This window comes from Callospermophilus lateralis, unplaced genomic scaffold, assembly GCF_048772815.1.
Source record: "Callospermophilus lateralis isolate mCalLat2 unplaced genomic scaffold, mCalLat2.hap1 Scaffold_63, whole genome shotgun sequence".
NCBI classification, from domain to species: Eukaryota; Metazoa; Chordata; class Mammalia; order Rodentia; family Sciuridae; genus Callospermophilus; species Callospermophilus lateralis.
In genome coordinates, this window is record NW_027514713.1 from 4,542,627 (window position 1) to 4,614,715 (window position 72,089).

A 72,089-nucleotide genomic window follows, 5' to 3' on the forward strand; every position below is an offset into this window, starting at 1 on the left:
TTTAGGGGTCTTTTGTGAGAAAGTCAGTGCCTGAACCTATGTGATGGAGTGTTGAGCCTATATATTCTTCTAACAGTTGCAAGTTTTCTGGTCTAATTCTGGTCTTTGATCCATTTTGGTTTGCTTTTGAGCAGGGTAAGAGAGAACCTAATTTCATTCTTTCACATATGAATATTCAGTTTTCTCATCATCATTTGTTAATAAAAATCTCTCTTTCTCCAACATATATTTTTGACACCTTTGTTGAGATAGAGAATTTAATATTATACACCAACAATAATACCTAAGTATATAACATAAATTCCATACCAAATTGTCAGAATATCAATATCTGCCACATTTTCATTTTGCTTTCTTTGATTAACATCTGTCAAAATTTTTCCCTTACTACACACACAATATATATATATATATATATATATATATATATATATATATATATAACTTTAACTATTAAATTACTTTAATATATTTGATTCAGAAAATATATATAGAAGCAAAATACTATGTCATTAGTAGAGTAGTTTCTGTTGGTACAGATCCTACATGTATTCAGTCTCTACTGATATTTTTCCCAATAAAATCACTTGAAATATTTGACAATTAGAACATTGTTGACACAAACCAAGAGACTTCAGTCTTTCTTCTATTTTTTAAAAATATATTGAAGGTAATCCTGATTCTTTAGTCAACAAGTATTTGTTGTATCCTTGTATTTCCTGATCCCTGAAAGATAGTGCATGTACTCAGAGTATTTAAACCAAGTTAGAATTTCTATTTCGTGCTCTTTTTACAGAATTTAAAGCAAAATAAGATGACTTCCTTGTAAAGAGTAATTCCTAATTTTTCATTGAAATTAAATTTTTACAAGTTCAATAATAAAGATAAGAGAAAAATCTCTTAATACATATTAATATTCAAATTTATGAAATTTCAGTGGCATGATCAATCAAATTCTCTCAAAATTACTAACAAATATAGAAGAATCAAAACTATGTAGAATGAGACCTCAAGGTTATCACAATATGAATCTAGTTCTGAATTGTTGAATTAAAATATCAATAGTATTTGTGAGCTGAGAATATAGTAGATGAATGTAATTGACATAAGTTCTTATGGACTCACAGCTCTTACATGTAGCTTAATATAGCATTCCAAATTCTTCTGTTTTGGGTCACTTACTTTATTTTCTTCTCCCTGTACTTTTCTATAATAGCATAGAATGGTGGCTTCCAGAATCTGAGAAAGGGAAAAAGATGAGTATAAACTTTCAGTTAGCCAAATGACTAAGTTCTGGAGATCTAATGTATATCAGAATGACTACAGTTAATAATATTATATATATATATATATATATATATATATATATATATATATATATATATATATTTGAAATGTATAGAATATCTAAATGTATAAATGCCCCTATAGAGAATGAGGGGCAGACAGGCAAAGGTAAGCAGATAGGACAATCTGCCACCAGAATCTTCATAATCTCTGCAATGAGGAATAGTTAAGGCATTAGAATCAATGTCTTAACAATGAAAGTCTAGGGAAGAGAACATGGATTCAGGGACTTGTAGTGGAAACTGAGAAACAAAAAGCAAAAACAAAACTTGAGTAAGAGCTGGGGTTGTGGTTCAGTGGTAGAGCGCTTGCCTGGTATGTGTGAGGCACTGGGTTCAATTCTCAGCACCACATAAAAATAAGTGAACAAAGTAAAGGCCTGTTTAAAAAAAATAAAGGAATCTCTTTAAATAAAAAAAAACACGGACAAAACTATTCTGAAAAATCTCTTAAGAGAATAATTTTTTGTAAAGTATATCTTAACTCATGGCTGTAATTATTATTTTGTACAGATGTCTTCACAGGCACATGTTTTTTTGTTTGTTTTTTTTTTTAAAAGACTAGTCAGAAACCCACTTATTAAGGTCTGAATACTCTTGAGTTTACGCAATTAATTAAATTGACTCCAACTCATTTCAACAAACATGATAGCCACTTGAGCAATATTTGTCATATCACAAAAATTACCTGGAAATTACTGCTCCTCCTCAAGTGTGAACAAAAATTTATATACATCTTACACTTTACATTATATTTAGGATTTATACATATTTTTGTTTTTAATATTTAAAATTTTAAATTTTGCTATCGTTCAAGAGGACTGCACTTCAAAATATGCTGTATTTGTTTTTAAAAATAAATATCTTTATTTTATTTATGTATTATTATTTTTTTTAATGTGGTGCCTGGAATCGAACCCAATGCCTCACTCTTGCTAGGCAAGCACTCCATCACTAAGCTACAACTCTAGTCCCTGTATTTGCCTTTTATTAACTGTATTCCATTTCCAATCAGTGCAATCACTGATTCATGTCCTCTGACATATCTTGCTATGATGGGTTACATGTCAAGATAACCTTAACATTCTTATATAAAAATGGAAAACTGATAGAAATCATAAATCAATAAATAGAAATTATAAATAGAAATCATGAATAAATAATTTTTGAGGTAAGTCCCTGCAATTTACATAGCCAAATGCAGCTAATTAGTGGACCCCATGAAAGTGGACTCATATATGTGGAAAGACCCGCTGCACTATGCTGAAGAGAAATGTTTTGCTAATTGCACTTTCTAAGTGACAATGTAAGGCAAAGACCAGAGAGCAAGAGTCATGCCACAACACGATTGTAATAAAACTCACTCAGGATTTAAAAAAAGAAATCTCGACATGTGTAAGTACGTTTTCTCAATTTGTTTCTCAGAAAGAGAAGGCTTGAATGCCTGCCTTTTCAACTTAATAAGAAGGACTGACACTTGGCAATCTCCTGTATTAATTGTCAGAATTTTAAAAAGTACAATAAACAGAAACATTATGTCTAATTGATGACTTCCCTTTGCTTCCAAACTCCATTGAGTTAGGTCTCTTATTCAAAGGGAAAAAAATGAAGTTTAATTAGGTGTGGCTTAACTGTAGCATAGAATGTCTTTATTTTTAATTCACTTTTGGAAGACTATTATAGACTTCAAAAAGAGAACTCTCTATTGAAATTAAAATCAATAAAAATCTATCTTCAGTTTAATGTTTACCCAGATAGCAAATAAATTAAACCAGTAATCTTGTTCATGTCTGTGACACATTTATCATAATTATAAATTAGTTCCTTAGTATAATAAAGTTAGATAGAAACTGTATAAGTACTTTTGGTTGCCAAAAGTGAACTAGTTGAACAGGTAAAAGCTTGCTTAATTTTATATCCTTAGAAAAAATATTATGTTACAAAGTAGTTTTTATTAGAAAGAAATAGACCAAAACACATTATAAAATCTACTAACAACATCAATATGCAATTAGTTTTAGATTGGAGAAAAGGTGGACATTATTTCTATTGAATGTAAAGCTACAATTACCTTGAAGTCTAATTAAATCTTTTAAAATATTTCTAAATGACTCTAATATTTCATTATTTTTCAGGATTTTTGGCAAATAGGATTGGTTAGCTATTATTTGCTTTTATATTCATAAGACAAAAATTTGATAGAATGCAATTCAGTAATGTAAGAGCAAAATTTGGTAAAAATAATATATACATCTAGAACTGTTGAAAGAAGCTAAATATTTTTACATTGATCTTATCTAATTTATGTAGTAAGTTGATAACACAAAAACAAATTATGCTTACTGAGTTGGTAATTTTGACTTCTTGAACTATTTGAATAAGTTAATCAATGTTATTTTTTTGAGGGGGGTAGAGTACCGGGGATTGAGCCACATCCCCAGCCCTATTTTACATTTTATTTGAAACAGGATCTCACTGAATTGCTTAGTGTCTTGCTTTTGCTGAGGCTGGCTTTCCACTCATGTTCCTCTTGCCTCAGCCTCCTGAGCCACTGGGATTAGAGACATGTGCCACCACACCTGGAAAAACAATGTTTTTTTTTATTTCTTACCACAGAGCTTGTTGGTAATATGATTTACTAATAGTTGTAACAATAGTAAAAGCCTATATTTTAATGATGTCCTTGATTTCAAGTCAGTTATATATTAAACATAGTATGTACATAGCCAAAGAAATATAAAATAGTTTTGAATTTAAAGAAATGACAGAAGACAAATATTTTACCATAAATTTTGACAATTTCATGTTTTTTCTCTAAATTCTATGTGAATGAATATATTCTGATTCATTTTATCAAAAGGAACTATTCTCAATAGTACATAACCTGGTATGAAGAACTTACTTTGCAGATAGTGACACATATTTATATTAATCATGGGTCATGTGACTAAAAATCTCATGACCAATGCATTTGCCTCGTTTTTAATATTAATGTGAATTGCTAATATGTGAACTATTTGAAGAAATTGCTGATCATAAAACATGTGATATAGAAATTCAATGCCTAGAAAATTTGTTTAACTTTTAAAGAAACAAAACATTTGTTTTCCAAAGTGGTTGCACTGTTTTATCCCATCAATATCAATTTCTGAGTGTTTTAATGGTCTCAGACCCTAACAAACACCATTAGTTTTAACCATTCTAATGGATAAGAAGTGACACCTCATGGCAACTTTAATTAGAAATTCCCTAGCAATGTATTAAACTGAATGCATGTCTAGTGTTTATTAACAGTAGTCTTTTCTGTTTGTTTGTTTGTTTGCCTAGTTTTTCAAATTGCTTTTTTTTTGGTATTTTTAGTAATGTATTTTAGGAGTCATTGTATATTATAAATATTTTCTCTCATTTAGAGGCTTACATATTCAGTTATTTCATTTGTATCTTTAATGAATGGAAATGTCTGAATTGATGAAGTATAAGTTACAAATTTTTCCTCTATAGTTCATGCTTTGAGGGTTTTACTTGAGAAATCTGTGGCTACTCTGAGATTTTGAAAACTTCTCATATATTTTATGGGTAAGACATATACTTTTAACTTCTACATTTAGATCTATGATCTTTCTAGAACTGAATGAGTGAGTGAGGTGGAGGATCAAATTTGGAGGCTTTGCTTTTGTTTTTACATATGAGTATCCAGGTTTTAAGAAACTTAATTTCCCTATGGAGTTGCATGCAACTTTTTTTTAAATTAATTTACTGTATATATCACTGAAGTCCTAGATTTTTCTGTTTCACTGATCAATTTGACTATTCTTATTTTAATATCATGCGATTCTGAATACTGTAGGTTTAATGTAAGTCTTAAATCAGAAAGTGAAAATTCACCAACATTACACTCTTCTTTAAAATTGTTTTGAGTGTTGTAGGAACTTTGCATTTCTCTATGTACTCTAAAGCCAGGATCTATATTTATATAAAAATAGTAATTGGCTGTTGATGGGAATTTAATAGAGCCTATAAACACATTTTGAAGAATTGATTCCTTAATAATTTTTGGAATACATGAATGTTATATCTCTCCATTTATTTGAGTTTTCTCCATTTTGTAGTTTATACTACACAGAATTTGCATAAAATTTGTTAAATGTATCTATAACTATTCATGTTCTTGAATGCTATTTTAAAATTTCATTTTCTAGTTGTTCTTTGCTAACATATAAAAAGACAATCAATTTTTATGCATTTACTTTTAGTGCTGTGACCTAGCTAAATTACATATTTTGTTCTAGTAGATTTTCTTTGAAGGTTCCTTGAGATTTTGTACATAAACTACAATGTCATCTGTGAAAAATTTTACTTCTTTTACAATATGAATATCTTCTATTTAATTTTATTACCTCACACTTGTGAATATTTCCAAACCAGTGTTGTGTACTAGTGGCAAAAGTTGACATATGTAACTTGTTTTCCAAACTAAGGTGGAAACATTCATTTGTCACCATTAGGTACAGATGCTGTAGGTATTTCATACATGTTCTTTATGAGATTGAAGCTGATCCTTCTCTTTCTTGTATTCCAAGAACATTTTTCATGAATGGCTGCTGAAATTTTTCTAATACTTTTACTGTATCCTTTGGGGTGCTGATGTATTTTTCTCTTTGTTGTTAATACAATTAATAATTTTGATTGATTTTCAAATGTTAACTTTGTCTTGATGGGATAAATATCAATCTCTTTTGTTCATGAAATATTTTTGAGAATTTGTACAGATATTGCTGATTTCAGCCTGCTGATATTTTATTAAATATTTTTGCATCTGTATTCATAAGGAATGTAAATCTCTTATGATATTTTATAGCATCCTTGTCAGAATTCATCATCAAGTTTATAGTGATGTTATAGACAAGTTGAGAAGTAGTCACTTCTATTATGTGTTCCTTAAATATTTGCTAGGATTTACCATGCTTGGCATAAGCCCCTGGAACTTTCTTTGGGGGTGTTCATATTTGTGAATCATTTTTCTTTAATAGATAGAGGGTTCTTAATACTTCCTGTTTCATCATGTGAAAGTAATCTTTTTATAAATTCAGAAATCATGTCTTTATGATAGTTGTTAAAGTAGAATTTTGAAAATGACATATTAACCTTGAACATGACCTCCCATTTTCCAGAAGGACACTGCACAGAGGTTGAATATTTGAGAGCTGTAGCTACTGAGCAAAAGGCAGGAGAAGTCCAGAGCCAACCAACTCCTTGGAGTCTCTGATGCTGAGGTAGTTTTCAGCAAGATTGCATTCCCTGTGGGCAGACTAATGCTAATTAAAGAAACAGTAGGAAGCTCAGTTACACTGAATGAGCAAATACCAGAGGGGTTAAGATAAACATTACCTTGATGCTGTGTGAATTGGAACACAGATGGAAGTGATATAATACCTCAACTGGCTTCAGTAACAGAGACAATTTTAAAGGTTATACCCTGTGTGATTCCATCTATAGAATATTCTCAAAATGACACAGGTATAGAAAATGGGAATGGACAAGTGTAGCAGGGAGAAAAGATATAATTATGTAAGAGTGGTCCTTCAGCTTAATAACAATGATGATTATATGAATCTATACATGTAAAATATTGCCATATAATTATACACAACAGAATAAACAAAGAATGCATCCAAAATATGGTAAAATCAGAATAAAGTTTGTAGTTAAGTATCCTGTACCAGTCAATTTCCTCATTTTGATCATGCATTATAGTTATGTGGATATCACCATTGGGTACAGTATTGTGTACAAGAAAATAGTCATGATTATTTTTGCAATATTATATGAGACTATGATTACTTCAGCATAAAAGTTAAAACAAATTAAAAGAATAAATAAATAAAGGAATGTGCTTACTCACACAAAATAAATAAATAGCCAGGAGAGTACTAGTGCCAGGGTTTCATATTATATCATTAGACCTACTTTTAGAATATATCTAATTTTGCTCTCTTTCACATTGGCTTCTGTCAAATGTTTAATGCAAAAATAGTCATTTCCAGAGTCAAGTACTGTGTGTGTCTGTGTGTGTCTGTGTGTCTGTCTGTCTGTCTTATTCCCCTAATATAAAATCTTATATCTAAGTATCATTGGGAAAAACTAAGACATATGGTCATATCTAAGCCAATAACACTGCCCATATCCAATGTATATTGTTGAGCCAACCCCATAAAGATCATGAAAATGTGGAATTGGAAAGGGTGAGGTGTTACTGCCAGAAGAGAGAATAGGTGCTTAGTGTCCTGCAAAACTACTAAAAGAGCATGACAGGCATTTCAGACACCAGGAGAAGGTCTTAGTCTCACTATTACAGAATACTCTGAACATTCAAACAGAAATTCTTAATATACTCTTTGACTTATGCAAAATAAGTTTCAGGAACTGGGTGGCATTAGAAAAGGCCGGAACTATGCACTAAGATGGAAAAAAGTTTCCCCAAACTGTGATTCCTTAAGCATGCATGAAGTATGCTCCCTAGAGCTATGTATAAGTGTTTTGAGTAATGCTACAAGTCTCTGGGTATTCAGAGGACATTCTACTTTCAGTCATCCTCTTTACCATTATGTTTTAGTTGCGTTGTCTCACTCAAGAATATTCATTCAGCTGTGAACTGTGTGACCCAAAGTTACTACAATCTCAGGCCAAGCCATAATCTTGTTTCTGTTACAACTCTAATGTCAATATTGGTTCAAGTATTTCAGGTTCATGGCTCTTTTTTCCTTCAGTACCATTTCTATTTCTAAAAAATCTGTCTCTGAACTCTGTTCTTGTACACCTTAGATAAAAACTTCTTACCTGCCAGAGCAGATACTTTTATTTTTTATTTTGTAAATCACAAATTTGTCACAGCAGGTGAAATTTCTCTCACCTTCTACCTCCATAAATAATAGTATTTTTAACTACAGCTATTATTCTTAGTGGTAGGTATCAATCCTATGCCTTCCAAGACCCATATAAAAATCATACCCTCAGAGTTTTCAAAATTTGCAAATTTGATCAAATCACTAACAATGAAATAGAATAAAGTCAAAAAGGAACTAGGATCAAGAAAACTATACAGTAACAAATCCAAAGGACTGTTTTAAACTGAAAATCTGCCCATTGTCATCTATTTTTGTTTGCATACTTTTCTATGCTTCTTTCAATTATTTTGATAGATCACCAGTCATATTAGGTAACATTTATAATATTTGTAAATTTATTGGATTAAAAGAATATGCATAACTTTATTGGACAAAAGTTCAGAAATTCAAATAAAATCCACTTTAAAAAAAGAAAAAGATAAATATACCTTTTAGAGTTATGGTTTAGGTAGGAGGAATTCCCACAAAGTTCATGTGTAAGAAAATGCAAAAGAGTTTAGAGGTGAAATGATCAGGTTATGAGATCCTTAACCTAATCAGTGCATTAATCTACTTGATTGGATTAACTGGGTGGTGATTATAGGTGAATGGATAGTGGCTGGAGAAGATGGGTCAAGGAGAACATGCCTTTGGATTTATGTTTTGTCCCTAGTGAGTCGAACTCTCTCTGCTTCCTGATTGTCATGTCCTGAGCTGCTTTCCTTTCCACGCCCTTCTGCCATGATGTCCTGCCTTACCTCCAGCCCAAAGCAATGGAATTGGTGGTCTATGGAATAAGACTGCTGAAACCTTGAGCTCCAAATAAACATTTCCTCCTCTAAAAATGTTCTTGTCAGTTCTTTTGATCATAGCAACAAAAACAAAACAAAACAAAATCTGATTCTAACACTTAGAAAACTCAGAATTACAAGAAAGGCAAAGTTAATGCTAAGCTATAACAATTAGAAAACTCCAGTGCCACCATACCTCAATCTCTGTCTTTCACTTTTCCTTTTCCTTCTTCTCTCTTATACTTTCTCACCTCCAATGATTACTTTTGTTATATCAAAGATAATATTGGAGGTTTGGAACTGGCAACTTTCAGAAATCTGCATTTTACAATCAGAGAGTAAATAAACCTTTCTCTTTTATTCCAATTCCAAAATCCTTGAGGCAAGTAGGGGTGGTGTTGTATACACACACACACATATTATATGTATGTATGTATGTACACACACACACACACACACACACATATGTATGTGTATACATACACATACATATATATGTGTGGGAATCACGAGCCCATTCCTGAGGATAATGGATTGTGTTCCATGGTTGACAGATATAATGGGGGAAGGAGTTATTCTCACCAAAAAGAAGATGGTGCCTGGCTACTTGGAGAGATGTCTCATAGGACAGTAATTATTGTCCAGCATATGCCCTCTTTTTTGTAACTGCTTTATTTTCTCCTCCTAGCCCACAACTATGCAAACATTACTCTCATACTGTACTTCCCATACTAGTGTAAACACAAACTGACTTTTTCAGCTCTGCAGGTTATCTGAAAAGCAGCCATCTTGCACTATAAAAATGCTGACATTCCATTCATGCCCCAAAGTGTCCTTTGCTCACACTGTTCACAGGCAAACCAAAATTCCTACCAACAAGGCTACCTTGGCTACTTGTGCCTACCCAGATAAGTTTAAGTATTCAACAGAGATTACAATTTAAGTTCTAGCTCTAGGACTTCTGTTATATACAATTAAAAGTATTATGTTGTATTTCCATACATTAAATTTTCATTTTGAATAAATTGAAAAGGATTCAGTGTAGACCACCTAATCAGTCAAAGATGTGAATCACTTGTGTTACTTGGCTAGCTCAAATGTAATTAAGATTGCAATGAGGTGTATCAGTATGGGGCCTTTCCTGTAGCTGCATGTTGTTGAAAACATCTCAGAGTAACTTTGTGGTTTTGTTTTCCTCAAAGGACTATTAAGTCTCTGGGAAAAAACTTCAAGACAGTTACTAAAAATATGAGGTACCTAATAGACATTTAAAAGAAGAAACTAAGATTGCAATTAAGATTTCAGGAATTTCAAAAGGTAATTACTGTTAAATTAAGCCATGATTACACCCCTAGTTCATGCAGCTGGTCAAAATGCCATGAATGAAAATTAGAGATAGTCAAAGTTATTTGACCCCACCAAAAAATAGATTAATAAATAAGATAAAATAAAAAACAAAACAATAAGGTGCATTTTCTTTCCTTTAAAACCCCAGGTTATCAATGTCTTTTTTTCTATATATCCATGGTGATGAGTTATGATGTACATCATGAAAGTTTTGTAGTAACAGAAACTATAGTACCAAACTTCATAAATAATTGTCTTTTCAGTAAATAATTTCACTTTTGTGAATCTAAGCTCAAATCATACCATAAGGCATTATTCTCATTCACATCTTTCCAATGTTCCTCCTTAAACCTGAAGAAACTACCTTGTAATGAGAACACTAGGATTTAAGCTACTGAAGCATGTTAAGCAGGATTGAAATTACCATATTAGTATTTGAGAAAAAGCATGCCAACTTCACTAAGAAATGTAACAAAATATGAAACACTTAGGTGAGTCCTAAACTGTTGATTGGAAAGCAATGACCAGAAGCAGCAACATTTGTAATTCATGTTGTAAAAAGGACATAATACAACTTAAGTTATATTTATGGACTACTTTAAAAAAGATCACTCCAAAATATTTACTGTAAATTAATGAGAATTAAACTAAATTGTATTGGGTAGTTACCCTATTAGGGGCATCTTCAGGATTCTAAAGATATAATTAAACACAAAACATTTTTAAAATCCCTGCTTTCATAAAGTTTACATACCAGATAGGAGCATGAAGAAAATAAACAGTAGTAATAAGAAAAATACACACAGTATTCCATAATGACAAATACTACAGAGAATAATAAAACAGAAAAGGATTAGATGTGTCTGAGGGCCAAAAATACATGTTAATAGGGACTAGTTGACTGAGAAAGTGGATTTGAGTAAAGTCTTGAAGAAAATGACAGCAAGCAGGTATAAAGAAAGAGGATTTCTAGGAAAGGCAGTATTCCTGAGCAGAAAAGTGGTGTTTCCTGAGAGGTCAGCACAACAAAAGCATACAGGAGGTGAGGTAGTAGAGGATAAGATCAAGCAAGGACTGTAGGATCCATATCACACAGAGCCTTGCAAATCATGGCAGAACTTAGGATTTTGTTAAGAAGATGAAAAGTCATTAGAATGATCTGAACACAGGAGTGGCTTGATTTGACATTAATAGGCTTACTCTGGCTGTTGTGTGACAGCTGACTCATAGGAGGGAAGAACAACAAAGATGGAAGAAAGCTCTCCAGTTAGGACACTTTTGGAATAATGCAGGTGAGGAAGATGATGGTTTGCATCAGGGAGATTGAAGAGCAGTAGTGAGAAGTGGTTATATTCTGAATATTTTTTGGAGGTAGAATTTATACAATTCACTGACAGACTAGATAGCAGGCATGAGAGAAAGAAATGGGAAAATAATTTACCAAGGATTTTAGACTAAAATCAAATTCAAAGACAGTATTGGGAGCTATCATTCAGCTCTCTATAAAGGTATATCATTGGTAATTCAAGAATTAAGCACATCATATCTGAGTACTATACTGGAATTACTAAACTACATCTATTAGATACTATTTCTCAGAATTTGAATACTTAGATCATTAATTGACCTTCTCTGCTTTAAGTGTGATATAATAAGTCATTTACCTTGGCTTTGTTGTTTAGACTGTGGATAGAAATTTTATAATTGTATTCTCAGGATACTATTTTACTTTACATACTTACATACTTACAAATCATTAAATAGAAAAATTGAAGAATATTTTCACTGCTTTCAGACTTCTGTAAACCTGTATAATATGTTTATTCTTTATTTTTTTAACATAATCTTTTATCATCTCTTCATAAAACCACAAGGTTAAAATACTATTTTTTAGAGTCAATATAAGGATAATTTAGCTTTTCCTCTAGCTTAGTTAATTAAATTTTATTTGTGTTATTAAGAGTTTAAACTGGGCATGGTGGCGCATGCCTATAATTCCAGTGGCTCAGGAGGCTGAGGCAGGAGGATCACAAGGTCAAAGCCAGCATCAGCAACAGCAAGGTGCTAAGTAACTCAGTAAGATCCTGTCTCTAAATAAATTACAAAATGGGACTATGGATGTGGCACAGTGGCTGAGTGCCCCTGAATTCAAACCCTGATGCACCTCCAAAAACAAAGTTTAGAAAAGTTTATTTGTAATTTTCATCTTCAGATGTTTTAATTTCTTGTGTGATGATATAGTTTAGGAATGTTGAAACCCTACTGTGTCTTTAATTTTTTTCCTTCATTCCATTTAAAAGTCTGGCTTTCACTAATATACTTTCTTCCTGTCATATTTAAATTTTGGCAAGATCAATAATCCTGAAAAAAATGTAGAAAACTAATCTGAAATTAAGGCCTATAAGACAGCCCTTAAGATATATGTTTACATTGTCTCTACATTTCACTGAGATACTTTTTACTTAATATAACAAATTGCTTTTGCACTATGTATTTTGAATTATTGACAAACATATAAGAGTTTTATCAGTGGAACACTGTTTCTTCATGCTGTTTTTCTGCATTGGTGTCAATTTTACACATCACTTTATCTGAAACTGCTAGACTTCATCAAGACAAATGTGTTAGATATGCTAAACATGATCTCTATACATAAAACATGAGACTTCACATCCAGACAAACTCAGGTACTGCCGGGCTGCTTTCAGTCTGTATCCTACAAACACAGTAATTCTGATAAATCACATAGTGCACATTTCCCATTAAAACAAAGAGATGGTGCACTTATAATTGTATTTGATGCTTATTTTTAACAATAGAGGACTTCTGTTCTTGCTAGGCATTAGAGCAAACAAAATCAGTTGCTTAAAATTTTATACATATAATGTTTGGAATAATTTTCCACAGAATAGTTCTAGTTCTGGTTCTGTATGTTTCAATATTTTTTTCTTCTCTGCTACCCACAGTCTTCTGGTGCCAAGCAGGAGATATTGGGCATGCTTATATTGCAATATTACCTCCAGCCTGCACCTTAGAGAGTAGGTCTTTGTATTGCACATGGTAAATCAATGTAGTCAATGACAGAAATCTTTCTGAAGGCCTTTTGAATCATAAGCAATAGCACAAACACATATAGAAATGACTACAAAACAAATTAAAAATATCCTATTAAAACCAGTTAAAAGTCAGTCCAACTCAATTTCCTTTCATTCAGATTTTAAATAAATCCTGCGAACACTCCAAATTCAGCTCTCATAAGTGAAGTGTGGCAGAGGAAGGTCACAATGTTATGTATTAAATTGTGAGCATAAATTGTACAGTAGATATAATAAGATATAACTAAGAAAAACGTAAGTTCATGCACATAAATTCACTGTTTGTAACACAGCAATAGTTTATACTCCATAAAAATGGGAATTCTGATAAAATGTAATTTTATTATTCTAGAAAAAAGAAAAACAGATGGTACATTTATAGTTATGCTACTGAGAATATAGAATATGCACACATTGGGATAATTTCTGGTTCTATGTTTCATGATACCTGATGAGTTAGGATGCCAGACATAAATAAGAAATATGCCTAGAAATTTCTAAATCTCCATCCAGAGCTTGGAACCAGGTGGGATCAGTAGAGCTATCTGGAATCAGGGTCCCAAATTCAAACACTTGGTGTTGTCATTCCCCACTTCAGGACACTCCAATCATCCCACCTCAAACTATTCTACTAATGTGGAGAACCAGATGTCCTATGAGGTTCTTAGAATCATGCTTATGGGTCAGTTTTGAGTATTAGGAAAAACTCCAGTTAAAGAATGGTGGCCTAGTACTGGCATACACTGGATGGCATGTTATTTTTTTTATAAGTTTACTTAAGATCAGGTAACAAAAATAGTGCTGATGTGCTATTTTCCTCAGACATATCAGATGTGGGATCCATTCAGGGCTCTGAACTAACAACAGTGCACTTTTTTTTTAAAAGAGAGAGTGAGAGAGAGAGGGGAAGAGAGAGAGAGAGAGAATTTTTTTTTAATATTTATTTTTTAGTTCTCGGCGGACACAACATCTTTGTTTGTATGTGGTGCTGAGGATCGAACCCGGGCCACACGCATGCCAGGCAAGCGCTCTACCACTGGAGCCACATCCCCAGCCCAACAGTGCACTTTTATTCCTTGGTCCAAAGCAGTATGGCGGCCCTCTATGTCAGCTATCGTTTTTCTAAGTTCCACCTGCTGGCCACTTAGGTTTCATAGAATGTTTTTGATATTCACTCTTTCAAACAAATCTTGTTTTTAAAAAGTCTCACTGAGAGATTGGGATTGTGGCTTAGTGGCAAAGCACTTGCTTCGTGTGTGTGTGAGGCACTGGGTTCAATCCTCAGCACCACATAAAAATAAATAAATAAAATAAAAGCATTGGGTTCATCTATAACTAAAAAAAACATATATATTTTTTTAAAAAAGGTCACTGCGTTTCATTTCAAAAAACATTTCTCACTGGAATGCCTTTAATCTGTAAGATTTATTTTTACAAGTATTTTTCCTCTCATAAATAGTGTGTATCTTACCCTTTATAACTATAAACTATAAAATTATTTTTTTTCACATTCTTAAATATTCTATACCCACTGTGAATGGATTATTTTCTGGCTTCCTATTCTATTAGAGGAGCTAATGATTTTTGTGTGGTATCTGTTAATAACTATTGAAATGTTTCATTAGTTTTACTATCCCATCATTTATTTAATTTGGTGAGTATAGCATTTACAAGGATTTATCTGATTGTTTTGCTTATTTCTGAGATATCAAATAGTGACAATAAGACTATGTTGTTCATTTCTTTAATACAATATCTGATGCTTGTGATAACTTTTATTAGCTTTATCAAACTAGGAACAATCTAAAAAATGTGTCTGTTTGTATTTTCCCATTTATCTAGGAGACTTCCTTTTCAATTATCATTTGTGACCTAGTCAACTTAGGATTCCTTCTCCAGAGTTACATCTTCCTAATATCAAGATTATAATGTATGGTTTTACTAAAAGAATTTCAATTTAGGGAAATTGAGGAAAAGCCTGAAAAGAAATCAAGCATAATTCAAATACAAAAAAAAATGTTATTTGAGATAGTAATTCTTAATTTTCCAGTTTGTATTTAAAGGATAAAAGTATAAATGTTACAATATGACATTTTATCATGACAGGTGGTATCCTAGATATTAAATGCAAATGTCATTCTCTTTTTATCTCTTAAGAAGTACCAAAACCCAGTCAAAATCTGTATAACATATTTCAACCTATGCTTAATAATTTGGTGAAAATTAATTTAAATATTTATGAAAATAGGGATAATTTTTGAGTATGTTATTCATAAGTCTGTTTTCATACAAAGACCAATGAAAATTATCAATCAAGGATCTTATTTCTATCCACTATTACTTATTAATAAGAACAATTTTCTGTAAAACTATCCTTCATGTTATGGTTGATTGCCAAGTGAAATAAACTGATAAAAACTGGCAGTCTTTTCTTTTACTGGTAGTGGGTATATCAGCATTATCTGAGACGATTCCCTTTATTTAATGCAAACCAATATAGTATCCTACTGTCCCCTTTCCTTTAGAAGTTTAGCATTATTAAAATATCTTTGATAAATTGAAAAGGCTTGACTGAGGTCAGCTGGCATATGCAGATAGCAGATCCTCCTGAAAACAAATTCCCCAAAAGGGAGGAGAAATATGGATGGTCTCAAAACCACTTCCTAGAATACTGTGTAGGTGAGACCTGATTCCCCTTCTGACCTAGCCATGCTGTCACGGGACAGCTTGCTTCCAGGAAAATGGCAAGTATATTATTAAACTTATAAAGATGTGTGACATTGTAATGCTATTTTAGAAAGAGGTCTTCTTTTTGTTGTGTGTGGTTTTTTTTTGTTGTTGTTGTTGTTTGTTTGTTTTTTTGTCATAGAGTAACCAGGGCTAATCACATTATGGAGAGAGAGGATTTTCCTACCCTGCTGTGACCCATTCTGCAAAACTGCTGCAGGCCAGTCAGCAAATGGAAGAAGTATCTAGGTCTCTTCAGGTTTAATGGATCTCGGTATGTAGTTCCCACTGTATATCTATAATCACAGCTACAGTGTAAGAAGGCACAATTTTCAGAAACATTGGGAAAGCTTTCTATCCTTAAGTAATAGTAACCCATCTTTGCCTCAAGCAGGAACAAAGAAAGCAGTCAAGGAAATAAAGCCATTCTCTCCACCTGTGCATGGGAGATTGGGATAACTTAATAATTTCACGTTGTACTATTTTAAGCATAGAACATAACATTTTATAGAAAACCCTAAGTCAAACTTTGGAAGCATTGAATGATGTGGCTTTAATTAATAAGGAAGTACCCAAAAGGCTAAGTATTATTTCAGAGAATATTTTTTTTTCTAAAAGTAGATGAAATTTTTCATTTGTCAAGCTTACAGGTAGTTATCTAAAGGCTTGTGAATTTAACTATAGCATTTACATTCTTTATATAGTGTTCTTGACTAAATTAATTTTAATATAAAATAATCTTATAAGCAATTATAAAATGACATTGAGCATAAATGAGGTTATCTGGCGTGAACATGTAGCACCAGGGAGAGTGGACAAAGAGGGAGAACAAATGAGCACCAATGTTCAAGAGTTGGACAGAGTTAAAAGAGCCTATAATTAAACAAAGATGGGGTACTTCACTAAGGCAACCAAGTAATAAAAGATGTCCTGAAGATAGAGTGGTGATGGAATTTTGGCAAGGAGGAATTAGATTGCTTAGATTTGAAACCTAGAAAGTCAGTGGTGATTTGTGAAGAGATATGGTAATGGAATCTTAAGAATAAAAAGCCAGAATAGAGTGGGATGGAAGTTAAATAGAGATGAGTAACATAGACAGTAATTTAGAGAATGTTAGAATTTGTTTTCTGAGATATGAGATATGAATGCTGATATATATATATATATATATAGAAAAGTGAGGTAGCAAAAAGACCTGGTTAATGAGTAAAGGCCTTTAGAATTGAAAAGACCTTGATTTGAAACTTGAGGTCTGATATTTATAAGGTGGATGCCTTAAGGTTTCTTTAGTTTCACAAATCCTTAGAGACATTGATGCTTATTTCCCAAAGTGGCATAGAAAATAAATTAGATATTATGTGTATATTCCTTTGGCAAATAGAAGTACTTAATAAATGGTGAGTATTGTTTATTTTCCAAAGTAAGTTAGACTATTTCATAAGAATAAATGCAACTATCTCTACTAATAAACTATCTCCACTGATTAGATTTTCTTGACTATTAACATGAAAATTTACTAACTTCAGTATTAAGGATTTTTTTGGATAAGTATGTCATGTACAAAATTAGTAAAAACTTGGAGAGCTGAGATCAAGCAGGAATCCCAAGAGGCAAGGCATAGTCAAGATGCCAAAGTATTGCCACTGAAGTCGTTTGCTCAGGACATTGTAGCTTAGACACACAGCAAGACATCAGCCACATCCACACAACTGCTGCCATGACACTGCGATGTCCAGGGCTAGGCCAGCGTTGCTCAACTGAAGCACTCTGGCTCCTACCCATTAGATTCCAGTAGCACTCAGTGGATCGTGTGATCAAAAATGTTTCCAAGCAATGTTTTGCTAAGTTATACATGATCAAACTCTAACTACCAGGAGGAGTAAGGAAAAAAATAAATCTCTTCTGTTTAATTTTTCTTTTGGAGACAGTGGATTTGTACTTGCCTTGAATTCCTGGATGGATGTTAGTTTCTTTCTTTCTTTCTTTCTTTCTTTCTTTCTTTCTTCCTTCCTTCCTTCCTTTCTTTTTCTTTTTCTTTTTTTTTTACTTTTTTTCACTCAGTTGTTTTTTCCTCTTTTTTAAAAATTTATTTATTTTTATTTTTATTGATTTTTTAAAAATAAATGTCAGCAGAATGCATTACAATTCTTATTACACTTATACAACATAATTTTTCATATCTCTGGTTGTATATAAAGTATGTTGACATCAATTCGTGTCTTCATACATGTACTTTGGTTAATAATGTCTATCATATTCCACCATCCTTGCTAACTCCCTGCCCATTTTCTTTCCCTCCCACCCCTCTGCCCTATCTAGAATTCATCTATTCCTCACATGTTCCCCCTCCCTACTCCACTATGATTCCGCCTCCTTATGTCAGAGAAAACATTCAGCATTTTTTTTTTGGGGATTGGCTAACTTCACTTAGCATTATCTTCTCCAATGCCATCCATTAACCTGCAAATGCTATGATTTTATTCTCTTTTATTGCTGAGTAAAATTCCATTGTGTATATATGCCACTTTTTTTTAATCCATTCATCCACTGAAGGGCATCTAGGTTGGCTCCACAGTTTAGCTATTGTAAATTGTGCTGGTATAAATATTGATGTGGCTGTGTCCCTGTAGTATACTGATTTTAAGTCCTTTGGTTATAGACTGAGGAGAGGGATAGCTGGGTCAAATGGTGGTTTCATTCCCAGATTTCTAAGGAATCTCCATACTGCTTTCCATATTGGCTGCACCAATTTGCTGTCTCACCTGCAATGTCTGAGTGTGCCTTTTCCCCTACATCCTTGCCAACACTTATTGTTGTTTATATTCTTAATAGCTGCCATTCTGACTGGAGTGAGATGGTATCTTAGAGTAGTTTTGATTTGCATTTCTCTACTGTTAAAGATGATGAGCATTTTTTCATATATTTGTTGATTGATTGTAAATCCTCTTCTGAGAAGTGTCTGTTCAGGTCCTTGGCCCATTTGTTGATTGGGTTATTTGTTTTTGTGGTGCTTAGTTTTTTGAGTTCTTTATATACCCTAGAGATTTGTGCTCTATCTGATGTGTGAAGGATAAAAATTTGCTCCCAGGATGTAGACTCTCTGTTCACCTCACAGATTGTTTCTTTTGTTGAGAAGAAACTTATTAGTTTCTCTCACTATATCAAACTATCTGAGGTAATCAACTCATAAAGTGAAAATATTTATTTTGGCTCACAGTTTTGAAGGTTTCAGTCCATAATTGTCCCACTGTTTGAGTCTATGCTGATGTAATACATCATGGTAGGAACTCATGGAAGAACAAAAGCCCTATAATCATGAGTCAAAAGTCGAAAAAAAGGATGAGACCAAGGTCACACAATCTGCTGTGGGGTATGCCTTCAATAATGGAATGACTTCCCACTATATCTCTCAAAGTTTCTGTTAACTCCCAGTTGTGCCACCTTGGGGACCAGGACTTTAACGCACAGAGGATATTCAGCAACTAAACTAGACTACTCTCTTTTCTGTTTCAATGGCCCAGTATTTAAAATTTGTTAAAGCCTGGCTCATAAAAAGAACAAAAGTATTTGGACTCTTGTATGCATAAAATATTATACTAGACCAAATATAGTCATTGGCAATCTTTAAAACATCTCTTCAAAGAAGATTCTGGTGCAGTCATTTTACTGATGCACACAATGATATTTTTAGACTTTATATACCTTGCCTAACATCACACAGCTAAAACCCAAGCCTGTTTATGCAGATATCCATTTTCTTTTCTAAGATGAAATTCAACTGATGTTTGTAAAAATCCCAACTCACTATTATCTTTCTCATTTTTGTTTATGACTTAAAAAAAATTTGAAATGAAAACAGCTTTTAATTATATTGGGTTATAATTTCCCCAATGTAAGAGAGCTTCCACCCAGTATTAATTGCAGGGTGCCTTTCAGTTCCTCTCTTTATTCAACAAAGAACACTGTTTATTCTTCTCATTGCACTCTCTCCTTCCCCTGACATTCCAGTTAAAGTTATTTACATGACTGTTAGAGTCTGTAAACAAGTCTGGATGGCGCCTGGCAAAATGCCAGAGGGAGTGGTTTGTGAAGTAATGCCATGAAATCATTAAGTGTGGAGATTCCTTATTGGTTGACTGCTGTATCTAGTTTATGTTAATTAGATAAGCTGTGTGGAATGTATAAATACCGCTCATGTCCTACAATAAAGGGCTCCCACTCCTGCTGTATCAATCTACACAAGTTGCTCGTCACACCCCCCACCCCTTCCCCTGTTAGTTTGCTGCAGCTGGACTGCGGCACATGACATGAATCCAAAAAATAATTTCAGCTTTGAGAAATCCTGGAAGATACTTTTCAGATGGCAACTAGGTAAAAAACAAAAATGTCAATTCTAATTTTCTGCTTTACCTCAGAGGGTTCACTTTCCCTTACTAATTCCATATTGCCTAGCCAACTCTGAATTTCTCTTCTGGTCTGACAACCTAGTCCAGCATCAAAGAGAGAAAACCTCAGTAAGAAGAATACAGGCTTTGCTGTGGGCATCTCTGGAGGAAGCTGTCCAATTGCTCCACATATTTCTGAGTATGATGACTCTTAGTCCAGCTGTAATTATTTGAATAAACAAAAAAATCAAGCGCCTCCATGTCAACTACTTATTTTTCTGTTGCTTGGTTACCTCTGCAGGTACTATATTTTTCTACATATGTCATTGTCTCTACACATATTAATTCAATCTTATTTAGTAGCTAATTTATTCATTTGAATTACTTTAAATTTTAAACTAGTTGTTAATCCAATCTTATTTTTTCAAAGTTTTTTGATTTATGTGCAGATGTGTACTTTTATGATATATGAAACTTCCTCACGGAAACACACACAAATCCCCAAGTATTTAAAACAATTTTGTTGTTGATAAATAGTTCTGACTATATGCCAAATTGGTTGCCAAAAATGTTATAAGATCCATCATTAATAATGATGGCTGTTGAACCAAGACATCTGTTAATTTCATTGTGATCCAAATCCTTTCATTCTCTGGCCAATTTTTTTTTTAACTTTGTCTTTCAACATGAAATACAGATAAGATGATAAACATGATAAGACACATGGGAGAGGCTGGTTAATTTCAATGGATTTCACTCTTTCCCATATGGTATTGAAAGGCAGGTGTGCTGCTAAAATCTAAGAGCAGCATAAAAATATCAATGTTTGTTTGTGCATATACCAGATTACAGGGACTAAGAAAAGTGCTTTATGTCTTATTTCATTTGTTTCTCAAACACTCTAGGAAATAAATTAATATATTTTTTCTCTTACAGCTGAGCAGTCTGAGTTCTGACAAAATTGAGCCTGCAGGAGGTCACAGTTTTAACTGCTGCTGTCTAACTTGAATGTCTAGTGGAGTGTTACTGGTATAGGAGACAGCAAGTGGTCAGCAGCGTGATTTGAATTAAATGAACAAATGGAGTTGAGATATGAGGAAGATTATTAGGGGTTTATTTATTTTTGTACATTTGAGTGCCAGTCTACTTGTACATATTCAACAAACATGACAAAGTACTTGCTTTGCTAAGACCTTCACAAATATCAACTCATTTAGTTCTTACACCAACTTTCTGAGGAATGTTTAACTCTTATTATTATCTTAGTTAGTATTTTAGGGGTGAGGAAAATGAGACACAGAAAGTTAATAACTTGCCCAAGTCATATTGCTAGTAAGCGACAGAGTTGAATTTCCAAACTAGGTGCTCTGACTCTTAATTGGCATTCTAGGCTGACAGGTATAGATGGAGTCTCTTACAGTCTCTCGTCCATGTCTCCATTTAAATTCTACAGTGAGTCATTAGAACAGGTCCTATGAATGTCAGTTTTTCCTTTCCTACTTAATCTATCACATCAACTTATAAAGAAATGCTATTATTTCCCCTTTCTTAAATAATAAAAACTAAAAATCCTCTTCATGTCATTCCCTTTTGCAAATGTTGCCAACTTTTCCTACTACAATGCTATCAAGGACTTTTCTATCTAATTATTTCCATTTTGTCTGCTTTCTTTCTTCTTGAGACCACTCCAGATCATCACCTTCAGTATTCCATCAAGACTACAATTACTAGTGTCACCATTGACCTTTGAATTGCTCAATTCAGAGATGAATTCTGTCATCATACTCCAAGACTCATCAGCAACATTATACATTAAAAAAAAAAAACACTCTTTCCTTTAGGAAAATATATTTGCTTGGTGTTTCCATTTAACTTTCTGGCAGTACTATTTCAGTTTATTGTGCTGATCCCTCATCTCCTCTGTTAAATCATAAAATATTATGGAACTCAGTCCTTAGATATATTTCTGAATTTTTTAACTTATATTTTCTCATTATGTGGTCTCATCTAGTCTCATAGCCTACTAACATCTATATATAGATTTTTCCCAAATTTTCTTTCTAAACCACACTTCTTTCCTGATCGCAAACATGTATGCAGTTGTTTCCTCTGTATCTGCAACTTGAATGTCTATAGACATCTCAAACTTAACAGGTTCAAAACTAAGCTCTTCATCTACTCACTGTACACTCTTCCCATTCCCACAATCTCATCATACTATCCGCCAACCCTATGAACCTGTTCTGCCAATTTTTGTCCCATATTATCCCATCTTATTGTATGGAGCTCATTTTATGATTCTTTATCATTCTTTGTCTAGTGGCTTTAGCACATATCCCAATAAGAATATCTTATTGGCCTCAAAATATAGTCATAAATCCCCTACTCTTCGTTAGCCTTCCTACTTCCACCTGATAGACCTGGATTATTGCAAGATTCCTAATCTGTACTTCTGTCTTTGCCATTCTAGACTGTTTTTCACACAGAAATTGGAATTATCTGTTTAAAGCAACTCTTTTGCTGAAAATCCTTTAATTGTCATCCAGGCTTGATGAGTAGGATGTAGAGTCTGTAGGATGTAGAGTCCCTAGGTGACTTCTTTGACTTTGTCCCTTGTGACTCTCTGACTAGTTCACTCTCCTTATCCTACAGATATTTTTGCACCTATCAGGTAGGTTCCCACTACTGAGCCTGTGGGTCTGTTCTTCTCCTACAAGTGAATAGTTCATCCTCTCTCCTTCAGGTCTTCCCTCAGTGGCCACCTTCTCAGTGTAACCTTCTCTAGCAACACAAAGATTCACATCCCTCTCATCTCAAGGCACTCACACTACCTATTTCCTGATTCAGTTTTCACCTTAAAGACTTACCACCAATGAATATATATTTTGCATTTTTAATCATTGAAAATATCTTTCTTTTCATCCTAGAAAGTAAGCTTCATTACAGCAAGAATTTATAAGTTTACATCACAGATTTATATCAGTATAGAATAATAGGTGCCCCGTGAATCTTTGCTGAATGGATAAATCATACAGTAAAAGAGAAAAAAAAGAAGTCATCATAGAAGTATAAATAAGTTCCAGCTTAAATAGCTGGTTGACTCTTTATGCAGAGATAAGAAATGTTTCAGGCAAGATGAAAACATGAACTGAGGCTTAGAGAGTTGGCATACATCATCTAGCAGATAAAGATAAAATTAACAAAATAAAGGAACAGAGTATGGACTATTTGTAAGTTCCAAAATTTATATTTATTTACAAAAAATGCCAATAATTAAATCATTATGTTAATATAAATAGTGCATTTTACAGGACATTACTATATTTTCCAGAATAAAAAAGCATATTTATTGAAAAGAGTGGAATTGCTTTAAAAATTTTCATATCTTTTATAGGGTAACTTAATAGAAGATAACTATGATTCTGCATTTAATTGATTAGAAGACATGGCTTTCATACATGCACAAAATATGTTCTCACACAGAAATGTGCTTAGAAAACAAGAATATTTTAATAACATTTTTAGATAATCGTGGTTATTCTTTTTTAAAGTGAAATATCAAGATTTGATTATTTGTAATTTTTTGATGTCAGTTTTAGTATCAAATCTTAAAATATCAATGAACTTTTATACTCTTTTATATTAAAACCCAATGATGTGTCTTGTACTATGAGTGGATCTTTTACTTGTGTATTGACTGTTTGGAAAATAGGAATTTTTCTGATCTTCCAAATGATAATACATGATTTTACACAACATTAAAAATCACATTCTTTAATGACACCATTCATGTCATTGGACAAGTCTTCAAGTATTTGGAAGCTATCTTGCTGGAAGTAAGACTCATTTTTCCTGAAAGATTAGGTTTTATCATTCATAAACATTCTCAGTTGTTTGCTTCAAAGTAAAGTGCTTACTTGATTCATTTATAAGAAAATGTCTTCCAAATATCTAATTTGTGGGCCATAGTTGATCAATCACTTATTCTTTCAAGTAAAAATGCTATTTCCTAGGATGGAAAAAACCCCTCATTCATCTCTCAACCCAATCACATATGGGCTTTTTGTTCACACAACCATATTACTCAAAAATGTGCTAATACTTCCAATTTTATCACACAGAATATTGAAAAACTATATACTCAAGGGTAAAGACTCCACAGGATTAATAATGTTTAAATTTCAATTAAAGATATTTTTAAAATGAAACTGGCTACTCTGAGTACTGGGCAGTGAGCACTATAAGGCTACCAGTATATTTTTGTGCCACTGCCTCTATTCATGTTAAGGTACCAGCCTACTATTGTTTTTGTAATGCCAGCTGAAATTTCAATACAATGATAAAGGCAGCTTCATTGAATTAGAAAAATAGCTTTGTCCCAGTGGATCCTCTGGGAGGGTCTCTGAAACCCCCATGATTCTCTGAACTACACTTTGAGAACTGCTGTCTATGTGATGTGAAAATTCAAAATAAATATAAGGCAATGTAAATAGAAGAAGCTTGCAATTACAATAACTAAGTTGATGCAACCTCAAGCTGAACAATAATATATTCAAATTAAAATGTAATTTTTTTCAGTTACAAATCCATTACCTAAACACTTTAACTAAAAACTTTAGAGAATAGAGAGGAACAGAATGTTAGAACTTCAAAACTTCTCAGTTCATGGAAAATTTTACTTTAGAGGCAAATTTTTAGAAGTTTATATGACTTATCGTTTAGTTACCAATAGAGCTAAAATGGACTTCTTTCCACTATGCTATGCTATTTTGGAAATAATTCTAGCCTGATCAATTCTTAAAGGTGGTCTCAGATATCTTCTCCACAAACAGAATCATACATCTTTCCAAATGCTCCTTGGAATTCTATGTCAGAGATCTTGTTTCACTGAACATTGTACCACAAACTCCTTAAAAATTGATGTAACGTACAAGAAAATTTGCTTCCATATCCTTACACCACATCCTTCCTCTCCATGACACACACCTAGCATTTATAACAATGGCTGGCATATGGATTTGAGAACTAAGATTTGGGAAACTTTTCTCTTTTTATCTATCATGTATCTCAGTTTGATACCTTCTACTTTAGGGACATTGCTTTAGAAACTTAAAGTATGTGATTATTTGACTTGCTTACTGTCTTGGTTTAGTAAATAAGCAGAATTTACAGTTCTAACTTCTTTCCATGTGTTACCTAATTATCATGACAAACCTATGATATATCTATTATATACATATATATTCTAAATTCTATAATAAATAAATATAAGGTGATCCTTACTATCCAATACTGATTTGTGGTAGAGTTCAGATTTTAGTCCATCCACAGAGTCATGTTTAAATTGAATAAGTAAATGTTACCTTGAAAGTTCTTTATAAATTGTATGAATACATATCATTTTATAAGTCCTTGAAGACATATTTATTTATTTTCTTTATTGAATTCGATTGAAGTAAATTTTCTTGTACATTACATCAATTTTGTTCTTAAATTTAAAATACAACAACGTTTTGCCAAGGGGGAAATCACTTCATATGGATATTTATATTGATATAAATGCTGTGAATATATCTACATTCCAATAATATTTATCTTTCTTCTTTAAAAAACAGCAAGGAGGTTCCATCCTCTAAAGTTAGCAGTATATTAAAAAGAGTTCATAACCAAATGCTGAGTTGTTATAAATGGAAAGCAAATTGCATTTTGCTTTGAAATTTACGAGAATATTTTTTCCTGAATTATTAAAAAAAATAGTTTCCTGTGGGGTTCACAGTAATATAAATAGACTTTAATTTTTTTTTGATGATTTCACAAGATGGTGTTCACACAAAGCTAAATTAATTGTTTATCTGTCATATATCTCAGTTTGATACCTTCTACTTTAGGGACATTGCTTTAGAAACTAAAAGTATGTGATTATTTGACTTGCTTACTGTCTAGTTACTAGCACTCACATTTTGTAGCCTCAGAAAAGCTTTTTTTGAGATGTAATATCACATACTTTTATAATTTTGCTCATAAACATAATCTGTCACTATGCATACAATTTTGCTATTTATCATCTTTTTCTAACAGCACTATTTGGATGGAATGGGGTTTTACAGTACTTCTCTGCCCTGAAGCATTTTATAGGAGAATCAAAGCAGCCAAAGTTCTCTTTTTTTCTCTAGCAGTTTCTTTTCCCAAAAGCTGTACCTAATAATAAGTACTTGTATTGGACCAGGTAATATCTGTCAGGAATACTAAGCTTACTGATAGATGACTAGAAAGATTAATGTGTAAAAAAAGTTCACGGGACTCAAATACCAAGGGAATAAATCTTACATGTCGATCCTACTCAATGTAGGACATGAGCTTTCAAGTTGGACACACCTTGGTTCAAATTCTTGTTCTGCAGTTATAATTATATAGAATTCTTAGCAATTTAATAAATCCTTCTGAGAATTATTTTATTACTAATTTCTGTTATGCTGTTCTGCTTGGAATGTGGCTAAGTGGTTGAGTGCCCTGAGTTCAATCCCTGGTACCAAAAGAGAGAGAGAGAGAGAGAGAGAGAGAGAGAGAGAGAGAGAGAGAGAGAGATATCCTGAAATACACATAATCATTCTTATCATTCTTATTTTATGGGTAAAAAAGAGATAATTTCAGAAAGGCATAATGTTATAATGTAAAAGTCATGACCTTTGGCATCAAACAAATCTATAAATAACTTCCTTGTTCTTGGATTAAATAGCTGTGTGACTATTTAATCACATTGTTTAAAATGAACAATAGCAAAATAGGGTTAATACCTATCAAAATCGCTTTGTAAATATTGAATTTAATATATGAGTATATAAATATTACATATAATTTTATTGATTATGATTATATGATATGTACTCAATGTACAATCAGATATATATGATGTATTATCACACCATATTTCTAATACCATATTTACATATTTTCTGTTATATGATAGGCATAAAAATATATGAACACTCAAAATTAACTACATTTGTCTCACTTTCTAGGTCTAGGTAAGCATAAAAACTGGTCTACAGCTCGACTGTAGGTTTACTACACAGATTAGCTGGCAATGAAGCTAGTAGAGCCAAAGTTAATGGAGAGAAGATCTGAAGCAAATGTTCGTTAACTGTGATACAAACCACAATTAGGTAATTAAAGTTATCTGTAATATGTAGATAACAGCATATTTTTGCTTTTAGTTCTTTTTAGTTTACAGTGTTGTTTTGTTTTCTTGTTGTTGCTTGTATTTGGTTCTGATTTTGGTGGCAGACTTAATTAGTGGGCAAAAAATGTTCTTCCAATGCTTTTAAATGGTCTATAAAACACAGAAGCAATCAGAAATGAGTTCACCTGAATGGGATTTTGTCAGAGGCGATCATAAACCTTTAAATGGAAGACGTTTGTGTTTACCATTGTAGATGACTGATAAAAATTTTGCATATAAAAATCAATTATCTAGTCCCTAGTCTATATTCTTAGAGGCATAGGAGAAAGAGATCATTTTTATATTGATTATAAAATATAACCATTTTTTCAAACAAAAACATAAAAATCTAATAAACTTGCCCCTTAACATTAAATATCTCTGATATTAAAAGGTTATTGTTCATTTTGAACAATGTGACTAAATAGTCACACACTATTTAATCCTGGAACAAGGAAGTTTTTTATAGATTTGATTGGTGCCAAAGGTCATGACTTTGGCATTATTACATTATACCTTTCTGAAATTCTCGTATTTTTTAACCCATAAAATAAGAATGATTATGTGTATTTGTGTATTTCATAATATCTCTCTCTCTCTCTCTCTCTCTCTCTCTCTCTCTCTCTCTCTCTCTCTCTTTCTCTCTCTCTCTGTACCAGGGATTGAATCCAGATCACTCAATCACTGAGCCATATTCCAAGCCCTTTCATTTTTTATTTTGAGCCAGGGACTGGATAATTTACAGGCTGACTTTGAATTTGTGATCCTCCTCTGTTAGCCTCTGAGCTACTGGATTACAGGCATGCTCCACCTCAACCAGCTTGTTCATGATTTCTTAACCTCAGAACTACTGTTACAGTTCTTTAGTGTGAGTGGCTGTCCTGTGTATTGTGGATGTTTGGCTTCAACATCTGACCTCTACCCTCCAGATTTCAGTAACCATCTCACCTCTCCCTCCTTAATAACTTCAAATGATGCTGGAATTGAGAGAGCAAAACTTCCCCTAGTTAAGAGTCACTATTTTGGTGCAAATATTTAGCATAACATAGTACCTGAGATATCTATAGTAGGATTAGTACATAATGTTACATTTGCATTATATAGTTAACACTTATACAAATGTTAATAAAATTTGTATATTTATATTACTTAATACAAATCTTTAACATTTTAAATAGTACATAACTTTTGTCTTCAGAAATAATTTTAACTTCTTTTTTCTTTTAATAAAGTAACTTTTTTCTTAATACTGTCACTTTTGTGAAATTAATCATTATAATAAATCTAATTCTCAAAGCAAAAACTGTAGCATCTGGCATAGTAATTAGTAAGTAAATAGTGATTTGTCACATTTGCATCAAGTATATTAAGAGAAATAACTGTATTGCATTTCTTTGTAGGCTTTAGGGATTCTGAGATAACTGGTTACATTATTTTAAATTTAAACTATATAACAGAAGGATACTGTGATGAGCTGTCTACATCATCATTTAGATCAAAATTATTGATCTCCCTAGTGATCAAGAATGTTCTGTTTCATGGCCCCCATTTGAGATCTTCTTCGGGAACTACTCTCAGTATATGAAAGTTCCTTACCCAGTTGCTCCTTCCCTGGAGATAATGTATATTTGATACCTTAATTATCAAATATACATTAATTAGGCTGAAATGCAAAGGCTTGACACTCTGTCCTCAATTCAGGACAACTCTGAAGGGTCACTGCAGCTTCAGAACTCTTCATGGGATCAACTGATTCCTCTGAGGCAACTTCATCCTGGGTTAGCTCCTTCTGCCCAATCCTGCTTCCCTCATTCTTTTATAATATTTAAATAAGAAAACTTCTCTGGAAAAAAAAAAAAAAACAACAACTCTACCAGGACAGACATTGAGAGAACCAGGAGGAAGGAGAGAAAATGGTGTCCACAGATTACAGTACCTACAGCCAAGCTGCAGCCCAGCAGGGATACAGTGCTTACACTGCCCAGCCAAGTCAAGGATATGCACAGATCACAGAGGCATATGGACAACAAATCTATGGAACTTATGGACAGCCTCCTGATGTCAGCTATACCCAGGCTCAGACCACTGCCATCCATGGGCAGAACACATATGCAACTTCTTATAGATAATCTCCCAATGGTTATACTACCCTGAATGCCCCCCAAGCATACAGCCAGCCTGCCCAGGGGTACAGCACTGGTGCTTATGACACCACCACCCAAGCCCCCTATGCATCCCAGTCTGCATATGGGACTCAGCCTGCTTACCCTGGCTATGGGCAACATCCAGAAGCTACTGTTACCTGCAAAACCGCAGGATGGTCACAAGACTGCTGAGACTAGTCAACCTCAGTCTAGCACAAGGGGTTATAACCAGCCCAGCCTAGGATATGGACAGAGTAACTACAGTTATCCCCAGGTTCCTAGAAGTACCTCATGCAGCCAGTTACCGTGCCTCCATCCTGTCCTCCTACCAGCTATTCCTCTACACTACGGACTAGTTATGATCAGAGCAGTTACTCTCAACAGAACACCTATGGGCAACCAAGCAGCTATGGACAGCAGAATAGTTATGGTCAACAAAGCAGCTATGGGCAGCAGCCTCCCACTAGTTACCCACCCCGCAGACGAGATCCTACAGCCAGGCTCCAAGTCAATATAGACAACAGACCAGCAGCCATGGGCAGCAGAGTTCATTCAGACAGAACCACCCCAGTTGCATGTGTGTTTATGGGCAGGAGACTGGAGGATTTTCCGGACCAAGAGAGAACCCCCTGAGACAGAGGAGATTTCCTCCCATGAGTGGCCCTGATAACCCAGGCAGGGGAAGAGGGGGATTTGATCGTGGAGGCATGAGCAGAAGTGGGCAGGAAGGAGGATGCGGTGGAATGGGCAGCTAGGTGGCTTCAATAAGCCTGGTGGACCCATGGATGAAAGACCAGACCTTAATCTAGGCCCTGCAGTAGATCCCGATGAAGACTCTGAAAACAGTGCAGTTTTTGTGCAAGGATTAAATGACAATGTGACTTGATGATCTGGCAGATTTCTTTAAGCAGTGTGGGGTGGTTAAGATGAATAAGAGAACTGGGCAACCCATGATCCATACCTACCTGGACAAGAAAACAGGAAAGCCCAAAGGTGATGCCACAGTGTCCTATGAAGACCCACCAACTGCCAAGGCTGCTGTGGAATGGTTTGAAGGAAAAGATTTTCAAGGAAGCAAACTAAAAGTCACTTTTGCTCGAAAGAAGCCTCCAATGAACAGCATGCAGGGTGGCATGCCAACCCATGAGGGCAGAGGGATGCCACCACCACTCCGTGGAGGTCCAGGTGGCTAGGGAGGTCCTGGGGGACCCATGGGTCACATGGGAGGCCATGGAGGAGACAGAGGAGGTTTTCCCCGAAGAGAGCCACGGGGTTCCCAAGGGAATCCCTCTGGAGGAGGAAACGTCCAGAACCGAGCTGGGGACTGGCAATGTCCCAGTCCGGGTTGTGGAAACCAGAACTTCGCCTGGAGAACACAATGCAACCAGTGTAAGGCCCCGAAGCCTGAGGGCTTTCTCCCACCACCTTTCCCACCCCCGGGTGATGACCATGGAAGAGGTGGCCCTGGTGGCATGCGGGGAGGAAGAGGTGGCCTCACGGATCACGGCAGTCCTGGAGGAATGTTCAGAGGTGGCCGTGGTGGAGACAGAGGTGGCTTCCGTGGTGGCCATGGCATGGACCGAGGTGGCTTTGGTGGAGGAAGATGAGGTGGTCCAGGGGGTCCCCTGGACCTATGATGGAGCAGATGGGAGGAAGATGGAGTGAGGATCTGGAAGTGGAGGATCTGGAAAAATGGATAAAGGCAAGCACCGTCAGGAACACAGAGATTGGCCCTATTAGACATAGACCCCACAGAGTTGCATTGACTATGAGATTTATTTTTTAAACCAGAAAATGTTTTAAATTTATAATTCCATATTTATAATGTTGGGCACAGCATTATGATTATTCCTTGTCTGTAATTTAGTATTTTTCACCATTTGTGAAGAAACATTAAAACAAGTTAAATGGTAGTGTGCTGAGTTTTTTTTTCTTCTTTTAAAAATGGATGTTTAACTAAGATTTAACAATGGGAACCCCTGTGAGCATGCTCAGTATCAATGGAGAACCAAGAGGTCCTCTAACTATAATAATGTACATGGTTGTGATTTTTTTTTAAATAAAATTCCAAATGTTTCAAAAAAAAAACTCTTCCACACAAGTATTCATGTCAGAATTTGATTCCTAGGAACCAAACGTGAGGTAACTTGTACCAGGAATACTCTTAAAAAGCAGGCTCAACAATGGCATTTTGGAGATATGAGAATCCTATCACTGATAGGAGCTGGTATGTTGGCAGCTCCCAGCACACTTTATTGGTGAAACTGCTAAAATGTCAACTTGTAACAAACTAGGATGAGATGTGAATGGAAGATATTGGCCTTGGCAATCTCACACAACTCTTAGAAAAAGTGAAGTCAATGGCCCAGTTTAAATGAAGAGTACTTACCAGAACTACAAAGTAGGTAGTTGAAGAATAAAAATGTTCATAGAAGCGAAGATGATAACAGGCCAGAAAAATACAGGAGTCACCTTTGTTGTGTGGAAGAACTTGGAGAAGATTCCTTCAACCCAGCATTAAGGAAAGAGCAGGCAAGAGATCACCAATATCATTAGGAGCCTCCCCTTCTGAGGTCAAGGCTGATGGTAGGACTAGGTTCCCTGACAGCAATGAAGATGTTAAGAGAGTAAAATAATAGAAATTTTATAAGTGGGTGAATATTGTTTCAAGTAAAATAAAATTATAGAAATCTGGTTGGAAACTTAAGTGTCAGAAGAAATGGATGCCATTTAAGTGGTGGAATAAAAGAGCCGGACCCACAGAGACCTTATAGACAAATAATACAGCATGGTATACTTAGATGCAATACATTCAATAAGAAATCAAAATAGTTAAAAATATATCAAGGATGAAAGCTCTAAGGCAGAGGGTCAACCATTCTAGTAAAAAGGTCATTACACAAACCCTTGCCAAGTTTCTGGACTTGAGCCAGGGTTCAGATCTAAAACCCACAAATCAAATGAAATCCATGTTGTGCCAAGTCTTTGTTAAAACTCACAATGATTATTTATCCTAAACCAGTTTTTAGATTCACTGAGATTTTCTATATAGGCAATCAGAGATGTTTTCATTTCTTCCCACTCACTATTTACTTATTTTTTCTTATTTTACTGTATGGATGAGAGCAGTAGAGGTAGCAAAAGCAGACATTCTGCTCCATTCCTGCTCTCAGGGAAGGTTTTCAGTCTTTCACCCTCAGCTAAGATGTTGGCTGCATGCATTTGTGCAGATGTTATTTTTTAAGCTTAGGGAGTTTCTTTCTATTCTTAGGTTTTCCCAAGGGCTTCTATCATGAATAAATGTTAAATTAGATATCCAAGTACAAAAAATGATCAATACCTTGCACATAAAAAAATAAATCAAAATAGATGGTACAGATGATAGGCTTAAATTTAAACCTAATATTACACTACTTCAAGAGAAAAACAGTAAAAATATTTGTGACCCTGGGTTAGGCAAATATATCAAAGATAAAACAATTAGAAGCAGGATACATAAAAATAAAAATGATGAATCTTCATCAAAGTTAAGAATTTCTATTTTTAGGCACCATTTAAGAGGAGAAAAATATAAGCCATTATCTAGAAAAAATATTTCAAATCGTATCTGCTAAAGTATTTATATTAAAAAATATTAAGAACATTCAGGCCTTCTCACCAAGATGGTGCCGAAAGCTAAGAAGGAAGCCCCTGCCCCTCCCAAAGCTGAAGCCAAAGCAAAAGCTTTGAAGGCAAAGAAGCCAGTGTTGAAGAATGTCAACAGTCATAAAAAGAAGAAGATCCACACACCACCTACCTTCCGGTGACCCAAGACATTGCGGCTCTGGAGGCAGCCCAAATATCCTCAGAAGAGCGCCCTCAGGAGAAATAAGCTTGACCACTATGCCATCATCAAATTCCCTCTGACCACTGAGTCAGCCATGAAGAAGATTGAAGACAACAACACACTTGTGTTTATTGTGGATGGCAAGGCCAACAAACACCAGATCAAACAAGCTGTAAAGAAGCTCTATGGCATTGATGTGGCCAAGGTTAACACCCTGATCAGGCCTGATGGAGAGAAAAAGGCATATATGTTCGACTGGCTCCTGATTATGATGTTTTGAATATTGCCAACAAAATTGGGATCATCTAAACAGAGTCCAGCTGTCTAATTCTAAATATACTTTTTTTTTCCAACATAAAAAAGAACACTCAGAACACATTAAAACTAAAATAACTCAGTAATAAAATGCACAAAAGATTTGAATACACAATTTACTAAATAAGATATATGGATGAGACAAAAGCATATGAGAAGACGCTTGACATTATAAGTCATTAGGTAAATACAAATTTAAACCATGAAAGGTTGGAGGTGTAACTCAGTGGTAAAGGGCTTGCCTAGTTCGATTCCAAGGCTCACAAAACATAAGATACACTGTATAAGTATTAGAATAGTTAAGGTTAAGAATATTGACAGTACTATGGTCTTGGGTTGTGGCTCAGCAGTAGAATGCTCATCTAGCACGTGCAAGGCCCTGGGTTAGATCCTCAGCACCACATAAAAATAAATAAAGGTATTGTGTCCAACTACAACTAAAATTAATTAATTAATTAATATTTTTTAAAAAGAATATTGACAATACTAAATAAATAAATATACTGAATAAAGTATAACATTTTCATATATGTGGGCATGAATATAAAATACCACAGCAACTTTAATGGAACAACTTGTTTTTTTTTTATAGTTACCAAAAAGTTACCATATGACTCAGTAATCTAGATCACAGGTACTTACCCAAGTGAATAGCCAATCTATATTCACTCAAAGTCTTTGAAGACAAATGTTTTGACTCATTTTATTTGTAATTGCCAAGAAGCAATCCAAATATTCCTCACTAGAGAATAGGCAAACTGACACATAGTTAAAGTGTAATAGTACCCAAAGATGAAAGGAAATAGAGTACTCCAAAAAATCTGGGTAAGACCCAAGTGCATTAAGCTAAGTGAAATATATCAGTCTCTAATAACAACATGTTGCACAATTGCATTTATATGACATTCTGCAAAAGGCAAAGTTGTATGGAGAGAACACTAAGTTCAGAATTAGGGAAGGTGAGGGTTGGGACTGACTATCAAGGTCTTGGAAGAATTTGGGACATGATGGAACCGTTCTTCATTGGGTAGAAATCTGCCACAACAGGTCAGATAGAATAAAATATATTGCATCTAAATCATAACTTAGTTTAAAAATTTAAACTGCATCTCTGAAACCAAAAGTAACAATTGATTGAAAGATTCTTAAATTTTTGGGAGTAAATCATCTATATAGATTAAAATATTGTGACATTTGTTCAAGAATCTGCCGTTTGCAAGGAAAATATTTTTTGAAGATTGCGTTAGTTTAGTAAGACTACAGGAACAAAACAGACTGAGTGGCTTAAATAACAGAAAATTATATTTTCTCAAAGTCTGAAGTGGAGAGGTCCTAGGTCCAGATGTCAGCGTGTTGCTTCTCTGAGGTAGGTCTACCTGGCTTACACATGACCACCTTTTCTGTGTTTGTGAACATTGTCTTCCCTCTGCACATTTATGCTTCCAAGTTTTCTCTTTATATAAGGACTTTAGTCTTTTACCCCCCCCATGACCTTTCTTTGACACTGTTACTTTTTTAAAGATCCTATTTCCAAATGTAGTCAAATTCTGAAGTACTGGGGATGAGGATTTCAACATGCAAAATACTATCAAATAATGATTAAAACTCATGTGGGTTAAATTTTACTTTATTAATTCCTGATATCCAAATATACTAATTTAAATACCAATTCAAGCGACTACTGTTCTTCACATGATGATGGTTTCATATTCAAGTGTCTTCCAAGTCCCTCCCTCTCCCTGGATATGAAGGTAAATTACAGTGCAACAAATATTTGCAATGTTATTATTGGGACTCCAATCTATCCCATCATCAAAACTTCCCTCTTCCCAGCAGTTTCGAGGCTGAGGCAGGAGGATCATGAGTTCATAGTCAGCCTCCACAACTTAGCAAGACCCTGAAGAGTTTAGTGAGACCCTGTCTCTAAACAAATTATTGAAAAGGTCTGGGGGATGTGGTGCAGTGGTGAAGTGCCCTTGGTTCAAACCCTGGTACCAAAAATCTCCCCCCCAAAACCAAACCACAACAACAAAAACCCCAACAAATTTCCTCTTCTTGAGAGAACCTAACGGGCTCATATTTTATCACAAGTCACTTGGAATTTGTTGTTTTGGTGTCTTTCTGTTTGATCGTCAATTTGCCAGGTGATGAGCCAGTGCTATTAAAGAAGGGAGAACATCATTGGCTACTATTATGAAAAAGAAGCAAGGAGATTGCTACTTCACTTAGGATTTCACCTCTTTTACCATGGTTTTCATGCCATGCACAGGCCCACATCCTATTACCTGTGATCAGGTATGCTGGTGCTCAGCCTGTTCCTTTAGAAATAAGAAAACAGGAACTTTTGTATATCTAAAGTTTAACAAGAAGATAATTGTGTTACTTTAAAGTTTATGTGCTTAAAGGAAGATTTTGTTTTGGTGTCAGAAATTTTTTTAGACAATAGGTACATATACTTCATGGTATTATTACTTGTTTTTGCTCATACAAGGGAAATGGAATTCAGGACATGTTAGGTTAATGCTGTGACTGATACTTTATGCAGATTGCACACAAAGGGATGTGTGCACTTCCATCTATCTTACAATATATTCTTTTCTCATAATCAAATAATTGAAGCAATTTTCAGGTAGAATAAAATTTTCTACTAATATTTGTCAAGAACTCCTCCATTCAATTCAATTTAACTACAAATTGTTACTTCACTCATCCCTTAGATATGCAACCAATTTCTCTTTATAGCCTTCATATCAGTCTAGAAATAAAAGTGTAGACTAGCGCCATAGGCAATTTATCAGCCAAATAAACTATTTTTCAAGCTGAACACAAGCATTTTCATAAAGAGAGCAACATTTACAAAAGAAATTGTGGATGAGGGACTCCAGAGGAAAATTTCTAATTCACTATTGAGCTATTCAGTGAATAATCTTTTTCAAAGTCTGATAATATCCATTGGTATAGAGGCCCATTCCCTAAGGAAAAATCACAAATAATTTAAAAAAAATGTTTTCTTTCTTTTCTTTGTATATGATATTGCTTAACGCATCATCTAAATCAGATTTACTCTATTGTGGTGCTCTTGCTATTTTGGGCAAGATAGATCTTTGTCAATGCACACGGTGCTTTCCTATGCATTGCAAGGTGTTTGCTAACATCCTTAGTCTCTACTCTCTATTTTCCAGAAGGAAATACCCTTTCCCAAGGTGCAAAATACCAGGATAGTGCTAACATTGCAAAATGTCCTCTTGGGGACAAAATTTACCCTAATTGAAAACAACTGATCTAACAACTGATCTGCCCAGTTCTGCTCCCGTGATTCCAGGGTGTTTATTTTTAACCTCAGGCACCACAATCAAACATTTCCTGGAAGTCTGGCATTTCTGAATGCTGAAATTGCAAGGGACTTCATGTTAAGTAATGTAAGTGGTCATTGAAGTAAGTAGCCATTATTAGGAAGAGAATCTATGAGAAAATCATGAAATATTTCAATTAGTAGAAAGGAGACACTTGAACTAAAAATTTGTCTTTTCCATGTAGATTTGGGAGTTAAGACCAATGAATGGAGATTATAGTGAGAAAGATTGAAACTGAATAGAAGAGGAAATTAAATAATAATGATTTTCTAACATGATATTTTAATTTTTATTATTTCAGGTAGTACTGAATTTTTTAATATCTATTCATCATATATTATCTTATCAATTCTGGTTACTCATACAATTTACTATTGGTTTTTATATTTTCTTTTATTTGGTACTAGAGATTGAACCTTTACCACTATGTTAAAACCCAAGATCTTTTTTATTTTCAAACAAGGTCTCACTAAGTTGTTCAGGCTGGCCTCAAACTTTTGATCCTTCTGCTTCAGTATTACCAGTCACTGAAATAACAGGTGTGTACCACCATGCCAGGCTGTTTTCTTAATTAGTAGAGGCTTTTCCTATATACATTACATATATTTTATATGCACCCACACACACTCACACACACACACACACACATACATCACTTTATTTTGGATTTTTTTGGTATAGAGTCTTTAATAAAAAAGAAAACAAATCATGTCCTTCCGGCCATCAATTTATTGCTGTTGTTTTTCTGCTACTTTTTGGTCTAGAAGTTCTTTCCTATAATTAAAAAAAAAAGTCACCTGTATAATTTCTGAATCTGTTTGCCTTTCATTTGTGCAATAAGTTTGTTATTATATCCATAAGTTCCAAAGGACTCCTAACACCATGCTATTGAGCCCTGGGGTGGGGGGAAGGAAAATAATCTGTTTACTGAGTGCCTACAACATAGCTGATATAGAGATCTATGATTTGCAGGTCATAGCTTGTGTAACCTTATTTAGTGTGACATCAAGCAACAAGGTACAATTATTCTTGGTTTGTAGATGAGGATATTGAAACCTACAAAAGTATAATGGTTTTATCAGTGACATATAGTTGTTAAGTGGCAGAAATTTAGATCAGTTCTCTTTGACCTAAGGTTCATAACATTCTGTAAATGATAAGAGGCCTTTCTGACTCTTGGGTAAAAAAATGTTCTGTTCAAAATTGTACTTTAAGAAATTAACTTGGTAGTCACTGACATGGACCAAAGTTTTCACAAAAAAAAAAAAGAGTCTGAAGGCTATTCAAACAGCCCAGGTCAAGGATAATAAAATCCTTAGATCTGAATGAAGGTGATAACTGGAAATTGAAGGAAAGAAGTAGGAGAGATGTTTTGGAGGAAAAATTGACAGGACACGGTAATGAACTCAAATTGGGGGCAAGTAAGTACAAGTGTTAGAGATGATTAGGAATTTTCTGACAATTTTTGGCTTTGATAAAATGTGTAAGAAGTTTTTCAAATATGAAGGTTTTCTAAGGAAGATTGTTAGCTCAATTTTGAACATTGTCAAGTATCAAATGTAGGGGAAAGGCCTCCTGGTTGCAATTTAGAGTGTAAAATAATACTTTCAGAGAGTACCCAAAAACAAGAAAAAAGATTAGAATTGAATGTAGACATAGGGCCATCTATATAGAAACAAGGGTTAGAATTGAAATTACTAAACAGTAATGAGAAAAGAAAAAGAATTCTAGTCACCAAAAAATAAAGAAGTAAAGATTTTAGAAAGGAATACAAAGAATTCTTATTTTTTATTTTATTTTTTATTCTAAATGTATTATATAGAACAGCAGAATAAATTACAATTCATATTACACATATAGAGCACATTTTTCCATATCTCTGGTTGTATATTCACTCCATTCATGTCTTCATACATTTACTTAGGATAATGATGTCCATCTCATTCCTCCATACAAAGAATTTTTATAAAAAGAAAATAATCAGTTACAAACATTAGAATCATTTATAAGCAACAGATGATACATTTGTTCAGTATTGTACCCAGATGCCCTCATACTTACCAGACTTTTCCAAAGCTGCCCAAATTCCAACTCTAGTACCTGCACTGCCTGAAAACTTTCTCTGATCCCAGGAACGTGCTGTGCTTGCTCATACCACAGGCTAGTGTCAGAGAATTTCTCTGTAATCCCAGTGGTCCTCAACCAATAGTTGAGATGACCTAGTATATGAATTGCCCCAGTTACTTCGCAGTTCCCCAGCTTGCTTGACCTTTAAGTTACTCTCAGGAGCAACATTACTAATAACAAAGGCTTTATTGATTAGACTTCTCTTTTATCATTGCCCTATTAGTGTTTCCTTGGATTACTAAATACATTTGTGGTGCTCTTGAGCTCAAATCTGCCCGAAGGTCAGCTTTGTGGAGAAACCAAATGAAAACAGAACTTAAAGAATGATAGCAGTTATTAGGAACAGAGAAGTCATTGTTGACTTTAAGGACAGCCCTCATAAATAAGGTTCAGGTAAACTGGACAATGAAAACCTAGAATGAGAGTGGGATGCGCCAAGTAATTTGAGAAAAGGATTTAATCTTTGGTCTAAGTAAAATAAAATGCTCTGTCTGGAGCAAAGTGAAGGGGACAATGAGGATCTGGAGAACAGTGCATGAAATTTGGAATAGTTGTTGTGAATAACTGGATAGTCCACCAATTAGTGTTAAAGTATTTTAAGATCATGTCAAGTAATAAAAAAAAGAGATATTTTTTCCCCCCAGTAAGACAGACCTGTGTAGTAATTATGGCTTTATCTTACTAAATGTGTAACCATGCAAGAGATATTTAACATATATCTTTGGCCCAATTTTTCATCTGTGTAAATGGAATGATTAGATTCCTCAGTTGGGAATTCGTGGATTAAACACAGCAACATGTAGTGGCAAGTAATTAATAAAAGTGATCTCTTATTTAATCTGAGAGAATCCAGTTGACATGAGTTCAGAATGGCACTTTTCAGCTTGGTGTTATATAACATAAAAAATCAGAATTCTTGTCTCTATTACAGAAATCTTGGGATAAGAAACAAATAATTGTTTCAAGTTCTTTCTTTCCCAGGGGTTCTAACACTTGTATGGGTCTTATTTTTGATAACCTACTATATTTGTCTCAGCATGCACTTAAAAAGGTAAAAAAAATAAAGGTAACTTAACTTCAGCTTTGTGGATGTTTTCCATGGGCATTATTTTTCAAACTATGAATGATATCTGATTATTCTGGGAAAAATCAAACTTGACTTCAGTTTTAATTTTCAGCTTTTATTTATAGATCAAAACAGTGTACTAAATAGCAAGTTGAAAAGAATCGTTCAAGCACAAAACATTGTTGTATTCCCAAAGCAAGGAAAAACCTCTCATGAACCTTCTTGTTCTTAATACATATTCTAATTTTAAAATATTTTCCTTCTTAATTATAGATTTGTTTTTATATATTTAACATCATTTTATTAATGCTTATTAAACATGGCACTGCAGTAGAAAATGTTACTCTGTTATTATTTCTACAGCTCCCCCAACAAAGATATTTGAATTTTCCAAGTGCCATATATTTTAAACAACATGGACATTATCAAATACATTCAAAGTCTTGGGAATCAATTACTCATAGTAGATTCTAGCAAAGGAGAAACAAAAAGTTTGAGTGTTAGTTTTGAATATTTTGGCTCTTGCATAGGATTACTCTAATTTTTTACTTGCAGAATGGAATCTTTCTATCTTTACAAATCCAGATTAAATTTCAATGCAGCACAAACTAAAAGGTTATTGGCAAGCATTTCAATTTCGTTGAACTGCAAATAAAATTATTTTTGAAAATTATGCAAAAAAGACTCCTGTATTGGCAGTCATAATAGAATCTGTGCCTCCATACACTTGTGTTCTTTTAAAATTGTTCAACATTGACTTTTGAAATTTACTATTTCATATGTTCTGTGTTAGACACAAAAGGCATAGAAATGAATAACTCACAGTGCCTTCCCTCAAGGATTTCATCGTCCAAGGTGAATGTTATTCGGACCATTTCCCTTTTGTGCATATAAATTATAAAGGTGGGTATTCCTTAAGCAGGAATTTTCCAGCTTTTGTTAAAAATTTTTTTCTTCTTCTGATTCTGTGATCTTAACAACTTTGGCACCAATCTACTAAATCTTACATCTATTCTTCAACGTGAGTAGGCCAGACTACTAAAATAAATTCTTAATTGGTATCTCCATTGAAATAATTTTAGACATTTTAAACTTCACAGTGTTTCTAAAACCTTCTCTTACCCAAGATTTCCCCACTACCTTCAACAATGTGCTCAGAGCCCAGAAGAAGGAATGGTCCTTTAATCTTTTGATTCCTAACTCCTCTCATCCAGTACATCCACAAGCCTTTCAGTTCTGACTGCTTCTCCCACCTCTGCCATTTGCTTAGTCTGGACACTGCCATGTTCATCCTTAGTATTCCCTTACCTTCATGGCTTGCCTTTTTTTCTATCCTACCCTATAGTTCCACTCAACCCCCAAAGTAGCTTTTAAATCATGTAAATAGGTCCTATCCCACAAAATGTGGTCATAGAGTATTTGCCACGCCCTCTGATCATTCAGCCTTCTGAAACCCTTCCAGAGTCTTCTATCACACACAGAACAATATTTTTAAGAAATCCTTGCATCTTACTATCTATGACTTTGCCCATTTCTTAATCTCATCTTCTGTCACTCCTCCTGTGTTACTCTATCTCCCAGGTTTTTCTTGTTCTTAAACTTGTCTAATTTTAAAAATTCATTGATTTTTTTTTAATGCTGGGGTTTGAATCCAGGGGCACTCAACCACTGAGTCACATCCCCGACCATTAAAAAATATATATATATTCTATTCAGGGACCGAGTTTTGCTAGGTTGCTGAGGCTGGCTTTGAACTTGTGATCCTCATGCTTCAGCCTCCTCAGCTGCTAGGATTATAGGAGCATGCCACCTGTGCCTGGCTTCACATGTGATTTTGAAAAATATATAAATTACCTCTATCTGCAGTTTTGCTGTCTATGGTTTTAGGTACAAGTAGTCAATCTGGTCCAAAAGTATTAAATGAAAAATTCCAGAAATAAGCAATCCATAGGTTTTATATTATACACTGTTTTGATCAGTATAATAAAAACTTGCATTGTTCTCTGTTGAAATTACCAGGTATATGTGAATCATCCCTAGTTCACTAGGATTCCTGTTCTTTCCTTGCAACTTTGCACCTGAAGCATATTATGCCTTTTCTATTGATGAAGGCAATTTGGATAGACCAAAGAGAAGACATAATATGCTTCAGGTGCAAAGGTGAAAGGAAAGAAAGGAAATTGTAGTTCACTCAACCACATTAGATGATCCTCTTTCTGACACGTAACGAGGAGGTCAGTAGTAGTCTAATGCTGTGTCATGATGCTGTCATTCACCTCACTGCATCACACAGCACATAACAGGACAGGAAAGTAGTCAGAATGTGAGAGAGACCACACTCATGAGACTTTTCATAATTATTCTATTTTATTATCAGTTGTTATTCTCTTACTGCACCTACTCTATACGTCAAATTTTAGCACAGGTATATATGTACCGGAAAAAATATAGTCTACTTAAGGTTTGGGTACTACCTGCAATTTCTGGCGTCTACTGGGGGTCTTGGAACATATGCCCACATATAAGTGGAAATTACTATAATCTATTAGTTTTGAATGGATGTTCTGAAGATGTCAATTAAGTCTAGTAATTTGTAGAGTTATCAAGTTTTCCATTTCCACATGAATCTTCTTTATACTTATTCAATTCACTATTGAAAATAAGGCATAGTAAGTTAATCTTTTTACAATTTTCCATTTTCCTTGTAATTCTGTCATTTTTGGATTACATTTTTTGGGTTCTTCCATTAATGATTGCGAGTTAGATCTGTGTCTTAAAGTCCACATTATCTGATATCAGTAGCCACTCCATCTCTTTTTAAATTACAGCTTGTATGGAATATCCTTTTTCCATCCTCTTTGTTTCAACCTACACTTGTCCTTCTGTATCTGTTAGTTCTGCATCCCTGTATTCATTCAACGAAGAACAGATAAAACTATTTGGGAAAAAATGTCATCTGTACCAAACGTGTAAAAACATTTTTTTTTTCTGGCCATTATTCTCTAAGTAACACAAGACGACTATTTTCATGCATTTACATTGTATATGTATTGGAAATGATCTCTAAATGATTTAAAGTATATGGGAAGATCATGAAGATTACATGCAAATGCTATGTCATTTTACATAAGGGATTTTGTGCATCCACAGATCATGATATTCACAGGTGGTTCTAGAAGCAAAAATATCTGGATACCAAAGGAAAATTTCATATATATATATGAATATATATATATATATATATATATATATATATATATATATATATGAATATATATGAATATATATATGAATATATATATATATATATATATATATATATACACACACACACATATATATTTGAAGTGGAATCATGTTGTTTTGGTTGTTATTTAATTCATTCTGCTAGTCTGCTTTTTTTAAAAAAAGAGAGAGAGAGAGAGAGAGAGAGAGAGAGAGAGAGAGAGAGTTTTAATATTTATTTTTTTTATTTTATAGTTTTCGGCAGACTGAACATCTTTGTTTGTATGTGGTACTGAGGATTTAACCCAGGCTGCATGCATGCTAGGCGAGCGCGCTACCACTTGAGCCACATCCCCAGCCCTAGTCTGCTTTTTTTTGACTGAAGTATTTAAACCATTTTTATTTTGAGATACTACATTGTTTCTTTTCATTTCAGCTTAAAGGACACCCTTTAGTAGTTGATATAGTGCAGATTTGTTTTTGTTAATCTGGAAATGTCTTAATTTCTCCTTTATATTTGAATGGTAATTTGACTAATAGAGAATTCTTGATTAGTAGCCTTTTGCTTTAAGCACTTTCGTCTTCCTGGTGTCTTTGCATTCCAGTTTCTTGTGAGAAAACATCTCTTATGTGAAGAATCACTTCTCCTTTGCTGCTTCAAGACCATCTCTGTCTTTGGCTTTCAAAAGTTGGATTTTTATATGTTTCTCTGTTTATCTTTGAGTTTATCCTACCTGGTATTTGTTGAGTTTCTTGGATGTGTAGATTAATATTTTTCATGACATTTGGAAAGTTTTGGGCTGGCTTTTCCAAAAAGGTGAGTGTGTGTTGAATGTTTAGGCAGCCAGTTTATAATTCGATCCTAACCTCCACTTCTTGTTTTCTCAGTGCCTCGTAGTCAGCCATAAGTAAGAGGTTAAGGCATTCACAGGTTTTTCTTAGGCTTCTATGTATTTACCTTGTAAGTTCCCAAAGTATATATTTTTACTTTTTGAAACTCCTGTGGATTTCTCATTCTTCAGCTTTTTCTTTTAACTTTGTTCCTCAGCTTGTTCATGCTATTTACTCTGTTGGCTCAGGCATCTCCAATATTATAATTGTTTTCCACAAATGCCCATGTGAAAAATGACTATTTGTCCTGAGCAATGTCTAAATCACAACAAATGAAGATACACCCCATAAGGGTAGTTATCCTGGGCTCTATAACAAAATATCATACCCTCAGGGCTGTAAACAACAAAAAATTACTTTCCACAATTCTGGAGGCTGAAAGCCTGAGATGTGGGTGCTAGCATGGTAGAGTTTCGGTACATTTTTTCATTAGATTATGATATAAAAGTCCTCATCTGAGGTGCAGACTGCCAAATTTAGTCATTTTCTCACGTGCAGTAAAAGGAAGAAAGAGTTCTCTGGGCTTGCTTCTATAAAGAACTTCCTATCATGAGGGTATGAGGGTTTCACATCCTCAATCTAATTATTTCCCAAACATCCTACCTCCTAGTTTCAACATATTGGGAGTAAGATTTTCTTTCTTTTCTCTCTCTCTCTCTCTCTCTCTCTCTCTCTCTCTCTCTCTCTCTCGTTCTTTTGGCAGGAGCTGTGCTGGTCGAAGAAAGCCAGAGTTTAAGCCCTACCACTGAGCTACTGCACTACCTGCCCAGCCATTGGGGGTTAAAATTTCAACATGAGAATAAGGAGGCTTCAACAAGTGTTCATTGCAAATGAAAATTCTCTGGGAATGGGGCTTTGAAAGAGCTCCAGTCCCACTCTGTGCCTTCTAGTTGATGCCAGGCTACTTGTTTTCACCACGATGTTGGAGGTGTGGTTTACAAGATTACTTAGAAGCACAAAGAGAAAAATTATCAGATGTATGAAAACGGTCCAAAAGCGAGGAATATATCCCTGTAATCAGAGTAAACTGGCCCCATGAAAGAAAATACATTAATTAAAAAAACTTTTTTAAAAGAAAAGTATAATAACAAAAGGTCAAATTGTTCCAGTAAAACACAGATGGTGAGTGGCATCAAAATATTGAATATTTTGCCCAAGGACACATGATGTTGCATGAGTTCCTCTATTCAACTTTCAGTGGACATAGATAAATTATCCTTATATATAGTTTTTAAAGTGCTTTTATACATAACTAAATCAAGCTACAATGGCACAAAGATAGCACTGTTTATGTTCAAATCTCTTATGTAAATATTGCACATGCTGAGGCTTAAGAGCACAGGCTTTGAAGGAAAACAAATTCAAATTCAAAATCTTTCTCCTCTACTTAATATCAACTCTGACATTAAACAAATTACTTATTCTTTGGAAACTTCAATTTTCCCATATGCAAAATGAAGACTTTGGGGAGAAATAGATTAAATAATATATGTAAATCTCTTAGCTCACCATCTAGCATATAATTAATGTTAATTATTAGTATGAGCATCAGTGTTGCCTTTACTAAACATCTGTGCTTATAAATTAAGAGATTCCCCAACTCATAAGTTTATAAAAACAATAAAATTCCAGATAAGGTCTAATCCACATATGAATGAAAATGTATATAGCTTGACCCCCCCCCAAAATATAATAGTTAATGTATATACTTATAATACAGTAACCATAAGCATTATTAAAGTAATCTGTCATTCCTACTTTTCTGTGATATTGGGGAACACAGTCCTGAATTGTTTAAGATGAGAAGCCAAATAATTCTCTTCATTATCTTTTCATTTTATTGTTCTTATTTTATGTCCCTATGTTAACTCTGAATTGTTTTCTAATAGCCCATAAAATTCTCTTAGAAGATGATGTCTATTTTTGTCTGGTATTAGATCAAGTATATGGCTATAGAAAAGGCTTGCTATCATTCAAAGTGACTTCTGAATCACTCATCATTCAAGCTAAAATATATAATCTATATCAGAAGCATTGATATTGCCATAACTGTTTCTTTCCTAATTTTTATTGTATAGTTTCACAAAAAGCTAAATTTTGTATTGAACAACAATGATAATCATCATTACCACTTGTTGGGAATCCACTATGATCTAGCATCTGAGCCAGTCCGAGGAATAATACAAGCAACAACACCTATTTATTGTGAAGCATATCTTATTTTTAAAAAGCCACATTAATAAAAATATACTCTTATTTTATAGATGATAATACTGAAATTTAGAATGCTACATTAATATCAAATTGAATGCTTCAATTTGAATTTTTCTGCAGTGGCACATGAGTGTAATCCCAGTGACTCAGGAGGCTGAGGCAGGATTGCAAGTTCAAAGCCAGACTCAGCAAAAGCAAGGTGCTAAGCAACTCAATGAGACCTTGTTTCTAAATAAAATACAGAATAAGGCTGGTGATGTGCTCAGTGGTCATATGCCCCTGAGTTCAATTCCTGGTACCACGCCCCCCCCCAAAAAAAATGAATTTTTCTGTTTAGTTTTACTTACATGTTCTTTACATTTTACCATACAGTGACTTCATATAAATGGATGCAAAAATATTTCTCATGTAGTCATAGTGTTATGAAGTTTTTCTCCTGTAATGTTGGAGTGATGCTATAGGTTTCTCATAAATGTAACAGTAGTTTGTAAATTAAGTATTCTTTTAAAGATTGTCCTGCAATATTCAGAAATATGTTCTTATTGGCTGATTCTGCCTCATTTCAAGCATGGCTGGCCATTTCTACCACATTTTCTTTTACCCATAGCATGCATGATTAAACATATTAAATGGTTTTATGGTCTTTGGCTTATAAATTATGCTATATCACAGTTCCATGTTCATTGTTCCATAAGTTCCCAAATCAGTATCATCAAGTACACACACACACACACACACACACACCACCACCACCACCACCACCACTGAAAGAACGACTTTAAAACTCAGTGGACTTAAACAATACATGATTTTTTCAGTCTAGAGGTCAACTGAAGGTATGGAGGTTTGGCTCACCCTCCTTGGAGGCTGTACTGATTTCAACTGATCACAGCTGATTACATTCATGCATCTGGGAAAAGACTGTTATTGGTTATGCTCTGTCCTACTTGTTTTTCTTTCTTCTGTAATATTTGGCTTATATTCTCATTGTGTGGACATATGCACAACAGAGGAACACCAATGATGGACATATTCTTCAAACCTCTTTTTCTAACACTTGCTAAGATTCTACTGGATAAAAACAAATCAAAAAGCTAAACTCATGTTTCAGGAAAGAAGACAGAGGATAATTTTGGAGAAAATTTAATCTATCACCAGTCTCAAATGCAATAAATATGTCAAAATGTACCCCAAATAGTCCAGGTCCTGGATGAAAACTCAGACTGCTATAGTTGGCATGACTTTTCTCATATCTGGAAGGCAGCTTACATACAAATCTATGCTGGGAAAGGCTCATTTGTCATAATTCCAAAAGAGCCATTAACCCTACATGTATCAATCTCATCCATCAAGAGAAAAATAATGTGCACATAATTCAGTCTTCTTCATTGTAATTACTAAAGAAAGAAGATATGGGCAGTTTAATAGCATACACTACTTATTGTTTTACCACACAAATAAATGAACTGTTCCTCTTTAGTTCACACCTTCTAAGTGAGTCTGATGCAAAGGATGCTTGACTCATTGAAAACCATTGATAGGCTAAAGATAATTGAAATTGTCAGTCAGCCAATTACTCAGGTGAGTGCAGAGGCATCTCATCAACAGTGTGGAATGTTTCTCCTAATTATATTATGTTGTTTATCCCCACATAATCCTCTTATGTTCTGTCTCTAAGAAATTATAAAAAGGTCTTAATGTAATGGAAGATGGCAAATTATATAGCAAATTAGTGGAGAAAATTTCAACTTTGACTCAAGATAAAATTTAAGTAATTGTGTCAAAGAAAAAAACAAGAAACTGTTTCTTTTGAAATATCTGTATGAGTCCAATTTTCTAAACTGATATAAAATTGGAGACAATGTTTTCACTAAGGGGACAATTATAGATATAATTCTAATTGTCTGACACTAAAACTATTCAATTATTTATACATTTCTAGGTATACATTCCTCTTCAAAGCATGCATATATATAGATTTTATTAATTGATCTTACATCTCTTTCCATATGTTAAATGTGCTAATAATACCTATATCAGAAGCAAATCTATTAATAACCTTATAAATGTATGGTTTAAATAACTTTCAATGATTATAGTCACCTTCCATTTGCTAGTATTTCTTCAAAATATGTAGTTATCAGATTGCTGCTATAGTAACTGTCAGTGTTACTAGTAGCAACCAAGAAAAAAGCAATTTCAAGTTACAGTGCTTAAAAAAAATACTCACAAGAAAAAGTTTTTTAAAAAAGGCTAATTACTTTTAATGACGATGACAAATATCAAAGAGAATATTTTGAACATGTGTAAATCTTGTGTCAATTTGTTGACATGATTCTAAGAGTAGTTTTAATTTTCCCAAAGAATATTGCTTTATTCAGAAGCATTACTTTAATGTTTTTATGCCAATGTAGTATTGATTCACTATTTACAGTATTTTATGCAAGACTGTATAATTTTTGATGGCCTATAGTATTTTCTAAATAATGTATGATTCTCTTACAGTAAAAAAAAAAGCTTGTCATTTTGGAATAAAACTCTGTATTATACAATAATAATGCTGAACACCATTTTTTATTTAAACCACAAAGTTTAGTTTGAAGATTATGTAATAAATCCTTTTGAGTAACAAAAATTTTGCTTTTAAAATGATTTTAACTTAATTAAAAGATCAATAATCTTAGTATTCAATTTATAGAGCCATTATTTTAAAACACTTAAAAAAATTGGAATCAGAATAACATGATGACCAATCTGTCTATAGGATAAGAAGTCACTGTTGACTCTCTGGTTATTGCCATTTTCAATGTGTATCCTTGTGTGTCCAAAGGAATTACAAGAGAATTACATGGAGAAAATACCTTTATTCTAATTGTCATTGCCTGAATTATTTACAGAGGTAGTGAAATTTAATTTAAATTATGTACAATTTAAAAATATAGTTATATATAATAAGTATATGTAATTAAATTTAAATAATATATTTACCTCTATGCTTGAGATTGAAACCAGTCTCTCAATAAATGCTAAACAAGTGCTCTGCTACTAAAATTATCTGTCATAAGACTAGAAATCCAGTTTAGGGAATAGAAATAACCACATATCTTCAGACTATCAGAGAAAGTATAAAACTGTGGAAGATTTCTGTTTCATTGACATGTCACAAAAAGCTATCACTCGGTCATTGAAGTGATGTCTGTCAAAATTTACAGAATATTTTCAAGAAGTTTTCGACTTCCAGCACTGAAAAGACAAATAATTTGGGTTTTTATTAAATAGGGAATAGACATGAAAATCTGAAATTCTTTGATATGTTGTAAAATTGCAGTCCTTCAAAATGCAAACAATTTCAAGCTCGTAAGCGCAGACTATCAAAGCAGTCTGTCAGCTGGTGTGTATTGTAGACGTGATTGAGAATATCATTTAGATGGATTGAATATCAGAAAGAAGGACTGGGGAGGTAGAGAACTCTGGGTTCAAAATGCATGAGAACTCTGGGTTCAAAAATGAGTATCAGGAAAAAAAAGAGGAAGAGATGTAGATTTTATGATACTAAAGATTAAAATGGTCTGCAGTTATATGAAAATATACTGTTGTAGTTCTTTTTTAAACATAATGCTTAGTTCTTGTTTTCTTTCATTGAGCTTTCAGGATTACAATGTATACTGTCTTGAATTTAGAAAATATGTAAAAAATAATTTATTTTACAAATTATATAAAACACTCCACAAAGTAAATCCCTTCTCAATTGCATTTTATTTGTACAAACTCTATTTAAAATGATTAAAATCACATTTCTCTTTTTGTCTTGAAAAGGAAGAATTTTTTCTTAATTCCCTGTCATCATTAGTGTCATAAAACTTATCATAGCCAAGTCATATATAAACTGTTATTGATATTCATCATTGCTTTGCCTTATTATTACTAATTCCACAATATATTTTCTTTTCTTACTTTTTCTATGCATTCCTCAAGTTATATGGCCTATGGAATGCTGTGTTACTCTCTATTTCTTATTGTAGTAACAGGGTAACATTACATCTGTTTCTGACATCTCAGCCTCAGCACTATTGACATTGAGGGTCACATGATTCTTTGTTGTAGAGGTGGTCCTGTCCTGTGCATAGTAGGATATTTAGCAATGTCTCTGGCCTCTACCCACTAGATGTCAGTAGCAACCTCCCTTCCCTGCAACTCTGACAGCCAAGAGTATCTCCAGACGTTGAGAATGCTCTCTGGAGACCAAAATCACTTCAGTTGAGGATTACTAGTCTGTAAAACCACTGCAAGTGACTTGAAGAAGTTCACATGTAGTATTTCAATTCAAAATCCAGATTTCTCCATTTTTACAATTGGTATGATCTTTGGTCTCAGTTATATAATTTCCAAAATGAAAATAATATTTATTTCTTATGAAACTAATATTAGAATTCAACATGATGATACATGTTTTAGAATAATAATTTATACCTTTTCATAAAAAGAACGCTTGAAAGCATTTAGGGACAAAAAATATCATTTTAAAGTTTAATTATGTATATATTGTTATTTGACCATCAATTTTGAAAATCATTTGCTATATCATATAAAATCATATCAATATTTTTATCCCACCTCTTGTTCTTTTCATACTTGTTATTGACTTATATTTTGTAGAGCAACAGAATATTTGGTGACCTGCCTTTCCTATAATTCTTCATGTAATTAAGTGGAATTCTTGATCACACATCACCCTATAATTATACTTAATTATGTCTGTTATTTTATGTTTTATTAGCCATCTCAACTATGAGTCTTAGCTTTCAACCTGGTATATTTGTCTGCATGTGTTGACCACTAAAACTTGTTCCTGCTTTAATAGGGAGCTAGTTAGACATTGGGGTGGTATATGTTGTTTATATCTTATCTTTTTGGGTCAATATAACTTAAACCAATTCTATGTTCTTATTCTCACCAGTCATGAATATTAATTAACCAACCTTCAGGGGCCAGATCTGACTCAAATGTCATGAAATAATGGCAGCAAGGAGAGTCTTCTGAGTAGAAGACTATTTCGGAAATCTATAAAAGTAAAAATATTACAATGAACATGAGATAGGTATAAGATATATTTAGATATGAATCAATTTTGGATGTTAATGATAAGCAAAATAGTGCCATGTGTAGTAATTGAAAGTTTTTGAGACTTGTATAACTTGTGTTAGACTAAAGAATCCTGGGAATCAAAAGTAGTCAGGGATGATGAGTTGAGTTTTAAATAAGCTAAATTGGAGGATTACACAGAAAGCATAACCCAAATATTTAGTAGGTAGTTAAGCATACATAATACCTAAGGCTTCAAGTTTTTAGACAAAATTAAACATTTGGCAAACATATATGCACATTCACATTGTGGTATGTATGTATGTATATGTGTGTGTTTATGTATTCATGTATGCATCAAAGTCAAAGATTTAGAATTGGTCATTAAAAATCAAGTAGTAGAATTAGTAGTATCTCATGAATCTTTTCAGATAGTCATGAATTCTAAAATTATGAAAAAAGTGAATAATCTATGTATGAAACAATATCAATCATCATATAATGGCAGGAAGTCGACAATGTACTCTTAGCACATATTACTACAGTAATGGTTGTGGCTCACAGACCATGACTTTGTGACAGCTGTGTAATTTAATGAAATTTTGAAGTAGATAAAAGCATTGTGATGTTGGGGAAAAAGTTCTTCAAAATCAGTCTTTGCACTTAGAAACTTTATAGGATAACATAGATGCTACTGACAAACATCTTTCTCTTTTTGTTTTGCAAGTGGGAGGAGATGTCACATATTTTCTGTTTTACAAGAATTTCTAACTTCGTTTATGCAACATAATCAATCAGGTTTAAAAGTATGACAAGAATTGAACATTCTTCCTTTCACAGCTTTCAAAATTTACTTCTAATAATGTAACTGAAATTTCAGATTTTTCTATATCTGTAATCCAACCAATATCTGATATTTTTATTTCCATTGATGTCTTTCACAGATGTGATAATGACACAAAAGTTTTTAATGAATACTTTCATTTAATGAACTCACACAATGAAAAATCAAATATCAATAGGATAATGAGTTACATTTCAGAAAAAAAAAACCAAGTGATATTATATTTGAAGCATTACTTTAAGTTGAAGGAAATGTGTTCATTCGAAGATACTTATCTTTTTGCATTACACAACATATTCCTACAGATAGTGAATTAATACTGTGAAAAGATCTAATAGAAAATACTACTAATGGATACAGCTGAAAGATAGATAGATAAGTAGAAAATAAGCTCATCACACTCATTGGGCAATTTTTAAAAACACACTGTTTGAATTTTAGTGTCCCTGTAAGTACATCTCTTACAGAGCTTTCTTCCCTGGCCTATGGATAAAAGATAAGGGCAGGAGCCCAGGTGAACCTCAGGCGAACCCTCACCTTTGGGTACTTAATGGCTACACTCAAGGTGTCAGCTGCATCCTCATATTGTATTTCGTAGCTTCTGTATGATTGAGGGCCCTGGTTTTTTGTTGGTTATTGGCTATAGGAAGCCCTCAGATCCTACAGGCTGTCCACAGCTCTAACAGGTTATTTACAGATTCTTGCCTTATATGTGTTCTCCAATGTGTTCATAAGGAGAGTTTCCAGCTTTGGTGTGTTAAGATGGAATATCATATAACAATACCATTAAAATGGCATCCATTTTTTTGTGTGTTTTAGATAACTGAATTATGAGAGTAACAATCCTCACTTTTGCTATATTCTTTTTTTTTTTTGTAATAGGAGTCATTAGTCTTGCCCATATTCAAGAAATATGATTGTACAATGATGTAAATACCAGAAGGTGGGAATCACTGGGAGAATCATATTAATGTCTACCACCATAATGTGTTTTAATTGAATAAGAGAATATGAGACAGGAAGAAATCAAATAAATGGGGCAAGAAAAATTCGAGTAAATTAGCGACCAAGTAATGTAATAGGAGGAAAAATTTTCCATTTTTGCATCATATTTTCTCTTATTATATTATTTTAATAAAATTTAGTTTTATTTTAAACATTTACCAAAAGGGAAAATACAGTATTATTTATTTAATACTATAATCTTAATTTAATGCTTAAATAACACTTTATTTTAAAACACTTGTCCTCTCAAAAATTACCACGGTCTCTTATATTATTAATCCGGAGTGGTTTTTTTGAGTAAAATTTATAGTATCAGTATAGTATTTTTAAATCACTTTCTTAGTTCCTATAACACTTCATTCATCTTAATTTTTAGGCTACTTGGTTCAGATTCTCCAACTGTCTTACCATAGCTAATACAGTGCCATCTTTGAAATTCTCAATTTAAGTACAGATCAGAGCTAGATCTCTGACAACCCACTCTCCTTTCTGTATTCATATGTGGTATTCACATTCTTTCTCCTTTAAACATCATCTCAACATAAGTTATTCTTAAAATAGTATATCTAGTTTATTAATCATAAAATCTCAAAATCCACCTGAAATTCTAGGCATTTTTAATAGTGATGTGAAGGCAGAGTCATTTTTAAGTTCAATATCTTAACTGTGCATTTGTACCTCAGAAATTGCCATCACGTCAAAATTAACAACATAAAGCTGATGTCAAATTTTCTATCAAATTATTTCTTGCTCATAAATTTCTTATGTTAATTACAACAACATTCTCTCATACATTCAATCATTTTTATGTTAGCCTGTCTTATTTTACTCCATTATTTTATTGCCTCAAGCCAAGCTATAATGAAGAATGCAAAAGCCAAATTAAATTGAAGCCTTGTCTTTAGGGGTAATATGACAATTATCTGATGTGTGATTCCAAATGATAAGCGCTATGGTTATGGTATGAAAAATATGCTACATATAAAACTAACAGGAAATCAATCTGAAGTATCAGAAAATTCCTCTAAACTAAAACTGAATGGTCTTAGAAGACCACTGAATTTGATTTTGTGTTCATCAACAAAAAATAAATAGGGAGAAAGAAAGGGCTTCCTTTTTTTTGTTACTGTGTCCTTGACACCAATTCAGAACCTTCTTTTGTTTCCACTGTTTTTGGCACTACTTGGTTTAAATCCCAGTTAATTCTTACCTGGACATATCCCCTGAGCTTCACTGATCTTCTTGCCTTTCTGCTCTTCTGATTCCTTTGTATCCTATTCTTTAAAGTAAAAAAAACAAAAACAATAACAAAAAAAAACTGTAATTATAAATTATATTAGAAACTAAGTGAGTTTTGACTGAAATTTTTTGAGTTTCTTGTTATTCCAAACAGGAATATTTTTATGTTTGAGACATTCTCTAAAGATTAAAGACACAAGAAACAACTTTATGCATTACAAAAATAATATAATTTCTACTGAAAATGAGATTTGGGTAAATAAATAGGTAGACAGAAAAGAGAATCTATGATGAAACAAAATAGAGAAAATATATTTCCAGAAAGTTCAGCAAAACACAAAGGAAAGAAAGAAAAATAAGAAAGATAACATCCAAGTAGAAACAAAAGCATGCAGAATATCATATGCCCATAAGTATTTGTGAATTGTGAGTTGATTGTTTCTACTTACAAAATATAGTGCAAATTTGAATGTTTGGGAACCACTCTGCAGAGCTCTTAGCATAAGGACTGAGTTTCTTAGTTGAATTACATGGAAATCATGATGGTCTCAGTGACCTTCTAGTTATTTTTCCTTACTTCTCCCTTCATACATACTCTTTTGGTTCTCCAGAGAAATAGAATCAATAAGATGTGTACACATAGAGAGTGAAATTTAAAGAGTTGATTCATGTGGTAATAGAAAAGGACAATTCCCATTATCTGCCCAATGAGCTAACAGACTGAAGACCCAGTTAAGAGACAATGTTACTATTCAAGTTTGAAGGCTATTAAGATGGAGACCCTTCGAGAACCACCCTAAAAATTACCATAGAATTGATGACTTTAACAATTGAAATTTATTTTCTCACAGTTTGGGAGTCTAAGTTAAAGTCCAAGATGGAGGTCTAGCAGAGTTCATTTCCTGGTTACAGCTCTCTTCTTGACATTTAGAGAGGATCTTCTCTCTGTCCTCTCTTGGTAGAGAGTGAAAAAAAAAGATCTCTTCCATTTCTTGTAAAGCCACTAATCCTCTCAGGTTAGGATTTTATGCTTATTGCCTCATTTAAATTTAATTATCTTCTAAAATGTGGCTTCCAAGTATAGCCATATTGGGAATTAAGGCTTAAACATCTGAATTTTAAGGGGACATGGTTAAATCTATAGCATGTGGGAGGAGCTGATTTATAGTTCAAGCCTGTGTTAGTCAGCTTTTTGTCACTGTGACTAAAATACCTGACATAAAAAACTTAAATGTGGAAAGACTTATTTTAGTTCATGGTTTAGATGTTTCAATCAATGAACAGATGACTACATTGTTTTGCTCTTTAGGTGAGTCAGACCATCATGGTGGAAGGGCATGGAAAAAGAAAGTTGCTAAACTCAAGACAGCCAGAACTTCAACACAGAAACACAGAAGTGGGACAAGGATAAGATATAGTCCCCATGGGCACACCCCACTGAACTATGTCTACCAACTAGGCCCCACCTGCCTATAGTGTCTACCTCCTGCTAACAACTCATTCAAATTACTAATTCAAAAAATAGAGTGATACCCTGATGAGGTTGGAACCCTCATGACCCAATCCCTTCCTAAAGCTCCACTTCTGAACACTGCTACACTGGGAACCAAGTCTTCAACACATGAGCTTTTAGGGGATATTTTGGATCCAAACCATAAAAAAGTCTGAAGACTAGCAAACTGGAGAACAGGGAAGAATTAATATTATATCTCAAGTCCACAGGCCATTTGCAGACAACGTTACTTCCTTTTAAAAATAATTATCAGTGCATAATAATTACACAAAATAATGTGTGCCACTGTGATGGATTCATACATACATATAATATGCTTTGCTTTTATTCACTCGCCCCTATCCCCTTTCCCTGGTCCTTTCTTTTTCTGTAATAGTCCCTCTTCTATTTCCATGTCACCCCTTTTTCCTAGATTTTACATATGAAATAAAACCTTTAATATCTGTCTTTCTGAGTTTGACTTATTTTGCTTAAAATAATACTATTCATTTCTATCCGTATTTTGCAAATGACATGATTTCATTCTTCTTTATGGATGAAAAATACTATGTGTGTGTGTGTGTGTGTGTGTGTGTGTGTATGTGTGTGTGTGTGTGTGTGTCTCACATTAATTTTTATCCATTCATCTGCTGATGAGCATCTAGGTTGATTCTCTAACTTGGCTATTGTGAATATTACTTCAATGCATATGGGTATGCAAGTATTTCCAGAATATGTTGACTTTGATTTCTTCAGGTATATACGCAGGAGTGGTATAGCTGGATCAAACAGTAGTTTTAATGTTATATGAAATTTCATACTGTTTCCATAATTACTTCAGGCTCTTGAAAGTCAGTATTTATTCTATTCAGGCTTTCAGATTATTGGGCAAGATATACTCGTGTTATATAATGGATATAAGTAAGTTGCTTTTGATATTTACAGGACCTTATAGCCAGGAGTTTACCATGAATCTCAAGTGGGACTTTGGACTTCAACTTTTGAGCAATGCTGAAACTGTTAAGATTATGGGACTCTTGGTGAAAGACTAAATGCATTTTGCATTGTGAGATGGACATTGGGGGCCAGGTGTACAATTTTAGAAACTGTTTGGATATGAGGTGTTACCCAAAGTCTCTTGTGTAAATTCAGGAATGTCCAGAGGTGAAATGATTGAATCGTGAGAGCCATAACCTAATCAGTGCATCCTAGTTTAAATGATCTAACTGGGTGATAACTATAGGCACATGAGGCATGGCTAGAAGAGATTTGTCACTGGTGTAGTGTCCTAGAAGGATGGATATTCCCTATAGCACTTTCCACTTCCTCTCTCTCTCTCTCTCTCTCTCTCTCTCTCTCTCTCTCCTTACTTACTGCTATGAGAGGAACAATTTCTCTACACCATACCCTTCTCCCATTATATTCTATCTCACCTTGGGTCCAAAGCAAAGGAGTTGGCCATCTTTGGATTGAGACCTTCGATATCGTGAGTCAAAATAAACCTTTTCTCCTTCCTCTAAGTTGTTCTATTTGGGTAATTTTGCTTACAGAAATTCTAAAGCTGACAAACATACATGCTCTTTTGAAAATCTTTTTGTAGATTAACATAAAATGGCAAGTTATTTGTGCACCTACATGAATCACATTACTGGGTTTTCACTAAGCTTGTAACTAGAGATTCTCAAAAGTGTAGAGTCACAATTTCTTCTATTAAATTTTATCTATCCACATTTTCAATTTTTATTTCCCTGTGTTGTGCAATACATAGATGTTGGGGTTCAAATGGGATTTTGTTCCTCTACCATGTATAAGAATTAAGTACAGAGAATATAGGAAATAAATTGAAAAAGTATCAAATATGGGTCAATGTTATATTTGAATCTTTTAAATGACAATATTATATGCATAAGAATATAATTAAACAAATGATTAAACTATAAATCCATAACATTAGAGATGGATTTTAGCAATATTTAAATATGACTTATTTATTTTTACATAAAACTATTTTGACATTCTAGAAGCACAGAGAAGAGAAATACTATATAATGTCACATCTTTTATAATGCAGATTTTAAAAAGTCAAACTAAACATGACTACCTTGAATTTTAAAGTTTTTTGTAACAAAGAGATGTATGTGTCTTTAAGCAACATCAAGTTATTATCTCAGTTCTGGAGCCTAGAAGTCCCAAATCAAGATGTCAGCAGCACTGTGCCCTTTCAAAGTTACAGGGTAGAATCTGTTCCAAGCATTACTCTTGTCCTCTGGTATTGCTGACAATTTTTGATGTACCTTGATATGTAGGGACTTAACTTCAATTTCTGCCTGGTCAACAAATGGTATCTCCTTCTTTTTCTTCTCATCATCTTCCTATAATGACACTAGTCATATTGAATTAAGGGCTTATTGTATGCTATTATGACCTCAACTTAACTAATCACATTGGCAAAAAAGGCTATTTACAAAACAAAACAAAACAAACAAACAAAAACATTCACATACTAAGGTACTGGGTGCCAGAACTTTGACATATCTCTCCAGGAAACACAATTAAATCCACAATAATGATGAACCAAATGTGCTTCATTTACATTAAGAAATATGTTAAAATGTCAATAGGTTACATTTTTTAAATGACTCTCTGATAGACCTGAAAATTGTTTAATAAAATATCAGAAACATTTCGATTATAAAAATAAAAATGGAAACATTCCCAAAAGCAAGTCTGAAAAACTGAAAATAAAAGAAAATAAAATATCAATATATAATTCTGTCAGAGTGTTGCGGATAATTAATTTTATAAAATATCTACTTGGGAGGTTGAGGCAGGAAGAATGTGAGTTCAAGACCAGCATGGAAAACACAGGAGGACCCTGTAAAATAAATAAATAATAAAAATGAGTCAAATGTTTAAAAACCCCAAACTGTCTATGTTGGGTAGATCTTGGACATAAGCTATAAATACCCAAACTGAGTGCTCTAATGTGTCTTTCAGAAAGCATATAGGAAATAGATCAGAAATAACTTTCATGGGATGGGAATGGAGCTCCATGGTAGAGGGCTTCCTAAGCATTCATGAAGCCCAGTTTTCAACCTCAAGTACAACACAAAATGAATAAAAAATAAAATAATTTTCACAACTAAAAAGTAGGCAATTTAACTCATTGATAATACATACATAAAAAGACTTGAATAAATTGAGTTATATATTTTGTTTCTATTTAGAAAAGAAGACAATATTTAAAAGCCAAAGTTAATGTAACATAGCTCACACTTTAAATTTAATACAATTAAAAACTTGACAAAATGATTCTAAAATTTATCTGGAAAAGTAAAAAGATATTAAAATAAGTAATATAATATCAAAATATTACTGGGATAAGAATAGGTATACAGACTAAACATGACCAATTTTTAGAATTAACTTGTCCCTCTATGTATTAGGTTTCTCTAGAGGAGCAAAATATACAACTCAATTTATTCAAGTCTATGTCTATGTATATGTAATATGTATATATGTGTGTGTTATTATATATTATTACATATATTATTATATAAAGGAGATTTTTATTAGATTAGCTTACACAACCAGAATAGACTGTGTTGCCGCAGTCTCTGGCTGGGCACAAATCACGAGTCTCCACACAGCTTGTAGATTCAAACAGCAATTCTTTATTCCCAAACTCACACAGGCCGTCTACAAACACGTTCTGGGGGAATCCACGTTCTCTGCCCAAATCCACTCTCTGCCCAAATCCACTCCACATGGGCTTCTGTCTCCCCAAATATACTGTCTGACCCTAAGAACTCAAGAGGAACTCAGCAGCAGGATACGCCCTATTCTAAAGGGGGAACACCCTAATCTCCTATTATGCTAAACCGCCCTATTCTAAAGGGGGAACACCCTAAACACGGATCCGCCCTGGTCCTTGAGCAAGGTCACCTTTCAAGAGTCCTTCCACTAGACACCATGGGAGTAGCTGGTAAGGAAATTGTCATACCTACTTGGCTGATGGCTCCCAGCACTGTGTCCCACAATGATGGTCTGCAGGCTGAAGAGCTGGAAGAATCAGAAGCTGCTCAGTCTTAAGAAGTCAGAGCCTCAGAACAAGAGAGATCAAAGATAGGGTCCCAGTACAAAACCAAAGGTCTGGACATTCCCTTGAGAATCTCTGGAAAGAGTCAGTTTTGGAAGTAGGAAGAAGCTGGATGTGATATCCTCAGTGGACACATCAATAATCAAGAATTCATTCTAAGAATCGAGCTTGTGTCTGCTGCTGCTTCCCTGTTCTTCCAACTTATGTTCCATCCAAGTCTCCAAACTATTGGACTGTGGGTCTCCACCTCAGTTTGCTGTCCTTCATGATTCCTAGAAACACCCTCATTCAGACAACCAGTAGCCTCATAATTTTCAGCATATTTTAATGCAATCAAATTGACAATTCAGATTGACCATCACATTCTCTCTCTCTTTTTGTCTCCTTTTCATCAATAATAAAAGCTGGTTTCTGCTATAACAGGAAAACAAACAACAACAAAAGTTCATGAGGCTGAAATATGATGCAAGGATGCAAGCTTATTTCTTTTGTTAAGCAAAAACCTGATTGGACAATCAGAGCAATTATGGCATCTCCACATTCATCAGGATTGTAGTAGACTCCCTCTAAGGTGATACTCTGCTCTCTTCAATAGACAATTCCTGGGATGACTAATCTTGCTTCTTCCTTCACAACCATATTTTAACAAGGAACCTATATATCCTACTTCTACTCACATGTTATTGGTTACAAAGTAGCCACATGGTTGAGATCAGCAGAAAGAGACCCTAGGAGGTATAGTCTTTAGCTAGGGAGCAATGTGTACAACTAAGAAAACATGTTTACTTAAAAAAGATATTCATGAATATGAGCATTATTTGGTACATACTACTCAGTTAGCCATTTACTTATATATGTTCCTCTTTCTTCTCACTCATAGAAAATTGGAAATATTTTTCCAAAGGAAAAGAATCCCAAAGGTCTATGCAGTCTTATTATCAGGAAAAATAAAGTTTATTTTTCACTTCTGTAGAAAGCAAAAAAAAAAGTTATAACTTAACTCTAAATACTAATGAACTTATAAAGCAACTGATATTCTCATACATGGTTGAAAAAATAAAATTAAAACTTTCCAGATTTTTGATAAACCATTTGACATATGAAATGAAAACTGCAAAGTTTTACATAAACTTTTATCTAATAGCATAATTAATAACCTAATTTCACAAAAAAAATGGTTTAATGGTAATTTGGTACTAATGTAAATTGGAGGCAAATGAGTAAATATTAAATCAATTATGAAACATCTACATATGGAATATTGTGCTTGAAGTTACACTTAAAACATTTTTAGTGAGCTTATCCACAATGTCATAAATTGAGGAAAACTTTAGAATGAAAAGTATATATCCATTAATTTCTCTAAGATAATAGAAAGATAGCTATAGATATAAAATTAAATATTCCATTTAATGATGTCATTGGGCTGCTTCAGTTTTGTTGCCAGAATTTATTCTTCGTTCTCAAATGGCCTCAATGTTTTTCTGACAGTTTCTCAGATGAGGAAGGCTGAATACAGGTGTCCCACTGTCTCCTAGGCCTCTTGATGCTCTCGTGTTAATGCTGCTCCGGTTGCAGCCTATGAGGTTGTTTGTAGGAATTGGTGATGTGAATCAAGGTTTCTGATTACCTTGTGGTTGTTCTGTGCTTGCACTGGGATTTCCCTGCCTGAAAGAATAGGGTTAACATTTCCCTGTGCAAAAGTACAGAGTTAACATTCCCCAGTTGCTATGGCATGCTGGCCCTTGGTCTCTGCACAAAAGTTCAGAGATGTCAGTTTTAACCTTGAGTTTCAGACACTCTCTCCTAGGAATAGAAGATTTTGAACATAGCAAGATAATCATTCATAATGTCTCACCTGCGATGCGTAGACTTCAAATCTGCCTGCTTTCCAGAAACTTTCTCACAAATAACCTTTTGATGATAGAAACCTATCTAATAAACATGTGGAGCCAGCTTTGGATCACTGTTCCTCCAACAGTGGACAGTACCCACCTGATTCCACCTTTCTCTCTAAATGTTAGTGCGTCTTGTCTTAATCCTCTGTCACCCCTCACTAGTTTCTGAAGTAATGGCTGTGCAGGTCAGGGCAGTTTTCTCTCTGCTGGATACAACTAATTCTCTGGAGATTGTCACTGATATCATTTTCTGCCTACAAGGGGTCAGTGATACCCTTTTCTTGTTCTGTTTCAAGAAAAACATGACTTTCCTTAAACTCGGTGCCTTGTAACTACTTTTCACTGAAGCCAGACTGATCTTACTCTAATGGAAACATTTCACATGTCCATACCCCAGAGTCCAGAATAAACTTTTCATCTGCTCTTAAAGAGTAAAGAATAGACTATTGCTATTAATTGCAGATAAATAGCATCTACTAATTAATAAATGTTATTTTAATTAAATGTGGCCAGCTAATAGTCTGAAAGTCACTGTCAGGAATAAAAAAGTAAATATTAGGTTCCTCTCTTTAAAGAATTAAAAGAGATGAAACTGTCATAAAATTATACTTACATAAAAATGGAAACAGCATATTAATTAGTTGCCAAATTTCATGATACAGAATAGAACCACAAAAAAATGAGAGTTTAGGCAAGATAATTTCCAAGGGTCTTAACAATCTCTATAAGTTGTGTCTTTGTCATTGATGTATAGACATTTCAATGAGTAAGAATGATTTCTGTAGTGTCAGCACTGTATGCTAATGGAACCATAATTTTCTAAATATGTTTCAAAGGCACTTTTGTTCTAAACACTATATATTCATTAAAGTGATGTTTATGGAAATACAATTGATTATCCTCATCTTTTGGTATTCAGTGTGCAGAATTCAAGGCGATTTTGATCAGGTGTTAATGTAATGCCATAATCTCATAGAATACTACCTACAGTCTTTTAAGATGAGAATTACTATCCACACTTCAGAAATGTTGAAAATGAGTCCAGAGAGTTAAAGTAGTTTTCCTGATCATATTGGTGACACATAAAACTGGTATAAGTGCTGAGTACTCAGGAAATGTCAGAATAAAAAGCTGGGACATGGGGTGGATCTGGATGGGGGAGGGACAGAGGTGAAAGTTTGCTTTCAAACAGAAAATATTTCTTGGAGGGTAGGATGTGTACTAGAAATAAATATGACTTTAGAGAATTAGAATAAATCTTTGATATTAAGTTTTAAGAAAGGAAAATAAAGAAAATGATAAGGTAAAAATATATTAAAGAAAGAAACCAGAAGAAAGAGTAAGTTAAATGAGAAATCACAGGAAAAATAACATAAGAGGGAAGACAACGCTTAATTCCCATTTCTTACAACTTCCCTTCCCCCAATGAGCATTTTTATATGTTCTCCAAATTCCAATCTCTTGACATGGAGTCTTTGTATCTGCTTTCTTTGCCCAATTACCATCCTAGTTCTAACTGTTAGACATTGTATTCCTAGCATAACAAGACTACCATGAAGGAAGAAAAAAAAATCAGGTGAAAGTAGAAAATACTTGGAAGTTAAGAATATAATCATAGAAATTTCTAAAAATCGGTAGTCTAATATTAATATTTACACACACACCAACTACCCAAAGAAACACAGGAAGATTTATGAATTTGCAAGTCAAAAATTTTATATTTTATTTGAAGTTAAAACAACAGTTCAAATGATAATTTGAAATATATGTATATATATGTATATATATATGAGTGTGTGTACATATATATATATGTACACACGTGTGTGTACATATATGTACACACACACACAAAATAGCAAAATGTTATTTGCAAAATAAGCAAAGTTTTATCCAAATAGAGCAATAATGTAATGTTTTGCATCATTTTTTATCTCCAGTTGTATTTTTAAGTTCTGAACAAATTCATTTGCATTGCTTTAAATAGATAATTTTAAGGAATATCTCAATATCTGTAGAACTCTACAAAATTCTACAAGTTTAGTCAAAGAAGATACTCTCAGAGAGGACATTCCTATAGATCAATCCATCTCCAAAGGGTTTTCTGGACAATGCCCAACATTCCATAAAAAGGACCCTCAGTAATGTTTTGCCCATATCTAAGTCTGTGATGTAATTTCCTGATCTCAGAGAGGACTCACAAGTTTTAATTTCCAAGCACTTAGGAAGCTTTTAAAGAATGATCTTCAGTACAAAAGTGAGTAACCCAAGAAAGAATAATACTAGGGTTCTAGCAGACAGGTGTCCTATCCACTTTCATTGTTCCATTGTTTCAGGAGAAAAAGTAAGCTCTAAATGATACCTAAGCATCAATTGCTGAGGACAGGCACTCAGAAGAACAACATACAAAACATTTAAAGTGCAATGTTGGAGCATTTGAGATAATTATTTCTAATTTTTGACAGCTCTTTTGCTATATTTTAAAAAGAAATACATAAATAGAAATATATAAAACTAAACAAATAAAATATGCCAGTTTTAGTCATGCTTAGTGGTGCATTCCCACAATCTCAGTGATTCCAGAGACGGAGAGAGGAGGATCATAAGCTTAAGGCCAGCCTCTGCAACTTGGTGAGACCCTATGCAACTTAGCAAGACCCTGACTGAAAATAAAAATAAAAATAAAAATAAAAATAAAAATAAAAAGAGCTGGAGGTATTACTCAATGGTAGAACTCCCTGAAGTCAGTACAATAGTTGGAAGTATCACACACAAAAAAAAGCCATCATCAATTTCAATTTCATGAAAGCATTGTTTTACAGAAATATGAAATAAAAATTTGTAAGTAATATCTACAAATTTAATGCATTCATGATGTAATGATATTGGTTAACAGATAGAGGGAAAAGGAACTTGAAATAAGATGACCAAATCATCACCTATTACAAAAACTCATATACAATGAAATATATAGGTCTACATAAATTAAACTCCTCAAATCTTTGCTTCTTGTTTTCTAACTTAAGATTTGTAGATCTTTTATTTTCTAATATTCTAGTGCCTAAACTTTCAATACTCAGAAGAAAGCAAAATGAATAAAGAATGAATTACATGTGGAGCAGCATAAAGAACTTGCAAATTCTTGTATGGAAAGCAAGTCTTTAGTATGTGCAAGCATATATTTTCTTATAAGCAGATGTTGACATTAGAATATAACAAGTAATTGAGCACAGATGGTATATTTGGCATACCAAAAATGTTGAAAGGAGAGTTAGCACTTAACAGAGAGAGCAGATTTCCTTTTCTGTTAGGGTTCTTTTGGCTTTAAATATCCCAGATTTCTTTCTCACTTAATGCATCTGCAAAGGAAGTGTTGTGAGCCAGTATGAAAACAGTAATATGTCAAATATTAATGACATATATAAGAACGTTTTTATTGAAAAATCGATCTTAAAAAGTCATGGTACACATTCTAAGTGCAATTAAAATTAATATTAGTATTATGCCTGAATTATATTTATATTTTCTATATTTTCATGTCCAACCTTAGTTTTTATTTTAGCAATATGAATATTACATCCATTTTTTTGTAATTAAGCTTAAACTTGATACTAAACAGTTTTTCTGATAGTTACAATAAGTCAAACTCACAACATAATAAATTAATGTGTGCTTTCTCTTATTCATGTATCCTTTTAAAAGTACATCTTTATCTAACTGAATTGCTAATGATAATAATTGAGGGAGAAAATAAGGGAAAAACTAAATTTTGAAATCTAGTAAAAGGTTAGATCATAGTTTCAAGTTACCATTTTGTATAGAAAAATAATGTCATGTTTATTTTTAAAATTTATTTATTCTATTTAGTTGTACATGACAGTAGAATATATTTTGCCATACCATACATACATGGAATGTAAGTTCCTGTTATTATTGTTGTACATGATGTGGAGTTTACACTGGTTGTGTATTCAAATATAGCATCAAGACATTGTTACCATGCTCAGAGCATTGACTACAAATGTTAAAAATTATGAGGATTTTTTTTTTACTATGGAAGAGAAAGGGCAGACTATCTCCATTCCCTGGAATGTGCTCAATTTTTTATGTTCATTTGAGAAAGAGCTTGAATTATTTTATCCCTCAAAGGCATCTTTTCCACACAAAGGTTTTACCATTGACTTCAAAGTGGGAACCATGGGAGTGCATATTAAAACTGAAAGGGATGAAAAACAGATTGAAATTTTTGAATGAGCATAGCAAATTGAAAGGGAGCTAGTAGAAATAATCAGTGGATCAGTCAGGCTGACAGACCGCTTGAATCTCTATTGTATTAAAGTCAAATGAAAAGGATGAACATAGTTTTTGACAAGAACATGGAAAATTTCAGAAATGGAAATCACAAGCCAGAGAAAGGAAGAAAGCATTTAACTCCTTGGTGCAATGCAGTATTATCATGACTTCATGAAACAGGCAGAGAATACTTAACTCATGATTGTTGAACTTTGATTTTTGTTTCATATGCTAAATCCCAGTATAACACAGAGAATTTGTAAGAGTAAATTATATATTAGTTGATACTTACTATAGGCAGGGAAGAATTTCCATGGATTTTTTGAAAAGTCTATTTTCTAGAAGACTTTCCAAAGAGGAGAGAATAGTGTCAGAAGATTTTAGAATCAGAGGGGCCTAAAAAAAAAAGAAACCCACACACTTAAAAAGTGTATCTTGAATTCTGCATGTGGGAAAACAAGTACATGCTGCTATATTACTATCTAAGAAAATGTTTACTTCACCTTAGTTTCTTAGTTACTTCTGCCTTACAATGATCTTCTTAGGACCTGTCAGTTCTTAATAATTCCCAGAGGGAATTATGTGTTTTTTTGTGGGTTTTATTTTAGATAACTCTGATATTCCCTTTAGTATACATTACTTTTTTAAAAAAACATACTTTTATCTTATTTAATTATTTTTTTAATGTAGTGCTAGGATTAAAACCAGTGCCTCACATATTCTAGGCCAGCGCTCTACCACTGAGCTACAACTACATTATTCTAATTTACATATGTTACATTTTGAAAGTTATGCTTCATATAACTCTCTAGAATGGCAGATGGGTAGCATGGAAGATTTATTCTGGGAATCTTTGAAGAAAATGCTTTCTTTACATTTCAAAATTTTATGTTTACTCTGGATTAAAGGATTATTGATTACCTTGATTCATTGTATATTCACTGAACAGGTTAAAGTAGTGGACAAACAAATGCAAAAGAATCAATGCAACATTTTCATTTTCGTTCAACAAAATTTGAGGTCATTATACCAGAGAAGAGAAAGGGTGCCATCAAAATAACAAAATTTTTGGAAAAAAGATCCAAAAAGTTAGTTGATGCAACTAGATAAATTCTTAAAACCAGAACACAACAATCCACAGCTGAAAATGTAAGGAGTAAGCAAGACTTACTCAAGAACATTTCAGATAAGCTCAAAACTTAGTAGCAGCAATTATCAATAAGGAGAAATGGAAATCATTAGTGTATTAAGGAATTCCACTTTGAGCAATTATTGTCCTCTTTCTTTTCACCACAAAAACAGAGCAACTATTTAAGACAGAAATGATAGAACAAAGTGGCTTCATCTCCTTTTAGCAGGAGTCCTCAGTGGCAGACCATGAGGATCAGATGGGGAGTCTTTACAAAGTTCCACTTCTCAGGTTATATTCGCTCGATATTCTGATTCAATTGATCTTCATAGGATACATAAGTCAGGATTTTGTTTCATCTCCTCAAATATTTATCATTTCTTTAAGGTTAAAACTTTCAAAATCCTTTCTTCAAACTTTTTGAAATGTGCCAGGCATTGTTGTTCTATAAAGTCATCAGATATTTTTGGTGAAATACTTCAAGTAGATTTTAAGAAAATGTTTCAGTTAAAGATGGACACAATACCTTTATTTTATTTATTTATTTTTATGTGGTGCTGAGGATCAAATCCAGTGCCTCACACATGCTAGGTGAGCACTCTACCACTGAGCTATGATCCCAGCCCACCTCAAGTAGATTTTTATTTTATGTTTCTATAGTTTGCTCACTGGTGAATCCTTAGCTTCTAGAATATCTACTAACACACAGTAAGAATGCAATGAGTATTGGCAAAGTGAATGAATACATGAGTGAATCAGACTGCCTCCAGGTAAATCATCAATAACTGGATTATAGTGAATAATTAAAAGGTATGTTAACAGTATTGAAGAATACATAACAAGTGATCCTAAGATTTTATGCATAATTAAATTCTCAGTAAAATGTGAAGAAAAATATGCAGGCTTTGAAATTTACAGGCTCAGTTTACTACTAAAGCATACCCCATGAATTTATGACTCAGAGTTGTACTATATCTAAATACAAAAGGAACCTAAGAAAGTTGAACATACTATATAAGAAGTAATATTTAAGTATAACACAGAAATAAAAATAAAATCTGAAATTATTTAAAAAGGGAGAGGCTGAGTGGTACAGAACTTGCTTATTATGTATGAGGTCCTGGATAGAATCCCCAGTATCAAAAAGTAAAAAGATACAGGAGACTTCACCACTTGCAAGAACCTAATTACTATAGAAAATTTCAGTGAAAATATCATGCTTCTTCCATTTGGCCTCCAATCACACTATTGGTTTTATAATAAATAATTTTATGAACAAAATTGAATGTTCTTTATTGGGTTATAGTTCTTTAATCAAATTAAGCAATAAATTCTTAATAAATTTAGCAAATAACATATATGTTAGATTTGGTCTCTCTCCCTGGCTCATCTTACTGAGTTACTAATTACTTGAAATTTTCTGAGTGATACATTATCTTTCATTATTAAAAAGTAGCCCTTTAATCACACCAGAGTTTATGCTAATAAATTTTCTTCATGTGAAACATCTAAATCACCTCAGAATGGAGCTGGTTACCCAAAAGACCAAGAGATTAAAGAGTTGGAACTTTCTGCCCATCATAAATATGGAAGTTGTTTAAAATTACCTAGTATCAGACATGGGAGCAGCCATAGGGCTAAGCCTTTGAGTAGTAGAATCAGCTCTAATTTGAGGTAAAATTACAAGCAAATTAATCCATTAGACACCCACTTGGTGTCAGGAGAAGCAAAGGATTATCTTTGGGTATTAGGAAAACTTCTATTATGATTTGGATATAAGCTATTCTTCTGTATTAATGCAGAAGGTTTGGAGGTGAAATGAGTGGATTGTGAAAGCTGTAACCTAATAAGTGCATCCCAGTTTAAATGAACTATATGGGTGATAACCGTATGCAGGTGAAGCATGGCTAGATGAGTTGAGTCTCTGAGGGAATGCCCTGGAAGGTTTTATCTTCCCTGTGGTCTCTTATTTCTTTCTCTCTTGCTTTTCCTGGCTGCCAGGTCCTAAGAAGCTTTCCTTCATCACTTCCTTCTGCCACAATGTCCTGCCTCTTCTAAGCCCAAAGCAATGGACTTGACCAATAATAGACTAAAACTCTGAAACTATGAGCCAAAATAAACTCTCCATCCTTTCAGTTTTACTTGTTGAACATTTTGGTCACAGTGACAAAAATTCAAATAATAAATAAATTGGTTTTATGAGTGGGATCATTGTTGTGACTAACCTGACCATGAAGTTCAGAAGGTTTTGGAGCTGGTTTGTGAAGGAGGGATTTTGAAAAGTTTAAAGACACAAGCTATCAAATCTTTAGACCATTTTGAAGTAGACCTTAATGAGAAAACCTAGTCAGCTCAGATACAAGAATGCTGATAGGAATGTAGCCTGGGATCATGAGGTTTGAGAAGGTAACGAAGCCTCTATCAGATGGGACTAGAGGCTACTCCTGGTTCTATTTTGGCAAAGAAATTGGCTACATTTTGCTCATGCCCTAAGATTTCATTTATGGCTAAATTTAAAATTGATGGATTCATTGATTCATCTAATGAAGAAAGTTTCAAGGCAGCCATGCATTCAAGCAATGCCATAGAATTTTCTGGCTGTCTTTAGCCAGATTTAATGTAAGAATTGGGAGAAGAAAGCAGTGGGATTGAGGATATTAAAAACTTAGAAATTTGCATGAAACTCTGGGGCCAAAGAAGATATGATTTATAAAGAGATTATAACCATTAAAAAGATGCTAAGTACATTGCACATGAATAACTGGAAAGATGCATTGGTGGCATCTCAGGAATTTGCAAAACCATACCCACTGAAGGCTCCAAGATGTAGAAGGAAAATTTTCTTTGAGAGGTGATCCCAGGAGTACCCTGATTACACAGAGGTCTAGGAATTTGTTTCACTATACTAAATTGCCCAAGCTCAGAGATGAATCCAGGAATAATCTCAGGTGTCCAAGCTACTACTGTGCAATCTCTCGACAGAACATGCCAAGTGCTCCTGGTTTTGCAGAAATGCAATGTCTAGGAGTTATGGAATCATGGATGTTTCCACTGATATTTCAAAAGAAGGCCTAGAAGGCCAGGTAAAGTTTGGCAATGTCAGTGTCCCTGGGAGCTGCCCCAAAGAGGATAATGTATAAAGAAACCAAGGTGAGGGCAAACCTGGAATGAAGACCCAAGGAATTAAGAAATGCCAGTCATTTGGATTGTAGGCCAAGAATTGTTGCCTGCAGTGAAAGTCAAGCTAAAATAGACCCACATGGGCTGCAAATAGCAAGATCAAAGTGTTGAGGTGTCCAAGCCCTTTAGAAATAACATCTCTCAAATAACTGTCTTAAATGCTATAGAAGGGGTTATAGGAAGAGTTATGGGAACTCTTTGCCTGGCTGGATTTAGATCTTGCTTTGGTTGCAACCCTTCTATCCCCTTATTCCTCCATTTTGGAATGAGGATGTTTACTCTGTGACAGTATATACTGATATATGTAAGTTGCCTTTGATTTTCACAGGGGTTCACAGGTAAGAGTTTGTCTTCAGCCTCAGTTGAGACTTTGGATTGGAATTTTGGATGATGCTGGAATTGTTAAGACTATGGAACTCTTGGAGATGGACTAAATGCATCTGTCATTGTAAGACAGATATAGGTTTGGGAGGGAAAGTAGAATGCTACAGATGATTTGCATATGAAGTGTCCCCCCATCTCATATTAATACATGAATGTTCAGAATTGAAATGATTAGATTGTGAGAGTTGTAAACTAATCATCCTATTTGAATCGACTGGGGGGTAACTACTAGGAAATGGGGCAGGGCTGGAGCATTGGGTCACTGGGTGCAAGGATACCTTCCAGGTGTGTGTCTTCCTTGTATCACCTTCTCCTTCCCACTCTCCACTTACTGAGTGCCATGTCCTGAGTAGTGTCTCTCTGCCACATCCTTCTGCCATAATGTGTTGCCTCATTTTGGGTCCAGAGCCATAGACTTAGTTGACCATGGACAAAACTTCTGAAACCATAAACTAAAAATAAACTTATTCTCCTCTAACTGGTTCTTGT

At 33.8% G+C, this 72,089-nt stretch overlaps 1 non-coding gene and 2 pseudogenes across 1 annotated transcript; all 3 read left to right on the plus strand.

The window, feature by feature from the left end:
* The first annotated feature begins 10,134 nt into the window (after positions 1–10,134).
* On the plus strand, positions 10,135–10,260 carry LOC143389723 (small nucleolar RNA SNORA18). The gene has a single exon (XR_013090156.1). It is a non-coding gene; the product is annotated as a small nucleolar RNA SNORA18 (small nucleolar RNA).
* A 19,447-nt stretch (positions 10,261–29,707) lies between these two features.
* LOC143389471 (RNA-binding protein EWS pseudogene) lies at positions 29,708–31,678 on the plus strand (annotated as a pseudogene).
* A 1,922-nt stretch (positions 31,679–33,600) lies between these two features.
* LOC143389619 (large ribosomal subunit protein uL23 pseudogene) lies at positions 33,601–34,073 on the plus strand (annotated as a pseudogene).
* Positions 34,074–72,089: the final 38,016 nt, after the last annotated feature.